General features: G+C 35.5%; 3 protein-coding genes across 5 annotated transcripts; 2 read left to right on the top strand and 1 right to left on the bottom strand.

The window, feature by feature from the left end:
• Positions 1–8,798: 8,798 nt before the first annotated feature.
• LOC117314898 lies at positions 8,799–20,862 on the top strand. Of its 2 annotated transcripts, XM_033868992.1 has the most exons (7): positions 8,799–8,911; positions 9,835–9,882; positions 10,369–10,437; positions 11,288–11,353; positions 14,781–15,024; positions 19,132–19,280; positions 20,445–20,862. In XM_033868992.1, exons 1-7 carry the CDS (start codon positions 8,851–8,853, stop codon positions 20,447–20,449), a joined length of 642 nt encoding a protein of 213 aa, XP_033724883.1. In that variant the 5' UTR covers positions 8,799–8,850; the 3' UTR covers positions 20,450–20,862. The 2 variants fall into 2 exon arrangements, with proteins under 2 accessions (XP_033724883.1, XP_033724884.1); XM_033868993.1 differs by lacking the exon at positions 11,288–11,353.
• Positions 20,863–27,551: 6,689 nt separating this feature from the next.
• Positions 27,552–58,665, top strand: LOC117315400 (mucin-17-like). 2 transcript variants are annotated; one of them, XM_033869573.1, is made up of 5 exons: positions 27,552–27,692; positions 31,175–31,328; positions 44,732–45,104; positions 50,189–51,927; positions 51,973–58,665. In XM_033869573.1, coding segments are annotated over exons 1-5 (6,306 nt in total). In that variant the 5' UTR covers positions 27,552–27,690; the 3' UTR covers positions 56,011–58,665. The 2 variants fall into 2 exon arrangements, with proteins under 2 accessions (XP_033725464.1, XP_033725463.1); XM_033869572.1 differs by having other exon boundaries at positions 50,189–58,665.
• A 3,036-nt stretch (positions 58,666–61,701) lies between these two features.
• Positions 61,702–66,606, bottom strand: LOC117315697. Its single transcript, XM_033870020.1, has 2 exons — positions 66,139–66,606; positions 61,702–62,754 (listed from the first exon to the last, which is right to left on the bottom strand). Exons 1-2 carry the CDS (start codon positions 66,401–66,403, stop codon positions 62,240–62,242), a joined length of 780 nt encoding a protein of 259 aa, XP_033725911.1. The 5' UTR covers positions 66,404–66,606; the 3' UTR covers positions 61,702–62,239.
• Between the last annotated feature and the right edge of the window lie 312 nt (positions 66,607–66,918).

Genomic DNA, 66,918 nt, shown 5'->3' with positions numbered 1-66,918 from the left:
GTAAGCACACCAAACAATTCCATACATACACATATTCACCCTTTCACCATAAACATTTTTACTGGTATGGGTTTGTTATCATGTTAAGTATAGATTGCATCTGTTTCAAAATGTGCGTTGTACACTAGTTCTAAGTATAGAAGTACACCATTTTAATATTTTATAATGAAATACTACTTTTCAATAATTTAAAGCATTACTTATATTGGTTTACATTATTCAATCATGCCTTAAGTGTCCTGGAAACATTAAGTCCTTGGACATCTGTTGCCCGCTCTTCAATCAACCTCGGCATCTCATTATATACATGTATATTAATTTTCATAATTTATCATAATTTATTTTACTGAATACAAACAATATTTCTTCCGCGTACAATATGCATATATCGGAATTTATTTGAATTGTCATCTGTCATATCAAATTTATTTGTTTGCAGTTTTATAATTTTAAACATTTAAACATTAGAGTCTCACTTATATTGCAAAACGTATACATGTTATGTGACCGTAATATAAACAACATGTACTCCAAATAATGTATATGTATATGACGCGACAGGTGGCGTTACTGGTAAAGACGAAGTATGTGATTGGTCAATGTAGAGGTCAATGCAAAATGCAGATATGCAGTTAAAAACGAAACAAAGTTAAGATTGAATACAAGCTGAATGAGTGAATGTATCTTTAAAAATGACACACTAATAAAATTATATTCATGCCTCAAATGCAGTCTAATTATCACCAAAAATGATTCAAACTGATATAATTTTGTTATTCGTGCTGAAACACATAAGTTCGTTCATTTATTTCACCGGCAGTTTTATATTATAACCACAAGCATTTCAACTATGCCGTTTGTCTTTTTTAAAGATATTTTTCTTCTTAAAGTTGACAAGGTATCGCAAACAATCAATTTCATACAAAGAACTTAGGGAGAGGTTAAATTGTTTTAAAGAAATGGGATGAAAAAGTAGGAGGAATTCTCGATTCGCAAAATTAAGAAAGGACCATTATTCTTCCAAAAATAGCCACATGAGTATGCCTCCCAGGGCAACAAACTCCATATCAAGTTAAGGAACCCCGTTTTCTTCCATACAGATAGTCTTAGATCTTCGGGCAAGCACAAGTTAACGCTAGACGGACGGGTAACATCTTACTTTAACATTTCAGCTAAATCATGCCGGGCGTGTAGCGATCATCGTACATCAGTTGTTGTCCTAGATTCAAAGTATTTTGATCTGATGCGATCGCATTTAATGTGTAGAAAATGCGAGATATTCGGGTAAAATGTTAATGGCAAAGGAACAAGACTTATCGCCAGCTGTGGAATAATAAGTCAGCTACTTATGTATATCATTAATAAAATTAGCATGCATCAGCATCTCTATACGTTAAATCTTGCACCTATGCTTTCTAGTTCAGCTGCAAACACATTCATGCACTTGTAAGTAGTTTGACGAAAAATGTGGCAAACACTTCTGGGAATCGTTTTAACACTTGGATAGAGATTGAGATAATAATGTTTGTAGTACATCATTTAGTGCTTGATATTCACATCTAATTAGGACATTTTATATTACTTAGAGCGATATGACGTGTTTGATACTTATTGATATACATAATTGTCCTTCTGCCACCGAGGACAAAGTATTGCCTATGATTACACGGGGGTTACGTCGATAATACCTGGAATCATGTTTCTTCCGCCTCACCTTGTCATATTATATTGGAATGTTAACATTCATCAGAGAAATATTCTAAGTCATATTTTGCCCTCACATGAATTTAATTAAACTTTCCAATGTAATTTGTCGTGTTTGCTCCACACTACCTTTTTCAGTTTTGTCACTTACCATGACGTTCAAGGCTTGTACATCAAAGGACCCTTTTCTTTAAGGTCCACTCACAATTGCATGCCAAAATTGACGTTTTTGGTAAGCACATTTTTTAATTGGCTTACAATTTGATCAATTCTCAATGAAATTGACGTTTTTGAATAAGTACATCTATTGATTGGTCCGTAATATGATCCCTTCTCCGTAAAATTGACATTTTTGAATAATTAAATGTATTGGTTGGCAAATGATATGATCCCTTCTCCGTGTAACATGAAATGTTGATATACAAGACTTCCGGTAGTATGTAAGACATTCTTACAGTGCCATGCGATGTCTTGCGATTATTTAGCCAATCTTTCATGTTTTATCGACAGGGGTCTGCTGATCGCCGTTCATTCTGATTGGTTACTGTCATATCGTCTTTTAACTTGGTCCTGTTATACTGTACACTTGGTATTATTCGCGGGGTATTGAATTTCGCTATATTCGCGGTTATTAAAACCGGTGTTGATATGAATACCAAGAGAAGTTTTATTTCATTCTCAATTGAATATGTAGAAATGTTACTACAGAATGTTTAAAAGACCTATTTGTGCGAAATTGGATACCTTCAAACTAGGTCCAACTAGGCGGAAATATAAGCCGCGCAAACATTAATGTTTTGAATACAAATAGAAACTATTGCATCTTAATTCACAACAATTAAATATTGCAGCATTTGACACGCCATCAACATTGTTCCTTTTCCACATCTGTTACTCCCCTACAGAAACGCTCACAAGTAAATGATGTAATGGAGTATTAAATGTATTTCTATACCATATGTCTTACTGTCCTGGTTACTGGCGATCTGTGTTGCTTCTGTCAAGAGGTCTAATTGGCATGTACTTCCCTCCTGTTTTTAGGTTTGTCAAAAATTAATAAAGATAAATAAATAAATTCAATAAGGAATGACTTCGGCTGCATTTTTGATATAACATGGTTCTTCACGTGTATGATACAACGCGCTAGACTGTGTTAACTACACGTTTAATACATATAACATGGTTCTTCACGTGTATGATACCACGCCACACAAAGTTCTACATATTGACTTATATGCGAATTGCTGACCTTCAAACATTATCAACGTATCAAAGAAATGTGTCATTGATAAGAATCTGTCGGTATCAATGAAATATAAACGCATACTTCCTGTACAATTATATCTACTTCCTGTACAATTATATCTACAATTATATCTACTTCCTGTACAGTTATATCTTCTTTCTGCACAATTATATCTACTTCCTGTACAGTTATATCTACTTCCTGTACAATTATATCTACTTCCTGCACAATTATATCTACTTCCTGTACAATTATATCTACTTCCTGTACAATTATATCTACTTCCTGTACAGTTATATCTACTTCCTGTACAATTATATCTACTTCCTGTACAGTTATATCTACTTCCTGCACAATTATATCTACTTCCTACACAATAATATCTTCTTTCTGCACAATTATATATACTTCCTGTACAGTTATATCTACTTCCTGTACAATTATATCTACTTCCTGCACAATTATATCTACTTCCTGTACAATTATATCTACTTCCTGCACAATTATATCTACTTCCTACACAATAATATCTTCTTTCTGCACAATTATATCTACTTCCTGTACAGTTATATCTACTTCCTGTACAGTTATATCTCCTTCCTGTACAATTATATCTACTTCCTGTACAGTTATATCTACTTCCTGTACAATTATATCTACTTCCTGTACAATTATATCTACTTCCTGTACAATTATATCTACATCCTGTACAATTATATCTACTTCCTGTACAGTTATATCTACTTCCTGTACAGTTATATCTACTTCCTGTACAGTTATATCTACTTCCTGTACAATTATATCTACTTCCTGTACAATTATATCTACTTTCTGTACAGTTATATCTACTTCCTGTACAATTATATCTACTTTCTGTATAATTAGATCTACTTCCTGTACAATTATATCTACTTCTTGTACAGTTATATCTACTTCCTGTATAATTAGATCTACTTCCTGTACAATTATATCTACTTCCTGTACAATTATATCTACTTCCTGTACAATTATATCTACTTTCTGTACAGTTATATCTACTTCCTGTACAATTATATCTACTTCCTGTACAATTATATCTACTTCCTGTACAGTTATATCTACTTTCTGTACAGTTATATCTACTCCCTGTACAATTATATCTACTTTCTGTATAATTAGATCTACTTCCTGTACAATTATATCTACTTCCTGTACAATTATATCTACTTCCTGTACAATTATATCTACTTTCTGTACAGTTATATCTACTTCCTGTACAATTATATCTACTTCCTGTACAATTGTATTTACTTTCTGTACCATTTTATTTACTTCCTGTATACTTATATCTACTTCCTGTACAATCATGTACCTACTTCCTGTACATTTATTTCTACTTCCTGTACAATAATATCTACTTCCTGTACAATAATATCTACTTCCTGTACAATTATATTTACTTCCTGTACAGATGTATCTACTTCCTGTACACTTATATTTACTTTCTGTATAATTATATCTACTTCCTGTACAATTATATCTACTTCCTGTACACTTATATCTACTTCCTGTACAATTATATCTACTTCCTGTACAATTATATCTACTTCCTGTACAGTTATATCTACTTTCTGTACAGTTATATCTACTTCCTGTACAATTATATCTACTTCCTGTACAATAATATCTACTTCCTGTACAATTATATCTACTTCCTACACAATTATATCTACTTCCTGTACAATTATATCTACTTCCTGTACAATTATATCTACTTCCTGTACAATTATATCTACTTCCTGTACAATCGAATCTACTTCCTGTACAATTATATCTACTTCCTGTACAATTATATCTACTTCCTGTACAATCGAATCTACTTCCTGTACAATTATATCTACTTCCTGTACAATCGAATTTACTTCCTGTACACTTATATCTACTTCCTGTACAATCGAATCTACTTCCTGTACAATTATATCTACTTCCTGTACAATTATATCTACTTCCTGTACAATTATATCTACTTCCTGTCCAATCGAATCTACTTCCTGTACAATTATATCTACTTCCTGTACAATTATATCTACTTCCTGTACAATTGTATTTACTTTCTGTACAATTTTATTTACTTTCTGTACTCTTATATCTACTTCCTGTACAATTGTGTACCTACTTCCTGTACATTTATTTCTATTTCCTGTACACTTATATCTACTTCCTGTACAATTACATCTACTTCCTGCACAATTATATCTACTTCCTGCACAATTATATCTACTTCCTGCACAAATTTTTCTTCTTGCTACACAACTATATTTACTTCCTACAAGCTTTATTCGTTCTTTCGTTTTTGACGTAAGAAGGAAATGTGAGAAGTCTGTGAGAGTGGGTGTGCCATTAGTTAGAAATTCATTCCAAAGTGTCTCTTCATAAATTAAGTTCAGAGAAGCGTTTCAGTCTCATATTCCCTTATGTTTTGATTTTTGTTTAATGTTCAAATTGATTACCTGAACGTGGGAATTGTCTTCACTTGTTAGAAGGTATGTGCTGTCCAATGCTGCTAATTGTAGAAAAGTGTATTTTAAGGTACATTAAATATGAATTTTTGATAACAATAGACTTTATACAATCTCATAGAAACTATCTCTGTGAGAAATTATATCACATTGTATATCTTACATATTAGAAATGTTCACCATTAAAACAATGAGACAATCTATTACTTAAAAACCTTTGACGGCTAAATATGATATTATGTTACAATTGTTATATAAATGATACTTCTCTGTCGTAGTTTTGGGTTTGATATGTTTAATGATGTTTTTGGTATCAAAAAAAATTCAAAATGAAAAAAAAAAAAAAAACGAAAAAAAATATATATATATATATATCCCACACAAATAAGTCTTCTTTCTAAAAACTTATATCTTCTTTATACAAACTTATATCCAACCTACAGACTAATATTTACTTACTACAAACTGGTATCTAAATAAATATCAAATGAATAGTTATATGCCACATGTTCACGGCATTAATAACTACCCTGTGAAAAGTTGCATAATCACTTCATTCTGGTTAAAATAGGGTGTTGATATAACATACTACCACAAGTAATTTTATATGTAAAGCGTATCGTGGTCGCTATGTATAAGTCAAAACTAGAAATACATTGTAAGCATATTGTGACCGATGATGTGTCCTGCTTGAATGTTTCTGTGAGGAAGCACTATTAAGCCGACGTCGGGTCTGCGCTGGCACAAGATGACACACAAACAAACCGCAGTCTCCCGAAACTCACACGATAAGCATGCCTCTCGCACATAGACAGGCCTTCGTTATTTTACCTCAGATGTTGATATGAAGTTAGGCATTAAGATATTGCAGCTTGGTTTAAGGTTTTGTTTACTTTGTTTAAAATGTCCTATTAACAGCCAGGGTCATTTAAGGACGTGCCAAGAGGTGGAGAGCTAGTGATAAATGATAAAGGCGTTAAGATATTGCAGATGTATACTGTACAGGGCTGAGTACACTAAATATAATATGATAAAGCAAGATATGACCAAACAATGTCTAGCATATTGAATGTTTATTTTGTCAGTTATTCACTGACAATAGTATCGATTAAAACGTGTTTAAACTGTCTAAAGCTAAGCATACAATGTGGTCAGTTTATAAATCGACAAGTGGCCGAAAGTGTTACATTGTACCTGTTTAAAGTCAATATTTGATATTCAATTCCATGCTCAGTCATGCATATCGTTGCTATGTTCTATCAATTCTTCTTCCTTTGAAGAAAACATTTTCAATGACTGCTTGTATCAATCAACTAAAAAATAAGGCCTATTCGTGTGTACCGTTATATAGGTCAGTGACCGATTTAATACAATATTCAACATGTAGCCAGATATTAAAATGTTTGTATATAATACATGTAAGTAGGTCACAATTTCGTTCGGTTTCGTGTCGTTTAACGTCCTATCAACAGCTATGGTCCTTTGAGGACGTCCTCCCTGGTGTAGGTATAACTACGTTTTGAATTATTTAACGTCTTATTAACAATTATGGTCATTAAAAGACGGCCAACCATGTGAGGGTATAGATACGTTTTTTTATTGTTTAACGTTCTATCAACAGGTATGGTGATTTAAAGACGCCCTCCCCTGTGTTAGATAGCTAGGTTTTGTATTACTTAATATAACGTCCTATCAACAGATATGGTAATTTTAGGACGTCCTCCACGGTGTTAGATAGCTAGGTTTTGTATTACTTAATACAACGTCCTATCAACAGATATGGAAGGACGTCCTCCACTGTGTTAGATAGCTAGGTTTTGTATTACTTAATATAACGTCCTATCAACAGATATGGTAATTGAAGGACGTCCTCCACTGTGTTAGATAGCTAGATTTTGTATTGTTTAACGTCCTATCAACAGCTGTGGTAATTTTAGGACGTCCTCCCCTGTGTTAGATAGCTAGGTTTTGTATTGTTTAACGTCCTATCAACAGCTGTGGTAATTTTAGGACGTCCTCCCCTGTGTGTTAGAGAGCTAGGTTGTGTATTGTTTAACGTCCTATCAACAGCTGTGGTAATTTTAGGACGTCCTCCACTGTGTTAGATAGCTAGGTTTTATATTGTTTAACGTTCTATCAATAGGTATGGTTTTTTAAGGACGGCCTCCCCTGTATGGGTATAGCTAGGTTCTGTATTGTTTAACGTTCTATCAATAGGTATGGTTATTTAAGGACGTCCTCCACTGTATGGATATAGCTAGGTTCTGTATTGTTTAACGTCCTCTTAACAGCTATGGTCATTCAAGGAAACCTCCCCGGGTGTTAGATGCATGTATGTGGTGATTGTGTGTGTTAAAGGAGGCTGCCATATCGTGTTTGTGCCATTGTTGTAGTGCAGCACTGATGCTTTCTTTAAAGTGCGACCTCACTGAAACATACCGCTGAGGGTTTATATTGTCCAACGTCCTATAAACGGCTATTGTCATTTAACGACGGCCTGTCCCTTGTGTAAGATAACTGTATGTTATGTGTTTGTTTGGGAGGTGCGATATCGTGTTTGTGTCTTTGTGATAGGGCAGACCTTATGTTTACTTTATAGTGCTACCTCACTGAAACATACTACCGAGTGTTTGTTTTGTTTTACGTCCTATAGACAGCTATGGTCATTTAGCGACGGCCTTCCCCTAGTGTAAGATATCTGTATGTTTCGTGTATTTTAGGAGGATGCTATATGCTCGAGATAACAGTTACACATTTACATATCAATCGAGTTAGGGACACAGTGGACATGAATGTCAAAGTATGAAGGAAATAGCATTAAACAACTGTTTTGTTATTCTAACAAATATCAACGAAGCCTTGGGTTGAAGTTGTGGAAATACAATTATACAAGGAAATACAAGGAAAACAAACATGCCTCTTAATGATCGGTAAACTATAACCGGAAGGGAAATATCAACTGACACCGCATGAATTTGGTTACATTTTTAAATTAGATCACTTCAACTGGCATGTAATACTTATGTATATGTTCTGATTCTGTGACAATATTGATAAGAGTTTAGACGCGACACGTAAAGTTACGATAACCTCTTAATCTCTTACTATAACTCAACCAGCAGAATTAACCACTAAGCCATAGCTGATCAAGTTCACAAAACACACACAAATGACCAGCACCAAACACAACAAATTGTATGATATGATATATGATCAACTACCGACACGCCCATTGAACACATGGGGAGATAGTGAACATGACCTTGAACACGACAGATGATCCATATTTTGAATGAGATAAGACTTGTTACGTTTCTATAGGTCAACGCGTGACTTTTCCCGCCATGACGGTTTCTAATTATAAATTCAGATGCACACTTCGGATTTCTTGCGGCTACGTAAATGGCAGTTATGGTCGTGTATGGGATACTTGTGGCGGCGCTGTTGTTTGTTTTGAAAGTAGGTAAGGGACACTTTGAAATGATTTACATTATTAATATACGTCTATTTACATTGCATAAATATTGTGTATTTACCTTGCATAGTGAGTGCATATTTGCATATAGAAACTCTCATTGATGTTTTACACCCATGTTCACAGTTTGTTGGCATTTACAAATGCCTCTGTTGCATATAAACTCGCAATGTATGTGTAAATAACTTGCATTATCCAATATTGATGTCATTTTATACAAAAGTTCAATGTGCCGCTAGGAAAAGATTAATTTGATTGCGTCGGGTTTTATGTTATCGCAGCAGCCAATATCACATAAATGCAAAATATGTATATTGCAAAATATAGTGTTAGACATAGCCATCCCTTGTCATACTTACAAATCAGACACCTTGGACACTGATCTCAATAGTTTCATCCAGCTACCAGCATCAATTTAAGTGACGAACAATCAAGTTGTAAAATGTTGATGTTGATATTAAGAAAGTTGAACGCTCGTACCCGAACATCTTCCAAATCATTTGTGTATTCTGGGAGATCTAGACCTTCAACGAGATAATGTGCATCCAACACGCTTCTTGAGGACCGATACCATTGACACCCCATATCTTGGCCATTTAGAGTAATAACTACGTATATAATTCAATATAACTGTTATATGTCATTAGGTAGGATAACATTTTACTCATCACATGATGTCACATGTACATTATAACTACGATGATTTTATTAGTTGTGTATGCATGTTAAAATTTTATGAATAACCTCTACCATTAACATTTTTAAAAAATCCAAAAGGTAAAAGAAAAAAACTAAATGTCAAGTATTTGATATTGTTGATCAGCTTTACGTAGGATATGGAATAACTACTTAAATTATTACAAATTAAACCTGGTACGAAACTAATTTATCATTTCTATTTCTATATTCAGACTGCTATCCTACAACGAGTACCACACTACCTACGGATATCATTCTGGGTAAGTACCGTATACGATGGTTTGTTGGTTTTTATGTTAGTGATGATGATGGTGGTGGTCGTCAACTGTCGTGGGAATTGAGAGTGGCATAGTCATGATTTTCCTGTATAACACATGTAATTTACATTTCCGCTATCATGGGAATAGAGATTGGCATAAAATGTGTACTTCTGTATAACAATTGTAATGACATTTCCCCTAGAATAATCATATTTCATCGTATCATTTTGCTGAAAAACCGACTTTCTTATTTATGCTTTTATTGCTTCCATTTATTTCTCTTTAGCTGGCAATTTAATGGTAGGGATTTTTTATAATTTTTTTTTTTTTTGCTAAATTTCGAAATGTGCATGGCACTGATGTTCATAGTCGAGTTCTACGCTCGTTGACTATTTTCTTGATATATATTTCTCTTATTTTTGTCTTTTCATTTGTTAAAACAACACGGACTTGAATTACAAGGTAATAATTAAACATTCTTTAAAGATTCACCACATCACCATGGACCATCGCCGGAACACAACTCGCACAAGCACCATGGGGAGAGCAATAATAGTAAGTATCACGTATTAAAACATATTATTTTGATGTTGATTTTCTAAATCAAATTCCAAGATATTATACATCGGACATATTAGATAAATCATAGTGAAATATGTGTTTAGAAAGACGGTTTAGGTTGTTTGATTCACTCAGCAAAATAGTCTAATATCACAGGGACTTCATACAAATTACTAAATCCTATGGTCAATATTTCAGTGCCATAAAATGCTAATAATACCAATGTGCCGAGTCCCTGCGCAAAATAAGTTTTACATTTAAATAGATGATATATTCCCTAATTATACTTCAGGATAGGTCAGTGAGATGGCATCCACAAAACGTTGAGTGTGGCAAGGGAGATAACCGTAATTGAATCGTAACACTGTTGTCTTGTAAGAGTTACTTCCCCAGATCCATGAACTCTGTCTGGGCTGTTCTTTACAAAATTATGATAATATTTTATATACACATGTACATTATAATTTAGAGAAATCTATGTAGAGTGATACCAAGAAAAAAAAAAGCAAAAAAAAAAAAAAAAAAAAACATTAATACAAACATGTGAATTTAATCCCTATCACATTCCGCAATGATTGTCTTAAACTACGTGTATGTTGACTGCAGTTTTCATCAACTAAAAAAAAAAAAAATAAATCAAAGAAAGTAATTTTAATGGGACAGAGGTCAATCACGGTTTTAACAGGAATTACACGTTTTTTCACATTACGATGGCCATTCCTACGTGGTAAATTTCGCTGGTGGATTTTGTGATTCAAGGGTTATTTTAAGTTTAATTGACACTTCTGTATGGTAGGAATATGTTCTGTATCAAACAGTGATTTCTTTTAATATATATATATAGATGGCCATGCCGACAGCAGTCACGTGAACAAAACACTGGCCTCGATAGGAAGTTTGATCCACCACTGTGAGTAAGCTCTTAAATTGTAAATGGAGTTCTAATTCTAAAAACAAAAAATCAATCATCGGGGGCAAAATATTAATACACAACAAGCCTCATGGAAAAGTTACAATGTGAATACGACCAGATGTTCTGTGTTTCAACGACGCTTACCATTTTGAAACACATGGTCTTTTCCCATGAACTTTTCAAGGGTTTCCATGTGGACATCTCATGAGAGCACGATTTCATTAACACGGCGTTATGTTCATGTTGACTTCAAAGCGACGTAAAAGGGTTTACAATGTCTAGAAACAATCATCTCCTGAGGTAACTAATAACTCTGATTCCCGTATAACTAAAATATTGTATAACTATATTACTGTTTTACTGTGCTACTATATAACTGTATAACTGTATTCGTGTTTATCTGTATTCCTGTATTACTGTTTTACTGTATAACTGTTTTACTGTGCTACTATATAACTGTATAACTGTATTCGTGTTTATCTGTATTCCTGTATTACTGAATTACTGTATTCCTGTATTACTGTGCTACTGTACTACTGTATTACTGTATAATTGTATTACTGTATAACTGTATTCATGTATAAATATTTACATTCCTAATGTGGTTTGCTGATATGAACATACCAAGTGAAAACAACAAACATATGACCATGAATACACTATGAAAACCGTATGAAAACATTGTCTCTCGTGCTGATTTTCCGCACATAACATCAGAAAAATATCAATACGCTTGAAAAATAGTCCTCGTTTCATTTCCGTAAATTATGTTTTCTTTGTAATCTATTTACATAAATTAAATCTAATTTAACACAAATTATTGTATTCGATGTTATTTCATGTCTCTTTGTTTTAAATAACAAGCAAAAAATAAATAAATAAACTACTGCAAACTGCGGAGCGGAAGGACACGGTAAACGATGGTGCATAGGCGTTTCGTCGTATACATGACAAATTTTTCTTTTTACTAAAATTTTTCGTTTTCTCGATATAAATTCTTTAAATCAAGATTATGTAAATATATGAATTGAATAGATTTTTAAAATTTTCATTGCGGCTATGAATACCAGTAGCTAGCTACATATCCCGTGGAGCGCGGTAGCGCGCCTCGGAGGATATGTAGCTAGCGACTGGTATTCATAGCCGCAATGAAAATTTAAAAAATCTATTCAATCTATATCTGTATTACTGTATAACTGTATTACTGTATAACTGTATTACTGTTTAACTGTATAACTGTATAACTGTATTACTGTATAACTGTATAACTGTATTACTGTATTACTGTAAAACTGTATTACTGTATAACTGTATTACTGTATTACTGTATTACTGTATAACTGTATAACTGTAAAACTGTATTACTGTATAACTGTATTACTGTATTACTGTATTACTGTTTAACTGTATAACTGTATAACTGTGTTACTGTATAGCTGTATTACTGTATAACTGTATTACTGTATTACTGTATAACTGTATTACTGTATTACTGTATAACTGTATTACTGTTTAACTGTTTAACTGTATAACTGTGTTACTGTATATCTGTGTTACTGTATAACTGTATTACTGTATTACTGTATAACTGTATAACTGAATAACTGTATAACTGTATTACTGTATTACTGTATATCTGTATTACTGTATAACTGTATTACTGTATAACTGTATAACTGAATAACTGTATAACTGTATAACTGTGTTACTGTATATCTGTGTTACTGTATAACTGTATTACTGTATTACTGTATTACTGTATAACTGTATAACTGTATTACTGTATAACTGTATAACTGTGTTACTGTATTTCTGTGTTACTGTATAACTGTATTACTGTATTACTGTATTACTGTATAACTGTATTACTGTTTAACTGTATAACTGTATAACTGTATTACTGTATAACTGTATAACTGTATTACTGTATTACTGTAAAACTGTATTACTGTATAACTGTATTACTGTATTACTGTATTACTGTATAACTGTATAACTGTAAAACTGTATTACTGTATAACTGTATTACTGTATTACTGTATTACTGTTTAACTGTATAACTGTATAACTGTGTTACTGTATAGCTGTATTACTGTATAACTGTATTACTGTATTACTGTATAACTGTATTACTGTATTACTGTATAACTGTATTACTGTTTAACTGTTTAACTGTATAACTGTGTTACTGTATATCTGTGTTACTGTATAACTGTATTACTGTATTACTGTATAACTGTATAACTGAATAACTGTATAACTGTATTACTGTATTACTGTATATCTGTATTACTGTTTAACTGTATTACTGTATAACTGTATAACTGAATAACTGTATAACTGTATAACTGTGTTACTGTATATCTGTGTTACTGTATAACTGTATTACTGTATTACTGTATTACTGTATAACTGTATAACTGTATTACTGTATAACTGTATAACTGTGTTACTGTATTTCTGTGTTACTGTATAACTGTATTACTGTATTACTGTATTACTGTATAACTGTATAACTGAATAACTGTATAACTGTATTACTGTATTACTGTATATCTGTGTTACTGTATAACTGTATTACTGTATTACTGTATATCTGTGTTACTGTATAACTGTATTACTGATTTACTGTATTACTGTATAACTGTATAACTGTATTACTGTATAACTGTATAACTGTACTACTGTATTACTGTATAACTGTATTACTGATTTACTGTATTACTGTATTACTGTATTACTGAATTACTGTATTACTGTATTACTGAATTACTGTATAACTGTATTACTGTATAACTGTATTCATGTATAAATATTCATTTATAACTGTATTCATGTATAACTATTCATGTATAACTGTTTTACTGTTTTACTGTATTACTGTATTAATGTACAACTGTATTACTGTATAGCTGTATTACTGTATAACTGTATTACTGTATTACTGTATAACTGTATTACTGTATAACTATTACTGTATTACTGTATAACTGTATAACTGTATTACTGAATTACTCTATAACTGTATTACTGAATTACTGTATTACTGTATAACTGTATAACTGTATTACTGTATAACTGTATAACTGTATTACTGTATTCATGTGTTACTGTATCACCATTTTCCTTTATTCCTCTATAACTTATTCCTGTATTTCCCCCTTGCCTTGAAATAACATTTGATTATGGCATCAAAATATATTTCAATTGCATAGAAAGATGCGGCATCTGTAAGAGACCTCCTCCATAGTCACTAGTCGGTATATTGCATATTACTAAATTCATAATTAAGGGGAGATAATCATTTATCAATCTTTCTAAAAAGGCAACATATTTCCAATGTTTATATATTTACTTAATATGTTAATCCAAGCCGTTCGCCTGATAGCTCATACATACATTTGTATGTATTGTTTCGTTGCAGTGTTGGATAAGGATGAAAGTCACCTGACGCCGGTGGTTCAGAGCTTCAATGGTTGTGTTTCCGGCTGTATGCATCCTAACCATGCACCACATGCGGTACCAGCGGAAGGCAATAACGGCAGACACGACGCCGTCGTCCACAAACACAGTTCGAATACTCAGACTCATCAAGATGTCAGCGGCGACAATGTTTGGGACGACGAAGACGCTGACGATACTTTAGTCCATATTGGACATTTACTGAGGTAAGCAACTAAATCTACTGACTTATGTCTTAGATATAATGATAACCTTAGCTTGTGAATGTAGATAACTGGTGGTGAGTAAAGAATTCATATTTCTATTCAATCAGTGTATGTACTTGTATTCATACCTTAGACTGGTCTCAGAATTGTACCTGACCTCATTGCAAGATTAGAAAGATTCATAACATCTTTTCTCTTCTTAAAACTATCTTTCTTCTTCCTAGTGTTGCACATGACAATGCCTCACTTTTGGCCTAGAGTTGGGCGTTCGCCCATGTGAGGAATGCTTTGGATTCTGTCTACTGGCTGGCACATATAAGAGTCTTTATTCTAACACAATACGCTGTGTTATTCCACTCTCAAGCCATTGTATAAAGGTGCCGACTGTTGGATAAATATATGTTATATACCACTAGTGGTATGTGACCTTCCGGTCTTTTGATTGGTCTAGAATTCGAACTTTGACCCAAGCTGCAATTGTTATTGACGTCATCAATAATCGAATGACGTCACATCACCGGGTGCCGGACGTCACCGGTGCACTTATTTTGCATACGCGAACTAATACTTGGCCACGTTTCCTTTCGATTCAAGCCGATATTATTGTGGTAGAAACAGGTCACACGACTCGTAATTGTTGGATATGGAATGTATTTCACATTCCTAAGTTATTTTTCAAAAGTTGCAAAAGACACTCGCTAAAGCTCGTGTATTTTGTAACTTTAAAACAATAACTTACTCGTATGAAATAAATTCCATATCCAACACTCACTCGTTGTGTAACCTCTATTTACATAATGCGTTTGATTTTCCTTATGTAACCTAACCGAGATAGATTGCCACATATTTAACAAATGAGATCCACACCGTAATACATTATTTACATTTATTTAAGGATTGATTGTCAATTTTGTAGCTTGCATGGACTGATGAAGGGAAGTGAACCTCGTGCAAATGAAGTGAACTGTGAAGCAGTTCATGTACCATTTGCACGAGGTTCACTTCCCTTCATCAGTCCATGCAAGCAACAAAATTGACAATCAATCCTTATGTTTACGTTAACCAAATTAAAAACTTCGCCACCAGATTGCAAAATTCGGTCGCAACAGTGTGACGTAAGTGCGTCACTTTGTAACATTGTTATACTTATCGTATATGTGTGCACAGTAGTGGAACAGCAGACAGTCAACTATTCTCGTCGCCAAGACAACACAAAATATAGTGCCATACACGTTTTGATTATTACGATGTTGATACACATATATACGATATTTTCAAGGTAAAATATTCATTTATAACAAATATTTATGATATTGTATAATACAAACGTAGGAATACCCATATAGATACGAATTTTAAGTGCAGTGTTGACAGTATAGTATGTGTGTGATTTGGTCACTCGAGACACAGGGACTCGGTTAAAAAAATGATGTGATGCAGTCTAGCCGGGATATTCAGAGCTCGGGAAAAAGTGTAACAATGTGGATTTTAGTCGCAGGTTAGCTGGTGATGTACATGGTGTTCTTGAAATATTGGATTTCATTGTCGCACTGGCGTTTTGGGATGTAAATTCTGATAATAGTAAGTAAAGAAACATTGATTTGAAAATTGGCGGTATTCGACCGGCGGAAACTTGTGTCCTCCATATGCTTAGATTGAGTCAAATTACGACAATAATGTGTCCCTGTTCTCGATATAGCATACTTCTGCTACCAGTCTGTTTTGTGTTGTTAAATAGTGTTTATATTTAGGTTTATTTTCTGTGACCACTGAAATGGTATTAAGCATGGCATTCGAGATAGACAGCTAACGTTAGACCTACTGCGCTACGTAGGTCATGAGCTCGGTGCTATCGAGAGTGTCAGTGTTCTGTCAGATCCTGTTTTCTAAACTGTCTGCATTATACTGGCATTTGTATTAGCACATAAAGCGGCTATTCCACTTGTGTTGATATACGTTTATAACAATGTTACACAATTCACAACATGAAAGTGCATTCAAGTCTGAGGCGGTACAGAACTCGATCGTCATTGTAAACTCAGTGAATGTATTCACACGCCGGCAAGAAAGTGTCTTTTAGAACAGAAGCACGCGACCCAAAATCTTCAACGGGAAATGAAATGATCTGAGTTTACTATGTTCATTGAGGCGGAGCGAAGTGAAAATGTAAATATTACAATATACAATAATATCTATATACAGTAGGTTACACATTCACACACACACATACGATAATCTCAGATGAATCACACCTATATAACTGTATATCAAACAAGAATCACAATAAACAATAATCTAGTCAAATATTTATTACCCTACAATATTTACTTATACTACAACAATCCCTACTATACTACACATACAGTTCTAACGAGCTCCGCACTGGTCACTACCAAGCCCACACATAAATGTCAGTATAATGCTAGATCCTCCGGTGTTCCCGCTGTCGTTCCGTACATCTATGATGACGTAGCCAGTTGTACCTGTCTGCTATTCAGGTGCTTTGGTTTGTTTTGTTTGTTTTGTTTAACGTCCTATTAACAGCCAGGGTCATTTAAGGACGTGCCAGGTTTTGGAGGTGGAGGAAAACCGGAGTACCCGGAGAAAAACCACCGGCCTAAGGTCAATACCTGGCAACTGTCCCACGTAGGTTACGAACACACAACCCAGAGGTGGAGGGCTAGTGTTAAAGTGTCGGGACACCTTAACCACTCGGCCACCGCGGCCCCTCTGCAATCAGGTTAATCTATGTCAGGCGGTCGTATCCAGTGGTAACAATGACTGAGTAACCAAGCTCTATAACAACGCCGCAACACACAGCTGGGCCTCCATAGTGTTCACATTGTACATGTATAGTGTACAGTTCTCCTGCATAATCTTCAACTCAATGCAGTACTACACCGCCCGCGAGACATTACTATCAATCATGTGTGAAGATAAACATAGTCTGGATATGTCTGTTTAAGGCTTCCATAGCTCACCAATAGCTCATAATAGTATATATGTGGATATGGGCGTAGCTATGGGCATGGAGCTACAATATAAAAATAGTATACCCTCTAAGAATATTTCCTAAGCATAATAAGCGTCACATGATAAAATTACATTCATTTTATACAACCACGACAATACAAATCACCGGTCTCGATATCACGTACAAATGTATATTTTGAGCTATTGCACGGTTAAAATGACTTTTGCACGGTCACCTGCGAATGTTGGAACACCTTTGACGTTTCGAAATTTGGTCACGTGAAAACTATTGAACACCTATGACGTTTCGGAATATAGTCCTACCCTTTCAAGTGTCCAATTCACTCAGATGTGAATACTGATAAACGAAAGTCATGGCGACTACTAGGCCTATAGTCGAGATTTGAGGTAATTCTAAGTGTGTTTTAGTGGTTATGTGATAAAACAGATATATCATGAGTGTCTGTGCAATAATCAAGAATATTTGATTTGGAGCTTGTGGTATGTCTGTGTTTGTCGCCTTGTGATAGCAATAGCATGGCACTGAGGTCGACTTCATAGTGCTACCTTACTGACTGAGGCATACTACACCAAACATTATACCTAATCGTCTCATTATACTGACAACATGCACACCAGTCGCCATAATGCTGAATGTAAAGCGAGAGTAGCAACTACTTTTTTTATGAACTCTGATTTATCTCGACCAGTGAAACAGAACCGAAAGCCTTCCTCACAGGGACGAACGCTCAACTGAACACCAGAAGTGAGGCATTGTCAATGGAGACATTAGGAAGAAGACAGTTTTTTTAGAAAGAGGAGAACAGATAACATCTCAAATTTAGTCGCCTCTTACGATCATGCAATATGGGCAGCAGGTACAATTCTAACAAAGAAAACTTTGCAATTAATGGCTTACAGGATATCTTCTGTTAGACATGCAAACATATCAATAGTAAACATTTTGTAGTTGATACAGCGACATTAAAAGTTAGCATAGAGTCATAGAAAGCCGTAATAGCAAGTACAGAAAAATAGGACTAAGAGTAAGCGAAACCACATCGACAAAGAATGGACAAACAAAAATGTTTAAAACACGTTCAAATATGTATGTTCAAATTTGTATTTTCACAGAGACGGCGATCACCATGGTTCCCCAAATGGCCATCAGAATCCCGGTGATGGTCATCCGGGCGCCACAGGCGGTCAACTTGACGACAGCATAAACCAGTACTGGATGTGTAGCCATGCCTGTCTACTTACAGCCGGTACCTTCGTGGTCGGTAAGTTTGTCGTCATTCGGAATCCCTCGTCCTATATACGTCACTCAGGTAAATATCATATGATTGCCTGCTTTCGTTATTATTGGTCAGGTTTATAATTCGGAATCCCTCGTCCTATACACTTCAGTTAGGTATCATAAGATTGCATGCTATCATTAATATTGTTTATAATTCGGAATCCCTCGTCCTATACACTTCAGTTATGTATCATAAGATTGCCTGCTATCATTAATATTGTTCAGGCTTATAATTCGGAATCCCTCGTCCTATATACTTCACTATGATATACTAGTATAGTTATAGATTATCTGCAATTTATTTTCCTCCTTAAGTGGTTAAGCGTATGTAATATCAAAATAGGTTAATTAAATAGGAGAGGTGACTAAAGTGCCTCTCTTGAGAATCAGAGACCTTCTGCCTTGCCTTCTATGAGGAAGGTATTGAAGAAACTAAAATATATTTTCTGATCTTACCCCTCCCTGCATCCCCTTGAATAGGTGGAAATATATATTTTTATCCGACATGTCACGTCCTCAAAATGAGTAGCAGGTTAATGACAATGGAACACGCAAATTCCAAGTAGCATTGCAAAACTTACATTTGCCCGTTAGTATGTGAGAAAAATAATCAAACATGGGTCTGTTCCACGAACAAGGATATCTCAACTCTCATGTAAAAGTTTAGCTGGCCAGCAGCTCTTACACTCGGGTTGAGATATCCTTGTCCACGGAACAGACCCATGCTAGATTATATTCATCTGACGGCATAAACGAGGTAAAAGAGAAATCCTTTTGATAAAAAGTCTTTCCGGCAGTCCTCATAAGATTTTTAATGAAAAATTGTTTGTTTTCTTGTTTTCGTCTTGTTTTGTTTTTAAGAAATTCGATTTTAACCAGTTTTGATGTAACCTACGATTTCCCTAATTCAAAATTAAGAGGCATTGTTCACCCAACTTCAAAAGTTTCAAATAATGTAAAATTAAACATACTAAGACACCAGAGAGACCTATGAGAACAACAGCATTGATTTATATATATATCTGAGATAACGACCTCCTCTTTCACATTTTAAAGGTTACTTGTTTTAGTTTAAAACAAAGTCGTGTTGCTATATCGATCCAATATAGCGCTGATGATTTGTTTATTAAAGTGTTTTCTGTTTCAGGATGAAGGAGACCCGGTGGACATAAAACTCTAAACACATATTTATTGATTACTGAAATAAACTTTTATAAAATCAATCATGCGTGCGATCAGACTACTTTCATTTAATATTCCATTCAATAAATGAATGTGAGCTGTATATCTGTTCGAAAACGTAATACTATAACAATAGCTTTATGTTATCAAAAGTAGTATTTTCTAAACTTGGATTATTTTTCAAAGAAGTAGTCACAAGCAAGTGAATGTACTAATTTTATGAATTCAATGGTGCTATTTTTAGAAACCTGAACATACAATATTATTGAATACGTCACTAACGCGTTTACATTAAAGTCGATTTAATTATTTAGTGAGATAATACATTTCCTGGAACAGTTGAGGAAGACCAGTGCCGCTCAGAATAAAACGACATTACACTTAAGTTAATTACTGTTAATTGTGTGTTATCCTTTGAGTATTCTGATTTATCAGAGTTACGCCCCTTCGTTTTACAGGATTGCAAAGCTTGATTGTCTCCTTTTGTTGTCTCTTGACACCTCACTGTTGCGAGGACGTTAAACTCCGTAAAATGTCAGAACGAGGTCTTTGAAACATGATAATAACAGATTGAGAAAGACAAGCATCCAATGTATCGAGTAATACGTGCATTTAGAGCTGATAAGGCAACACGATCTGCAACTGCCAAATTCTGACTTTGATTTTAATTTTAACTCAGGTTTGATTAGTCAGAAGATAATCACGTGTCTTTTTACAAAAAAAAAAAGAAAAAAAGATAAATGTCAAGATCGTGCAGATAACTAAAATTAATTTCAGGCGCGTTCAAGTCTAGACGAACAACCCGTTCGCGTTTTATTCGACCACCACCTAATTGTGATTTTCATTTCCAAAATGATCCTGATGCTGGCAACACAATGAAGTCAATGACGACAGCTGTAAATGATATCCGCCATTATCCGGAATAGAAACGTATTCAAAATGACTAAGGTCGTTTTCTAATGAACGGCTTGTCACAATTAAACTGTTTACAATGCTTCGGATGGAAAGACATCTACATGTAGGCGTGACTTTCAAAGGTTCTTTGATAACGATAATCACTTGGTTGACATTTGAAATGGTGAGGGGTTTTAGTACTAGGCAAAGCCATTCAAATTTATGTCCGTGGAGATTAAACTAAAAGAAATGCAAAAATAGTGACGTATCCTACGCTATACGTCACTATTTTTGCATTTCTTTTATAATAGCAGTAGGTTTAAAGGTAAGCAATTAATCAAATCATTTAATAAAATGTTGGACATTATTATATCTTTGTTATAAATTAATCATACATTAAACAAGCTAATTGTTTACATAGATGTCTAGTATTTTATCCTTGGCCAATGTGTTAATCTTGATAAAGCAATTGTAGCCTTTCTCTTCGGTTTATACCTAAATTTATCGACCGAAGAAAAGAAAATATTGACCTCCTCTTTTTACCAAGGTCGATGAATCCAAGTATCAACCTTCGCTAAAGATTTTGATTGCATATAACATGTTTTAAACAAAGGGCGTTTTGTCAAGAGGAAATATTTCCCTCGCGTTTGCGCTTTGGCCATACATAAATCGCAGTTATTTTTTACAAAATGAAGATCCATTTGTCATGCTTTTGTCTTACTTTTTATGTTAGAATGCTCCGAACTCAAACAAACTCATAAATATTTTATTTCTATTGTTCCCTGTATGCATTTTTTTTACCCGATACCGCTACTATATATTAATTAATTAAGTGTAATAGGCCTATACCATAAGATATTTTTTGTTTAGGTAAGTGATCTTTATAATTTTTATCTTTTAACATTTTAGTTTTATTTCTTTCTGTGGACATCCTTCGAGTTGTTTGGTCCAAAATGACTCAAACTGTCGATGAGTGGTAACAACAACAAAAAAACAAAAAACATGCGTCACTCTTTTTGACCTACGTAAGATTTAGCGAGTGGCGTATATACTACGTATCATGGTATATATTAAAGGTTTTGTAACCTCACACAAGATTCATTACATATACAGTTACCATTTGCCCATTACGTTAATCACTGCCCTTGAGTAGATCTGTGGTTTACTAGAGTACAACTCGATAATAAATAATACAGTATATATGCTATAACGGATCATACGTCAGGCAGGACGCATGTATTGTCTATGCAGGGAGCAAACTTACATTTTCGTAATTAATAACATATAAAAGCATAGTAAATCTTTTAGAAAAAATCATGAGATGCTCGATAAGTAGCATGTGATTGGTCTGTTAAACGTCACGTGATCCGCTGTTAATTATGCAATTACAGCCAAATAAATTTAAACCAAATACTCATTTATTACAGATGTGTATATATCTTCTTCTTTTATTATAAAAGTTGATTATGAATTGTAAGGTGTATTGAATATTTAATGTTACAACCTCTTAAAAACAATCGATATCAAAATTAATTCATCTAAGTATTATTTCTCAATTTATATTAAGCATGACGTCAGTAGTTTTAAAGTGCCACCGTGAAATCGTAGTTTGGTAAAATTGGTTCATGTAAATATTGTTTCTCAAAAAATATTAAGCATGACGTCAGAAATTAAAAAATGCCTGTGTGAAGCTGTAGTTTGGTATTTTGCCGTTGGCTATCTTTCTGGTTTCCGGTCAGGTGTGATCACTACAGGTATGTCAATTGTTCATCAATCATTGGTCATAGCTTGACCACTAGGATATCGGGGATGATTGACGTATGAAGATGATAAGGGAACTGACAGGAACATGCTGTTTTCTGACAGGAACAAAATACGTAACACGGAGAAGAATCGAGTATAAGCGAACACGTTGGTCGATAGTCTATTGTATCGTCTCTCAAAGTTATCAACATCGACAGATTAGGTCGTGCGGCTGGTCAGTTTGGTTCAATTCGAACTGAATATTACAATGAAAAAATCTTACAACTGACAATTTTTTTTCTATTTTTTAATTTAATTTATTTATTTTCTTTTCGTTTTGTATTTCTCGAAACTTTTTTAAACAGATGACTTTCCTGACAATTTGTTCAACGGAACCTAATAATCACTGCAGTATTGTAAAGGAGTTAGTCTTTAACAATTCTAAACCGAACCTTGTCAGGCCAATCTAAGTAAAATCTAGATGGCCATTCTGACTACGTTACACGAACGTAGTGAGAATGACCATCTATATTTTAATTAGATTGTTGTCAGGCTTGCCAAGCCGAAAATTTATTACATATTGTAGCATGGTTTGTCTTTTAATCAGCTAGTTGCTGACAGATTTAATTGTTAATCAGCAAACGTTATGTTAAGTTAGGTTGGTTTTTTTTTGTGGGTGTATGTGTGTGTTGGAGGGGGTGGGATGATTTGTCGGTCGTGATATTAACCGAGATATTTCCTACAGGAAAGAAGCAGGAACTATAAATTGCATGACTTATATACTTTGATGTAACATTCGACTGTGATTTCTTCTATTAGCCAATATACAACAGTATGGACGAGTCGAGGGCATTACAATCAGTTGTGTATATGTATGTTTGGTGTGCTATGGAGTGTGGTTTACCGCCAAGCTGACACTCTATACTGATGTGTTGCAAATAAAATGTCGATATAACGCTTGTTAATCACAATGGTGTAATCTTTAAGTTTTTTACGCTTCGTTAAAAAAATATATATCCCATTGATTGAGAGTGCATAATATTGATTGAAATCGCAATACAACACTATTAACAGAAACGCTTATAGGTTATTCAGAGAATACGTTAAACTCCCTCCCACGAAATTAAGCGTTCCATAGTACTCCGATAATACTAGTCATTAATACGTGGTCGGTTGATGCAATACTACCTCGTACAAGTATTATTTCAATGTAATTACCAATGTACTTATATTTGCGCAAACAAATTCCGACGTATAACCAACACCAAACAGATAAAAGAAATGATAGATAATATAAACAGATATAACGAAATAATTCTAGCAATATGGACAATGAAAAATGTCAATTTTTTAAGCTTTTTTCATTGTCCAAACTGTTAGAATTATTTATTTGCCCCATATTAACATTTCAAGTAATTCGTATCTTTCAGATATTCCTTTGCACGGATCCGGTGTTATCTGGATAATTACCGTTTACGTTACTTCTTTGACAAATATAAAAAAACATATGATATTTATTTCAGTGCGAAAAATTCTTAAATCAGTTTTACGCTAGGAAATGTATATATAAAATTGGCATTGCAGGGCATCCGACAATGATTGCGTTTTAGACACTGTCTTCAAATAACCTTTGCGGTTTTGAGTTTGAAAGTTAAAAAGTACATCCATGAAAAAAATAATGAAATATAATGAAATAAGTAATGCTTTGCATTCCTCCAAAACTGATCCGAACAAAGTGATTTCTCTAAAGTACCGCTAAATTTACACCGCAAAATTAATACTGATAATAATTTCACACACAATGTATAATGAATCTCTTGATAGTAGTGATATTGATCCCAAATGAGAACGTGAATTTCATTTTATAGCCTTGGGTTAAATTTAAGGCGAGAATACTCAGGCATGTACATTTGGCTAGGATTATAAAATAATTGTGTAGCTCCCTTTAAGAAAAGAAAAAAACACCACATGCTAAGTTATTAAAGAAATGCGTTCAACTGATAGGAGTATAGCATAACTCATTCTGGTATAAAAAAAATCCCGACATAATAAAGAAAGCTAAATTCCCATTCATAAGCCATTAAACGAGGGCAAAATATCATCACAAACATATGTTTGCATAGAGACTTCTGAAAAAAACCCAACAAGGATAACAAGACCATGGGTTTCTGTAGAGTAGGCGTCTACTTCATCGACACTACCTTAAATACATTTCTAGGTCAGATCTGGTTCAAATCACGTTCGTAAATGAGAATTAAGGTTATGTAGATATATTGTACCGGGATATATGTGGCCATTGAAATTACATTATAAGCTTGTTTTGGTCTTAAACGACCTTATTTTGTTTATAAGCTGTTAAACAATGGCAACCAAATAGCGTTCTTTCCTGAAAGGCAAAAAAATTTATATATCTGCACGTTTGGTAGATGTTAGCTTCCAAAAGAATAAGGCTAAACCATGTGTATTGTACAAAAGTACAAAAATTCAACTACTTTACAATATGGCCAAAAAGAATTAGGTGTTAAAATTGTTTGTGTATATTACCTATAATTTTTTTCAAGAGTGTACACTATATACATACACGTAGTATGACTTTGCGATACAGTTAAAACACATCGCTAGATAAAAAAAGAAGAAAATCAAAATGGTCCCAAAATGGCCTTCTAGTCATCCTTAGTTTTACTTGACTTCTGTCTTCCTCTGAAATCTACCACGTGATTTTGTATATGTGATGTAGATTTGATGTTTGTTCTACGGTCACGTGATATCTGTTTCTGACATGGTCATGGATGACCTGCTGTCAGTGTTTCACTATGTAATAATGATACAGCCGATGACGTTTCATCGTCTCGTTTTTAACTATGCCGCTTCTGCTCCACTTTCCAAAAGCATGCTATTTATTTATTCTAGATCCCGTTGCCAAATATCCCGGTGCTTTGTTTTATTTCACGACATCGACTTCTATCATAGTTGACACTAACATTTAAATATAACATTCCGCGGAAATGTGACCGCTTGTGCTTTCACGAAGTCGTAAAACAGATGATGACATTCTGAACCAACGATTTAAAGTATATTAAAATAGCTTTTGTATTGCTAGAATTTATTTGTATAAGGCATGCTTAAAACAGTACCAAAACGAAAAAGTCGCTATTATTTATCGTACACCATCCAATGATATTTTGGACGTGCGTGTTCTTTGGTGTCAGCCGATGAAAGTAAATCAAAATAATGATTAGTATAAGTAGGGACAAGTTAACCAGCTGACAAGTTGGAAACAATAGATGTGCAATGGGAGTTAATGGCAGTATAATAATTAGAACGATGATGTGGAGACAATGGAAAAATAGTTAAAAGTGATATAGAAAAAAATATATCGAAAAACGTAAAAGAAAGCGGCAAGTAAACACGGTAAAAATATTTGAATAGACAGAATATACTAGAGTAGATAACAAGGACAAGGAAACAGGTAAACAATGTAAAACTACCGCGAAAACAAAATAAATTTCGTAAACACAATAAATGAGGTATGGTACAAAAAATTAAATCTTAATTTTAACTAGGTTTTTACCAAAAAGAGCTCAACAAATGAACGATTGGTAAATTTATATACAAGTTAATAAACGTTACAAAGAGCAGGCCAGGTGTCACACAGGAGTAGGCGTCTTCTGCTTCATTGAATATATCTGCCATGTAACGTTAGGCCAAACTCGGGATTTTTCCTGAATATGAATACCCGCTTGATATTACAACCACTGAGCATATCAACAAGTAACTGGCACAACTAACTTTAAACCAACATGAAACACATCTTCAAATGTCTTCATTGACAATTGTCATGCATTTCTCGAAATCCTGTGTCGTTACATGTTAAGTTAGCAAATTAACCCGGCATGTGTCAATAATTGAAAGTTGAATTGGGCAAAATGACTGTTACTTTTATGAGTTGAAATGTGACTTACGAAAGCTCCATTAAGATAAAATATCCTTAATACATATGGTACCGGTCACATGATAAATTTTTCATTTTTACTAAATTGGTATTATCGGATGTATGATTAACCTTTAATGGAAATCCAAAGAAAGTAGTATATCCATATAAATACACAATTTGTATGTGTTTCTCTTTAAAACATGTATATATGCGTCAATTAAAACAATGGAAATATAACTAATGTAACATTATACTTTCGACGGCAGAGATATCCATTGCATTAATGTAAACTGTCCCCATGGTACTGTACCTGGCTTATAGGCCTACTTATGAGTGTCCTCAAAAATCTATCATGTAACATACGGCAAACATATAATACATGTTGATGACCCCGTTGGAGCCTCATAACTAAGGGGCGATGACAATTGGCATCGCCTGTCACAATGGCTATTTTCACCTTCCTTTGGACGAGTCATCAAAACGTACCTCCAGTAGGTGGAGAGTTCCTGTCACTGTTAGAAAGTCGTCAGTGAAGCTAGGAAGTAGAACGAGAGCCGAAGTGCGGGTCGCTAAGGCGGAACAATAGAAAAGGCAGAAAGTAGGAATGTAATACAAACTCAGGAGTGACTACAAATCAAACATGTAAGTACGACTAACTGTGAATTTCCATGCAACAGACTATTTAATTATAACTTTAAAAAACAATAGCCTTATAAAACACAATAAATTAATAACCATGTTAAAAATATTTTTGCAAATTATATTTTTAATTCATAAATTAAATGCAGCTATACTTAAATGGGCATAACATAAATAGCATATATAGTCATCATACGAGAAAAGACATTAACATATTGGTGGATTTCAAATAATTTTATCATTTTTTTCTGTTAAATTCTACTTTAACATTTTACTTTTACGGGGAAACCAACCCAACTATATTTCTATACGACACTTAAACTTTTCATTTTGTAATGGTTCTTAATGTGAACATTTATCAAAATGGTCTCCAACATTTACTGTGGATGTATATGTTAAGTCCTGTTCTTAGACACGTGCTTTTCTCATATTGTCATAAAAAGTAATTAACGATATTCTTTACCGACAATCACGTGACTAAATATTCTGAGTCTCAACTATATAGTGCATCGTTTTGTATCCATGTTGTCGTAGATGTTTCTTTTTTGTTTTTGTTTTTTTATACATTCATACTTATTTAAATCGATGTTTGCACATGGTATAATTTGCTAATCATGTTCTCTGTACAGTCTGTGTTTTTTTAAACCGTATAGGTTATTCATAACATATAGTAAATGTATTGTACATTATGAAATCCTTTTAGATATTATATATATATATACATGTATACCAATTCGACGCTATATACTTAGATGTTGTCGGTGATTATCGAAATGCTATTTAAATTCTCCGATTTATTTTTGAATAGTCATTGCATTACATAAAAACATGCACACAAATATTCAATCCTTCTAAGATATGTCAAATTCATCTGGCATCATGCATAATGTTTTCTAATCAACGTAACGTTATATCTATCGAATTTAGACAGCAGACGCATTCAGTTTTTTGTTACATATAGTATGTTTATCTTCATCACCTGGTTCTGAAGACGATTGTTAAGTAATTTCAGTATGTGTTGTCAAAGAAACAAACTATATGACAAACGTAATGTCAAAGGTCGAACACTAATGGGGTATACAACTCGTAATTTACTGTATTAAAGTCACGTATAGTGATTATTTGTTATGCTGACAATGATTTCCAGTTATGGTTTGGCTTTCAAAGTTATAGAATGTGACTTTACTTAATTATCAAATCCCAAATAAACCTCTTAAAACGTGCAGGTGTGGTAACCTAAAGCCTTTATAACATTTAACTGTTTAAAACCTTGATTATGATAAGTGTCATAGATTAGCATCTTACAATATGCTTTCTTCCTATGCAGTTAAATAAATTTTGTATTCTATCGGATATTCTCTGGTAATTTCCTTCTGTGATTAATGGTTGCAGATTAAACACCAATGGCGAATATGTATTCATTTACAATATAATTAGAAATAACACTCGATAGGTAATACGTTCTATAAGACCGATATCTCAGAAAAGTGTATTTGTTTTGATGGTCAGAAATGTCTTTCCTTTTAGACGATACATTCTGTTTGAAAACAAAGATCACATTGTAATGTTGCCGCCACGATTTCATCTCATTTCCGAATGGATACCGAAATGGTACACAGACTGCCCGAGGCTTAGTATAATGTCGTATATGTATATCGTATGAAGTGGGAGAAGGTTATTTCCACCATTTTTATGCCATAAACGCCATTGACATTTACATCTACATTTTCGCACACACAGAGGACGAGTCAGATATTTGTCCACGCCAATAACATGTGTCATTCTAACACGAACGTGATTTTGTTATTTACCGACATGGTTTCAAAATAAGACATTTTTCCCATAAAGTAGGAAAACAAAGATATTGTTCTCGACGTGGGCTGTTGTTTATATGATAAAAATGCGTGAAGCATGAAGGGATTGAACAGTCGGATCATACATCAGAGAATCGGAGGCGTTCTCTGTTAACTTTGTTATCACGTTGCTAACATTACATGATTGCCAAACATTCCTAGTCATTTGAATGATTGACACTTATCATTCACAAGGCTATCTAAATCATTGGGTAAAGCGTCATACTGACCAGGATGCGTTTGCATAATAAAGCAACGATAACAGTAGGCGCCCCAAGATGGCATTATCGATAAGTTTTTCTTATATAAATCGTAGATGGATATGAATATGCCCAAATCGATCAATTAAATTACAGCTATTTCAAATGAATTAAAATAAACATTTATCAGAAAATTCAATAAATGAAATAGTATCTGTTTTATCGTACTTGGATCTGCTAAATTAAAAAAAGATATATTCTAGACAAAGAGGCACGTTACAAGAAAGATTAACTAAATATCTCTGTAAAACAGCTTTTAAGGTGAACATGTATCATTGTCAGAAAGATGTGACGATCAATGTGGGCAGTGTCGCCTTTAAGGCGACTGCATTTTATCCACAGTAGCATGCCAGTGTATTAGGTTCATCCTTGTTCTGTCCTGCGAGGGACATGTCTATGTGGTGCTGAGATATGATGTAGAGGGACATATGTCATGCCAATGTACATATGGAGTCTTTTTATTCTATACTATGCATAGGTCATTATATAGGCAAATCCATGTAGGTACCGACTTCTTAACTTATTTGTGTTTATATGATGTTTAACATAAACATTAAAACTAGCCACTATTTTCATCAATGTATATTAAACAACGGGAAATACCGACATATTTACGAAATCGTAAAATCTATCAAACGAGGGCAATATGCGAACAAAATATATCGACTCCAACGGGGACCATTGTAGTATTACAAGGAGAATAAGACCTTGTGTTATGAGGGGGTAAGCGTCTTTCTCATCGCCGACACTTGTCATGCAAGTGTAGGTTAAATATGAGTTGAACTACATTCTCAAATGAGGTCTAAGTTGGTAAAGACCTTTCTTCAATTACAATGTTCAATAGGAAAGTATTGTAGGATTGATGTTAGTTAAGGAACATTTTTCAATGCTTTCCTATGGATAATTGTACAAAATTTCCGTACGTGAAGCAATATTGATGAAATAATAGCCTGACATTCTATTGCACTGTAACAAGTATGAAATCATACTCGTCTCTGTTTGACTTCTAATGACTGTTATGGGAATGTTTAACCCCGAACAAACAGGTCACCTGTTGAATCGCGAATGATTTAAGAGTGTTGAATAACTCGATAATATCACAGCTATCAAATAGCGGATAGTCAAATTCTTATCAATAAATATGGCATGGCTGATTACAGAGAGCTCAGTGGTTACAGACACTGATCAATCAGTCATGCAACAATTGTCTTAAACTCACATTTAATATGCCTTTCTTTCACCCAAATACCATTCTTTCATCGATATGTCTGTATTTTATCTATAAATCGTTAATTAACTGAAATGTTTGTCTTTCATCTTAATATCGTTCGTTAACCTAATACATTTTTTTACCTGAATGTCTGTCTTTCAGGCTACCGTTAATATTAGTGATTCTGGCGTCCTTGGGAACCGTGGAAGGGCGTGGCAAGATGATGGAGCCAGTTCAGCGCTCAAGTTTGTGGCGTAAAGGATATAACACACCGGAAAACATGGAAGACAGTGGGCTTAATTGTGGCGGGTACTGGGTACGTATCAAACTAGTAACTACTCATCATTTATCAAACCGAGTAAACAAATACATATTCTGTAACACACCGTAAAAACATGGAAGACAGTGGGCTTAATTGCGGCGGGTACTGGGTACGTATCGAATTAGTAACTACTCATCATTTATCAAACCGAGTAAACAAATACATCTTCTGTAACATGTGGCTAAGTGAAATAAAAACAAATCGCATGGGAAAAACTTCAAAAGTACTGATCAGGGCGTCCCTTGCAATAACAGAAGTCGATTTACTCTTGCTCAGAACTCTGTAGGGTCAACACATGCGTCAATTGACCAGTCACTTCAAATCAAATCTTTTAAGGAGTAAAAGACATACGTAAGCTGATATTACGTTAATACTAGTTAGATAAGTATTAAGCCTTATTACATTATTACTGAATTAACTGTAGTGTAAGTCACTTCCTATAAACAAAGGTAATGCTTATTAATGTTAATACAATGAATAGCAATGGATATGCAGTTAGTTTATATTAAAACAAACAGAAAACGCGTTGCTGTTCTGATTATTGCGGAAGAGGATGATAAGTCACATTAATTCAATGCTTGACATGTATTAACAAGTACATCGATATGAAAGTTAAAACGGTCTGTCAAGAATTCGAACTAGTCATCACTTTCGGTATCGTCAACGTTATAACCTTTTGATTTAATCTCTGCACCTTTACAAGTAAAGGAAAACAACATAAGTATATAAACATCCAGTAAATTTTATTTTCATAATTGTTTAATGACATGACCCTGTACTTATAATTATAGCAACATAACAAGTTTTAAAACCTATTTTTGATAGACAGCAGAACACATGGTTGTCGATGTAACTAAATATAACTTGGACAAAAATATTCCCCGATTGACATGTTAAATAATGCATAGCCAACATGCATATATCGCAGAATTAGTACATTCAACTACAGGCAACATAGCCAACATGTATATAACTCAAAATTAGTACATTCCACTACAGGCAACATAGACAACATACATACAGCTCAGAATTTGTACATTACATTACAAGCAGTTGTATATAGACAATATGCATTTGCCTATTAGCATTTCTGTTTTGTTTGATTGACAGCAGGCGACACGCCATGATAATGAGGTTATATAACGCTAATGTAGTATAATGCGATACATAGGATCGAATGACAGTGTTGTATGTTGTACATATGTTTTATTATATATACACGTGGGCATACGTAAGGGAACAATAGAGGACAGCTGAATAATATGCAGTTATAATACATTAACAATAAAAAAAGAGTTGTATAAACTTTCTGAAGGACTCACACAACTAAATAAGTTACTATATGTTATTACTAGTGACCCCGTCCCTTTATTCGCTCGTTTGAAGTTCAAATGATGTGAAATTTATATCAAATTAAAGTTTGAAGTTTTTTCTATCGGATAAATGTTGTTATTGTATAGGTTTAATGACATATTAGAGCACACGGGTACTCGAAAGACAGTAACCCTGTCATTAACAGTACACTGGGGAACCTCCACCGAGGGAATTCCCGCCTTTTTACATCTCGAATCCTACAATTTTCCAAACCTCAGGACCCTACCCTTTATTCTCGTATATAGAAAGTACCCATTTTCATATCTTATTTACTCAGGAAAACGGCTACAAACCTAAGAAACACATTTTCCTCAGGTTCAGGTGAAACACCAGCTGATTGGCTGATTTAGTTGTGCGAGTCCTGAATGCAGTTCTGGATTGTTGAAACTTATGATTCTGATACATCGCTTATCAAACGAGAGGTGACTACCTTTCCTAATCCAGGGTTTAATTGCTGCAAATTTGACAATATAACATGAGTTGAACCAATGTTCATAATGAAAGACGGATTTTTGTAGACTTAACAGAATCTCGTGAAACTCCGATAACAACAGGATACAATGAGAGTTGAACTAACATTACTAATTCGAGGTTTTATTGTTGTTCTTGAAAAAGTCTCCTGAAATTACGTTAAAACGGAAATTAAACGAGATTTGAACTGTGGGTAACATTCCTAATGCAAGACGGTATTGTTGTAGTCTTAACAGAAAGTCGGATATAACATCGAGAATAAAATGGATTTTAATCAACATTCCTGGTGCAGACCTTAATTGTAACTTTAGAAGATTTAAACGGGAATTTAATTTTAAAAAAAAAAAATCCTAATGCAGGACTGTACACTTGAGACAACATCTTGAAATTACATCGTTAATAATAATGAGTTTGATTATCATTCTTAAAGCAGGATCAAATTGTTAAAAGTTTAATATGACCTTTATGAATTCTATCATAAAGAAAAAAAAATGGATTTAAGTTAAAAAATAATAATACAGAGTCGTTACTGAATGCCCTTAGTAACAGAAGTAACCAAGATATATATGTAAAAAAAACTGTATGGCCTACATACGATCTAGCCAGACACATACCTGACTCTATAGTGACGTTTACTGCTGTGGTTAATGACCAATAAAACAATCATGTGACTTCGATAAACACATGACGGACTCACGATATTGTCCACCAGGAAAGTCACGTACCTACAACATGAATAACATATCTTTGTTAAAAATTTGGAAACATACACGAGACGTCCCTTTCGAATTTCATATAACTTGTTATTAACTGTATGACCTGACTTATATTGGATGACAACTTTTTGCAGTCAATATACAAATGTTAAAGGGCAAATGACCAAGTGTGATTTGAATCAATACAAAGGAAGAATTTGCTGTATGAATGAGCAGCTAATATTGTATAATAATCATATCATATTATATGTCCACATTAAAATAATATAGCTTTTGTTTACCTTTCCTCGGTTAAGACACACGTGTATATAATTAAGATAATGCCACAAAGGCCATTTTATTTTAATTAATGGTCGTTATATTCTGGTGTTGTTGTTGTTGTTGAGGATACATTTATAAACTAAAAATCGTGACCAAAAACTTACAGAACACTTGTGGTAAATAGCTTCCCCAAATAAAGACAAAACCGAGCCTCATGTGTCATCCTCATTTCGTGTGGTATACATTTAGAATGTCTAGGGCTACTTTGAATTGTTTTCTTAACGTATTGTTTTTTTTGCTGAATGTGTATTTATTGTGCTGTAAGCGTTAATATCTTACACATATTAAAGTTTTCCTGTAATAATAGTTGTATTCTGACACTAATATATATACGTGTCCGGGTCTACAAATACAGTAGCTAATGTAGACCAAGTTATAATGCTACGAAAAGCTTCAATTTATTACTGACTTGCAATTTCCATTAGATTTCATGCAAAAGTACAACAAATGTAACAAATATTTTTAAATTATTTGTATATACAGTTTTTTTATGTCTAAAAGCTGTTGGTTTATCTCATTAGACTTGAATAACCATGGCAACTTGATTTATTATTCTTTTTAACTTAACGTGAGTGTTTCAATATATATTTACATATCTATATGTTTCGTTTCTTAGGAGTTTCTGCCCATTTAATTAACTATTTTAGCCCTTTTGACCTTGTTAAGGTAATTTGGGCCGTTAAGAATATATCAAATAATTAATTAATTGTTAAGATAACTACAATGATCACTAAAAGTACGTCCAAATATGAACATAGTAGATAAAACTTGGTCATGATAGATCAAATGGGTCATAATAGATAAAACTCGGCCATGATAGATAAAACTGGGTCATAATAGATTAAACTGGGTCATGATAGATTAAACTGGGTCAAAATAGATAAAACTGGGTCATGATTTATAAAACTGGGCCATAATAGATAAAACTGGGTCATGGTAGATTAAACTGGGTCAAAATAGATAAAACTGGGTCATGATTTATAAAACTGGGCCATTATAGACAAAACTGTTTAACAAAGACATTTATTAAAACCCTTGAAAGACTTGTTAGTTGCGATTTATCTTATGAGCATGTTCAAAAACTAATATGACATCAACAACATTTTTAAATACAGTTGTTCAAAAGGTGATGATGCTAATCACAGTTTAACAACAATTTTAAAGTCCGGATGAAACAAACTTGACAAAATTTCATGAAACTATAATCCTTGTCAGTCCCTTTCTTCCTGCTTATTTTGAAGTATTTAAACAAATCGGATTCGAAGTAAAGTAGAAATGAGATTTTCACTAATCAATCGATTAAGCTAATCACCTTTTGAACAAATCGCCCTTGTCGTACATCAGTAAAGAAATTCGCTTTATCAAACGCATTTTAACGTGGTTCCACCTGTATAAGTAAGCGGACTTGAAGGATTGTATACTTTCAGTATTGACCCTAGTGTGACCTACTTTATCTTACTTTAACGTAGTTTATTTTGTAATTAGCGTTCTGAATATGTCAGGCTAAGTGATGTAACGCATGCGTGACCTACGTTTAACCTATCATTAAATGCAAAAACTGTTCGCGTGCTCTTGTTTATACATAATCGTTAGGGCCATATCTATATCAACTTTTATTAATTACACTCTGCAGATGATTAATTATACTATTAATTGGATATAAACAATTACCTACTTGTCAGAAGTCCCCATAGAGTAATGTAACAGATTACTTCACAATATGGCGTTGTGTTGTCGCGTGTTGGATGTGTCGCACCTGTCAAAGAACGACGGCTGTTCCATTGTGTTACGTTCTAACTGGCCAGGAACTTTCTCACTTACCATGTCAGATCTACCATGATACATACCTCTGTTACGCAATGTCTCCCGCCTTTTCTGACAGCCGACCCCTAGTGGCGAAAGGTTAATATTTGTATGCCTATATCTCTCCACCATTTTACAGTAATGCTTGTTGAAGTGGCATGGTTATGTTGATGAGTTGTCAAATCAGTCCCCATGTTTCACCAAAATTATGATTGCCTTATCCATAAACCCGCTTAGTCAGGGTTTTCAACCAGTTGCCATTTAATCTACTCGGTGTGTATATAGCTATGTAAATACAGCGTCATTATAAACGGTTAATTTGCATTTGATTAGACGTGGACTACATGATTATATCATCATGTTTCATATGGGAACAGAACACAGAGACCTGAGAATTAGTTACAGTCTACAAGTATTTGGACCTTCACTAGTGTGTTTAGCACATTTTGAGACGTTTTTGGGGCTAGATTAAAATTCGGTAAAAATGACACCCTCGGTGTTCCATATATATAAACACCGGGGGTGTCATTTTTACCGTATCTTAATCTAGCCCCCTCTAAAACGTCTAAAAATGTGCTATACACACTAGGGAAGGTCCAAATGCACGTAGACTGTAACTAATTATCAAGTCCCTGTGGAACAGAGCGCCAGTTTCATCTCCTTAAAGTGTTTAGCTTAATTATTTCCAACAATTTCGAAACAAGTTTTATCAACCTATATCAATCACTCTTATTGAGCCGGATGTAAGCGCGCCAGGGGTCTTACTGTTTGAGGAAACCGCAGTCCCTCGTGGTTGGGCGGTGGCCTCATACCTATTTACGTCCGATAAGGGGGAATGGAACCCGGCCGTTATGTTAAGATCTGTTACCACTGTGCCATCCGACCGCCCAACTTTACCTTCTTCTGTGTTTTATCACACAATTCTAAATCAATTTCTTGTATCTTGTGTTATACTATAGTAGTATATAATGTATAACTTAATATATTAATTGTTGCGTTCAAAGACTGAGATAAACCTCAAAGGAAATGACCCTTAATTAGCGTAGGACTTGATTTCCTTCACATTGTTGATAACGACCGAAACGGTTACAATTATATATGTTTGATAATCTGAGGACAAATAGAACATAGCCCCTCTGTAATGGGAATCACTTGATCTCGTTGACAAATATGGCAGATTATTACATAGATGTACTTGTACACCAACCGATAGAGTCTATATTAGAATTGATTAATATGATCTTATGATATATAATGCTAATGCGGAACAGTAGCATCTTCTCTTGTTTAGGCAAGTAAGGTGTTACATCAGTACGTAATTTTAAACGTTTTCTCATTCACGCTGGGATTACAATGAAACCGAGATTTAGAAAAAGAAATATACATGATATGAATTCGTTTTATACCCTAATGTCTACATATATATTAAGTAATCGAAAATATGTCGAACATGAAGATATATAATAAATTTATCATATCATAGGATTGATGTGTTCCATTTGATTGATTGATATTTTATAGAAGGGTGTAGTTATAGCCGTTGATTCCTGACGGACATATAGTTCCTGTTTTAAGCGGGTGAATCTCTCCCACTGAGTTGGTTGATGTCATGATCTCGCGAATTTTTGTTTTTTGTTTGTTGTTGTTTTTTTTTTTTTGGGGGGGGGGGGGTGGGGGGGGATTACATAGCCTTATGTTTCTCATGACGATATTTGCAACTGATTCATATGTTTATTTCGCCAAGCCTGTACGCTCCGTGTATAAAAATATACAGTCGTACAACATGCATACGTCATGTATTACCAATATACATAATGGTGAATATCTGAGGGATAGCCAATCGTCTATAAGGCAGATATCGATATATTCCGCCCATTTAGTACAGTCATCCGGGGACTTTAAGCTGTCTTCTTCGTCACAGTGACATTAGTTAGTACGTTTAACCTGCTTGTTTACTGTAAATGTTTGTTTTGTTCTGTATTGTTAACGTAATGGCCTGTTCTCGACAATAACAATCGGGTTTACACTTAAGTTCATCAATAGGTATCGACAAGGTCTTGAATTTTTTTTTTTCCATTTTTGTTTTTGTTTGTTTATTTTTTATTTTATTTTTGTTGTTGTTGTTTTTTGTGTTTTTTTGTGTTTTTTTGTTGTTGTTTTTTTTTTGTTTTTTTTGTTTTTTTTTGTTTGCTTGTTTGTTTGTTTATTTTTTTTACTATATTTGCAACGCAAAACATAAAATCGACTCAGAATGTCCCTTAAGGGAGTGCTGTCAATAAGTAATGAATGTCCCAGTACATTTGTACCTAATGGTTGTATATCGTGTTGTAGTCTGTGTATTCCGAAGGTTTGATAGTTTTACTGCAACGTATATATTGGTATTATTGGCAAGTAATAGAATCTTTTTGATTGTCTTGTTTGTTGTTGTTTCTGGCGATTTGCGTCTTTAGAATACGGACATACCAGGTCACAGATAACGTCAAACGAATACAACTTATATCATAATTGATTATTCATTAACAGGGAAACAGTTGAATTATTCTGTTTTATTAATTTTAGATTCTCACGTGTGCGTGTGCCTTTTAGTTAATATTCATTAATATAACCTATGCAAATATAAACCATGTATAGTAAACACGTTAAAGCTCTACACATATTCTAAATTCCGGAAGAATACTTGATGAAAGAATTATAAAAAAAAAAAAAAAAACAGACTCAAAATATTAGCATTAAGAGCTTTCTATTGTAGGAACAGAAACGAATCAAACTGCATTTAACAGCTGTTTCGTCCTACTAGGACTCTTCAGTGATGCTAGGGTCATCACTAAGCGTTTTGGTCCTTCTAGGACTCGTTCAATCTAATTAGAATCAGCTGTTACATGGCTACGTTTACTACCTACTACACCTGAGCATCTGAAGGTACTTCGATCAGGATTAATAGTCATATTAAGGCCTATATATCTAGAATGTGACGGCGGTAACTCAACGTAGGCCGAACTAAATGTAAACATCTGTATGGGGATGTTCAGTAGTGCATGCTGGGTTTCAATATTTTAATTTCACGACGCTGAAAATACCATTTCACACTTGGCTGCTATATTATCACAGTTTTATATTGTGTATCCTTCAAACCAGGCCTCCGACATGGCTGACATTTGTCATGATACAATTCCATGCAAGCAATTCTTTACTTGCAATCGAGGTCGTTTTATGTAGATATAAGGATATCATCTATGCAATTGTCGGCTTATTCTTGTGAATTTTAAAGATATCATGTATACAATTGTCGGCTTATTTTAATGAGTTTTAAGGATATCATTTATACGATTGTCGGCTTATTACAGTGTCATTTGATGATACTGTCTGTTTAATAGTCCTCCATGAAGTCCATGGATATGGACGTTTCATGCAGCTGTATATTCCGATATAGCTAGATTTTGTGGCGATGTGGTTGAGCGTTGTAAATGTGTACAATTTAAGCTACGTCGAACGTGATAAGCTTGTTGACCACTCCTTTTACCCCTCTTGCACGTTACGATATCATAGATAAATATTGATAGAGTGCATATAACACTAAATACCATTACTCACATGGTCAGCTGAACGACCCACTGGCAGAACGTGTCCTTGTATGGATAGGCCGATTAACCATATGATAGTGTAAGGTCACGTGTTTATAGCTTTGTGGGAAGGGATTGCCTTCATTAAATATAAGAACCGTGTTTATTGATGTCTGGTGACCGCGGAATCTGTAATAAACGGTAACATCACATAAATACGGTACTGAATGGAAGGTAAAATACCACGGCTGATTGGTCATTTTTATTTACCAACCACAATATTGCCAATATTTGTCAATGAACGTTGGAGTAGGAATGTGACGCACGTCACTTCCGGTAATATGTCACGCATGCTCAAACTAAGGCTTACTACCGAGGGTAAATGCTCAGTGTATTACACATCCATGGCCAACAAACTTCCCCTTGTTAATAGAACTAAACACCGCTTTACCATTTTTTTTCCTTTGTCCTTTATCAAATACTTATACACACGAATATCATAAACATTTCAAATAACCTGACTTAATATTCATCTACTATTGACAAACAAAATCTTCAGTAAACAAAACTATTGTTTTGGTTTAGTAATAAATTAATGAATTTACATTATAGTATGAAACAGTAAAACGCGATCTTTTCAAAATTTTAAAATTCATTTCAATTATTGTCATTTTGTAAGAGGACAATACGTCATCGATTAAACGATACTGTCGGTAAATATGTTTCTTTTAGTTTACTTTACTTTTAACAATATTAATATGCAAGTACTTAAACACAACATCATAATACCAATCAAGTTTAGATCATTTATCAGTGGGATACTACAAATAATGCGATAGAACCTGTTATTGTGACTACGTAACACATCACTGACAATATCTGTCCCCAGCTTCATGTCGACTTATGTTGCGTTTTTTTTATTTATTTATCTTTTTCAACTTTTCTGTTCCTTAGTTCCAAAGATGCCTTCATGTCGGTGACTGTAATATAAGGAAGATTCGGTATTCAAGGATAGCATTGTTTTATAAAACATGAAAAATATTAATAAATATGACAAATGCGGCAGGTCAGATGTAATGTTTATGGCAATAATATCTACCAGAGTGTAGATAAAGGTTTCCAGGAGCAGTGCAACTATGTATCTTACTCCGCCTCGGGCAGTAAGTCGTCAGCGACAATTACCGTTTAGTCCGCGATGTCAAATAGTTCTGCTGGTGAAATTGTGTTTTAACGTTCACTAGACGTTAGTCCCCGCCACAAAATAACTCTTTTTCTCATATCTCAAGACAGCATTAATTGTCCAATTTATAAAAAAAAATCTATTTTCAGCTGGACATCGTGACAATATGTAGCATATGTCCAACATGTGTATTGCCTTGTCACGAACAATGGGACGGTCACTATGGTAACGACATGATCTAGTCTAATACTGGCCTCTCCACAAACAGATGTCTGTCTAGTAAATTCTTATTAAAGTATTAAACATAAACGGCAATATTTGTTATCAAAGTACAACGGTGAAATGTGATATACAAATGAAGTTAAATGAAGTGGGGAAGTATAAGTACTTTAGTACTGTAATTGATGGGGTAGCGATATATATTAAAAGTATAAAATAAAAACGTATTTAAACAATTAATTGAATATTGACTCCTGATATGATTACATGTATTTGCCGGAGGTAAATGTTTTCGCATTCAGAATGTTGATTTTTTCGTACTCTCTGACGATTTGTGTGTGTAGGTAAATGTATAAGACCCGTGTTGTCTAGTGGGTGTTACCATTGTTATGGCTGGAACCATTCTTCTGTAATTGTAAATGCTGATACAGGATAACGTGAATGTGCTGTAAGAGGTTATTTATGTCTAAATCTTCATCACGATAACAAAGTCACGACTTAGCTATGTTTTTGGCTACCTATGATGTGTCGTAAGTATATATCAAGAACAACAGAGAAGAACTGTTTCCAGTAAATGTCATTTTATTAAATGACGAATAACATGGCAGACGTGGTAACAACAACGTCAGCCATGCTGCCTAGGTTATTTATGCTAAACCTCCTTATATCAAACTATGATATTTCGAAGATCCGGCTTTTAACTAGAAGAAAATATTCAGCTTCGACGGTGAATTTCTCAGTAGAATGTGCTGAGTAACCTTGAATATTCAAAAAATCTCGAAGATCCCTCGTGTCCCGATTGACTGCGAGATTTCGGAACTTGACTTATAATACAGATGTTAATAACTAATCTAGATAATCCCGTTATTATGAAATGCAGATCCATTAGATTTAAATCACATGTAGCTTATTACTTTTATGAACATAGATTGGGCGAATGAATTGGGTGTTTACGGAAGCGTATTAGGGCCACTATAAAAAAAATTAAATCGTACGTACGGATTACTGATTCGCACGTACGATTTACTAATTCGTACGTACGGATTACTAATTCGCACGTACGATTTACTAATTCGTACGTACGGATTACTAATTCGTACGAATTAGTAATCCGTACGTACGAATTAGTAAATCGTACGTACATGTACGAATTAGTAATCCGTACGTACGGATTAGTAAATCGTACGTACGAATTAGTAAATCGTACGTACGATTTAATTGTTTTTATAGTGGCCCTAATACGCTTCCGTAGGTGTTGGTATATCCAGCACAAGGTTAAGATTGTATACAGTCAGTATTATATTATACGTAGGAATACCACCCCGTCAGGTAGAGCGAAAGAATTATACATGTTACCCCCATGACAAGATCATCAGAGGCGACTAAATTTGGGATATTTACCGTCTTTTCTTTCTCAAAAAGATTTCTATTTTTAATGTATCTCGCAAACAGAGGAGGCCGTCCTTAAATGACCATAGCTGTTGACAGGACGTTAAATAATACAATACTTATCTTAAGGATAAAAATATCCCGATGTATCAAAATGACACCGACTCATTACTGTTAGCAGTAGGTAACCCGCTATCTTGTTATACTATCTGGGAGGGCAGATTTGTACCATTAATTGAAACAAATACAAAACTGTTATCATTATAGTATATACTATTATAGTATATCGTATATTTATATTATAATATTACTTTAATAGAGAGTGAAGCTGATCATACCCTGTTTTAAAGTATCAGTTAATCAAATTCGTGTATTTCTGTGGTTTGAAATTTTAAATCTCCTTTGTAAATTCAAAGAAGTTCGCAAGTATGCAGATAAAAAGTTAACACATGTACATTTGTATATAGGACACACGATAGGGGTTTCGAAGAGCCGGATGAGTTATATTTATCGGAATGTATGTAACTATACACGTGATAAATGATAAATGTCACATCAATCAAACAACATCGCACGTATATGTTATAAATATAGATCAATGCATGTAATTATACACGTGGTATGATGAGAAGCTGTACACATGTCAGGCTGGTAATATGTAATTATTTTGTACATTCCGATTGCTTTGCAACGAACTTCGCGTGCCATAACGCTAGTGTGACGTCATCAATAATTGTTTTAGTCTTTTGCCTTTCATATATGGGGATATTGAGTGTGATTATTGAGTTTTCGCTAACTATTTTATCAGAAATATTAGATACTGTTTAATTTCTTATTTTCACTAGGCTAATATTTCGCTATTATCCCGGTCGAAACTTTTTCGCTGGTACTTAATTTCGCGACTTTCTTCAGTAACCATTTGTATGGATTAGTGTATACATTTACATATATAAATAACTATTGGTATTTTGAGTGCAAATCTTATGTAAGGTAATGTTTGGGTATTTATTTTAGAGGGTTTTTAATACTCGCGAAAACAGAGAACTTTAATACCCTGAGAATATTACCACCCACAGTATCTGACACATAGAAACTTACATCCGTGCCAAAGATAGCAGAGATTCATTAAATTGACTGTATGATTAGACATTTCACTCGCTTTATGGATATTTTCCATATGACATTGGTTCTTATGTAAGATCCGCCAAGTGCATACAAATGTAACTGCGAACCTATAAATGTTTGCTGCAATCTAGAAACAATCCGATAAATTATGATTGCCCTAATTGTATCTTTCTACATTTTTGTTTCTATGGCAATCATTGTTGCTGCGGTATATCACCACCCAGCTGATCTGTTCTACTTTGGTATTGTGCTAAAGGAGTGCGCCAAAATAGGTGTTTGTACAGTATGCATTACTAGTGTAATTCACACAGTTGAATTTCTGGGAATATAAACAGCCGCTCTGTAACACGATGTCATACAATATCTGTAGTGACGGAAATTTGCATACGGCTTGCCTGGATTTGACAACTGTTGTCACGCAATATGTTCCGTTTATGATAATTTCTGTTTTACATGAAATGTGCGATAATTGTCAATGATTATAGGACATTATATAATTAGACAAAGGCCTTTAGGTTAATTATTTACAGCATCTTTGACAATAATAGATGACAAATAGCACCAATGTGGGATTTAATTAACAAAAAAAAAAAAAAAAAAAAAGGCTGAATCATATATATTACAGGTTTTAATTACCTACATTGTGTATGACAACGCAAAAGGCTTTTCTGTCATGTCAGGCTTCTGCTCATTTGATAAGATAAATGTACGTTTTACTTTAGCATACATATTTTCTCTGAATATAATTTAATCGCTCCTGACACAATGTTAATGTACACTATGTGAACGCATGTAATATGATTATTATGTCACTCATAATTCAGACATACAATTAATTCATTCGTATCAACATATTAATAAAAATATAAATATGCATCTTATTCAACTATTCAATTTCTGTTGACACTGCTCTTTCGCAACTCCTTTGGTTTAATTTTGTTACTTTTGAATGTTTTAATGTAAATGTATCCGACGATCCTTGGAATTTGGTAGATGTCTAGCTGGAGATAACGTTAATGCCATTTCATGTGAAAATATTTCAAATTCCCGCATGTAAACCGCGTGTAAATTAGGAAGGTGACGTCATTACTGTTGCGTTACTAATTTACAGTGCATACGAAGTTTCATGTACTTACAGTGCAAAACATTTTTATCAAAACAACACACATACGAACTGTTTTAGTTTTGCTTTCAATAGATGCTAGTACGACATTTTAATTATGTTGATCTTTATTGTAGTACCAGTGGCAGATCAATAGAGGGCGCTGCGGAGTTTGTGGAGACCCCGCAGACGTTGACCCTAAACCAAATGAGGACAAAAACCGTTACGCCAGGGGAATCATTGTACAGAGATACTCCACCAATGATGAATTCATCGACGTCACAATCGAAGTTAAGAAAAATATGTTGGGATATTTTGAGTTTCGTCTGTGCCCGGATGTTAGTGAAACAAGGCCGGTAACTCAGAAATGCCTTGATCGCCATCTACTCGACATCAATGGTCACGGGAAACAATACCGACCTGACCGAGAAGGAAATATATTTCTAAAACTGAACATGCCCAAGGAAGTGACCTGTAAACATTGTGTTCTCCAGTGGAAATGGCATACGGGTAAGTTAAATGTTGCCATAATCAAATATTGCTTTGATAGATAAGACTTATTTTTTAACACTTTTATTTTTATTGATGCAATGATCTCCTAGAGGTTAGATGAGAATTCGTCTTCTGATAACAGTTGTGCAATATTACTATCGAACTGGCTAAGTGCAGATTGCATATACAAACATATGAACAGGCACCGAGTGACGTCATAGTCCACAGATGACATGACAGAAAAGGCTGCACATTCCCCATGCGTTTTCTCTGCATATAAACAATGGTTATTGCCATATATACGCAAAAAATATTAACGCTCTAGTAGCATTATTTCTTCAGGGATTTTAATTAAGCCATCCACAATAATAAAGGATCATAATATCATTGACACGTTTGAATTTTGGGTGTTTGGGGTCAAGGTCAAGGTCACTGTTACTATTTTTAGCGGAGCCTGTAGAAGATAAGAATTGCTTTAGCAGTACCAAGTATGCTTGTTTTATAAGGAAAACAATATGGTGCACATTTTATTCAAAATGTACACACCTGTTTATTAGTGTATTCGGAATATGCTTATATTAACTACGACATATTCTTTAGGGTATTTATTCTGAGTACCCAACAAAACTGCATCACAGGGAGATAGCTTGGATCATCTGTTCTAGTAGCCTGATACAAACACAAACGTACGAATAAAATCATTTAGACAAAATATAGGAATCTGCTGGGACCAGATTATGGTATAAAGACTCATTGTGCTATTGAAACAACAAAGACTACCGCCATAATAACGAAACAAAACTCCAATTTTAAAATCGATCAAACGGGAGTAAGGTATAAAGGAAAATACAGAGTTTAATGGAGACATTTGAAAATGAAGAGGAACAATAATATCAGGTGTCCCGTCGGGAACTGAGAGAAAAATTATATTGTTGTTTTTATCTATAATGGTTAAGGTGTACCGACACTTTATCACTAGCCCTCCACCACTGGGTTGCGAGTTCGAAACCTACGTGGGGCAGTTGCCAGGTACTGACCGTAGGCCGGTGGTTTTTCTCCGGGTACTCCGGCTTTCCTCCACCTCCAAAACCTGGCACGCCCTTAAATGACCATGGCTGTTAATAGGACGTTAAACAAAAGCAAACCAAACCAAATATATAATGGTAGATGTCCGAGAACTTGTTTATTGGATAAATATGTAGTGTATCCTAATGGCTTCTGATAACAGGTGTATAATGAATTGTTTCAAACGTAAAACTAAATCAAAGTACAGGTAACACTACATACTTTAGAGTATGTGGTATGTTTTAGTGTTAGAGAACGTGACCATTACCGATCACGTGCGTCAATAATGATCAATTCACCTATACTGACCGATGGTCATCATCGGTCATTGGTGTAAATGCAAGGTCAACCTACAGGGTCAGTTCAAACGTCAACCTCCTTAAATGACCATAGCTGTTGGACGTTAAACAAAACAATACCAAACCATATCCCTAAAGGCGGACCATCAAAGGATTGTACACAGCGTAATACATTGTCATCATTTAATACAAAGTGATAGATATAGTAGAGCCAAAATGAATTTAACTTCAACATACAGCTGTTGTATTACTTAGGTAGGGACCTATTGCGTTACTAACTAGGACGCAATGACGGAAATTCAAAATATGTCGACAGAAATGCCAATATTAAAATGTGGACGTGAAAAGACTTAATAAATCAGTGATTTTCGTATTTTTGACTATTTCATTTCAAAACTCTGTACGTATACTTAGTTGTTTGAATAAATAATTAAAAAATGTTACAAAAATACCAGAACAGCAATTTTGATGAGAAATGTTGTGTTTTCTTCAAAGGAAATGTTTTTTGTTGGAAAAACCCCTCTAATCACAGTCATACATCTCCCTGTCAGACAGACACAGGACTTTTTTTTTTTTACATTTGTCTGCTTTCTCGTTTCCCATGTAAATCACTTAGTTAGTACTGTTCCACTTTGTATTAATAGCGTTGAAACTGTCCAAACTGTCCAAACTGTCCAACTTGTCCAAACTGTCCAAACTGTCCTCCTGCCATGTACTACCATGACACCTTAATGACAGACAACGGTGTCGGTTTATAACACTCTCAGACCACTATGGGCTATTCTGTGGATTTAGTCATGTTTCAAGTATCGGTCGCCATAACGACGATGATAAAGTTGTCACATGCTATTGTTATTTCATTGTTGTAATTACGAAACGAACACTTGATATTGGTGTGACCTTGACATTTTTCCTTATTCTGTAGATTTATTAATACCAGTTTTATGATGATAAATCTAGGTCAGGCAAAATATATCAAATGACATACCAGTATACGAAATAAATATATATATCACATTTGTACTAGAGATATGGGCCACGGTGGCCGAGTGGTTAAGGTGTCCCGACATATTATCACTAGCCCTACACCACTGGGTTGCGAGTTCGAAACCTACGTGGGGCAGTTGCCAGATACTTACTGTAGGCTGGTGGTTTTTCTCCAGCTACTCCGGCTTTCCTCCACCTCTAAACCTGGCACGTCCTTAAATGACCCTGGCTGTTAATAGGACAAAAACAAAACAAAAACAAAGTACTAGAGATATTTACTAAGATTTGAAGTTAAATATTGCCATACGATCTTATAAAAGTGCTAAATGGATTACATGTGATAGTTGAAGGTTATGTCAGTTTTATTATTTTACAATAACTTTTTTTTTATAAAATTTATTGATAGTGTCTATATTGAAATAAATTTGCAATTCTCTAGTAAAAGTGTACAATTCTGTAACGAAACCAACATAAAAGATGTTTTTTGAACTAAAATTTGTGTAATTTGTTCTCGTTCATTTAAGAAACAATAGTTTTTCACTTGTTCTATCAGTGTTTATCCCTTTATTCCTAACCTGTTTACGATATTAGTTGTAGTATCTAGAATACACGCAACACTGACAAAGGTACAGGGATAAGATTATCGTGTGCTTCATCAACGCTCCGTAACTTAAGAAAATGCATTGACTATTTTTTCTAAAATAGAAAAAGATATTATTGTTTTAAAAAGATTCTTTTAGTCAAGAAACTTTCTTATAGTTCTGTAATGCATTCCTATGGGAAATTATAAGTTAATAAATTAACTTAAGTTAAGGTATATTAATGAGACTGGGGCGTGTAAGTTAACAGGTAATGTGACGTTCTATAAAATAAAACCAGGGCAGTGTTAACGGACCCACCAAGCATAACAACGAATATCAAACACGTGAAACTTCAAATCGCACAGAGATATTAAGTGATGTTCATGGATATCAAGATGTTGATCATAAACAGACCTTAGTTTGTCTACCTCAATATAGACTGTCTGGCCAGACTGTACCTAGAATGAACCTGGACATTTATTGATATTCAGTACTCTGTCGTCAGGTATGTCTGGAATAGTGAGGATATGTATAATAACAAACAGTTATTGTTGTTTAAGTATACATGTAATCGCCTACACAGATAGCATGTCAACAGGTTGATAGGGTTATGATAGCATAATCACATATCAATATCATATCATGTACTACAATCTTATAAACTGTATGTAACTTATGAGTTCGCTCTTGACACTCACCGTAGTGATGTATGAAGTCATCAATATTAATAAGTAAATCATATATCTGGGTCACGTGGTGATTCTAGCATGCGTAGTTCAACAACAAGCGCCTTTCTATATCACGTGGTTTGGCCAATGTATTGATTCTCTTTCGTCAACATGTGGTATAGTTGGTAATGTTCACGGGGAATTTAATTAAGCGCAAGCATACAAACAAATGTATAGATGTTCTTACTACAGAATGTGTACAACACGAATTTGAATACTATAGTTCCCCCCGCACTTGGTACGAATGGGATGAGCCCGAAATATGAAATTTAGCAATGAGTTACAACGGATTTGAGTAGTCACATACTTCAGTATATAGACCTGTACCTGAAGGTCTTTTGAAATCGAATGTTAACATTTATGAAATCTTTTGAATTCTAGTGTTATTTTACTTTTCTATCATGATTTTTACATATCTGTCGACATATTTGGGTGTGCGCACTTGTTTGCAAGTTATCAGCGCATTAAACCTGGGGAAATATTCATTTCGAGGCTCCCATGTATCTTATCATGTATCAACAAAAATCGACATGCTAACTGTTATAACTTAATATGCTTTGACATTTTCCTGTTTGATAGTGCTATACCGTTCCATGATTTTAAATTATTTAGTATGAAGTTTGACCTGTAAACCTGGAGTTACCTCCCTTTTAATGGTATATATTGTAGCGTTGTTCAAAATGTTTATATGTGTTTGTGTTTGTAAATATGTTGTAATCTTATGAAAGTAGAATTATGTTCAACGCTTGCGGTAAGAAGATATAATACAGGTACATATGGTTGCCACTTCTATCTGTTTCTCTGGGGAATCGGGATAATGTAGTTAATCTTTTTTTTTCAAACTGCAAATTGATAGGTTCCAACAAATTTGACTAAGAAAAAGGTATTATGTAGATTAAATGAAATACAAATGAGAAAAACTTTTTTTTTGTATTAAAACATTATTTCTAATTAGTATTATAGTGTATCGTAACGTGTCATAATTTTATGGTTATTTTTTGTTTATTATGTATATTTCATATTATTATATGTTATATCATCAAACCATTAAAAAAGATCAACAGTATGACAAATGATATACATGTACTTAGACATTGTTAAATAGTTAAATAGTTGTGTCTTGTGTATGGATTTCCTTATGTTTTTTCTTTCCTTTTCTTTTTTGAAACATAGTGCTCGTTTGCATCAGTACAAGGGTTTCTCCTAATTTATTTTTTCTTTCTTTTCTTTCTTGAATTCGTATATATTTATGATCTCTTTGTGCTATTTCAGATTGATCAAATTATTATTATAACTGAAGTGCCATAGAGATATAATAATTTTCTATACATACTAATTAAGTTATTATCCTCATTTCCGGCTGTTTTGATATTCATATGCTTTTCGATAAATAAATGAAAAGTTCATGTAATCTAACAGTTGTGTAACTTTGTATGTTCCAGCAATGAATTGGGGAATTTGTCCTGATCAGAGTAGCGGAATAGGATGCGGAGACCAGGAGGAATTTTATAACTGCGCAGACATAAGTATCACTTCCGGAACTGACATGAGCATCACTTCCGGTAGCAACATGAACATCGCTTCCGGTGCTGACATGAGTATTACTTCCGGTGCTGACATAAACATTGCTTCTAGTGCTGACATGAGTATTACTTCACAAGCTGCAGAAACAAATGTCCGAATTGATTCTTCGATGAATACACTTCCAAGTCGGTTAAAAGAAACAAATCAAAATGCGGAAGCGAATATAGAAAGAATATCAAACGTAGACATGAGTCCTGTGATGAACATGGAAAGCAACAGCATTAAGATCATCCCCGACGCATCTCTAATCACCGAATCAAAACCACAGATTACCAATCAGCCGCCAAAGACCACAAGTGTACCTCGGTATGTTGCTACAAATAAACCGGACCAGGTGGCATTTGAAGGTAGTCCTGCTGTTGACGTTTCTGCAGACCCAAAGCCGACTGCTGTCTTCAGTGCTACCTACTCAACCAGTGGAAATACACACAGGCGTCCACCAACAGAAGGACATATTTTAAGGATGCCGGAAAGCATACAGGGAGGAAGCACTAAATCCGACAGATATACGGTATCTTCTAAAGAGCCGTCTTCTGTAAAATATGTAACAGTAACAGAACCAGTACCAGTAGAATCATCTTCTCCTGGGAGTGTCAGTCCTGTAGAATCATCTTCTCCTGGGAGTGTCAGTCCTGTAGAATCATCTTCTCCTGGGAGTGTCAGTCCTGTAGAATCGTCTTCTCATGGGAGTGTCAGTCCTGTAGAATCATCTTCTCCTGGGAGTGTCAGTCCCATTTTCGAATTTAATGATAAGATGTCTACTGATAAAATGGCGAATAGAATGGCCAACTCTCAGGTTCAGATCCAGAAGGACATGGATCCGTCCTTCAATATGGATACCGCCCCTCCTGTAAATATCAAAATAGATCCTGCCGTCAAGGCCACAGTATCCGCTGACATTATTCAGCTTCCGTTTGTCGGAGATTCTTCTCGTGCCGGAGAGAAGATAAATCAAGAAGCAAGAGTCTCCTCAGATACACCGCAAGGTCGCACTGTGAGAAGCGTTATACAAGACACAACCTCTAGCAATAAGCCTTCTTCGGCTGATAGCTGGACAACGTTGATCGACAGTGATATGTTAAAACCAAACCGCCCGTCTGGTCCTAATAGGCAAACAAAGGTCCCTGGTGGAACTATGGTACCAGGCGAACAGGCCTTTAGCGTAGGCATGCCATCCAGTTACAACAACAAGAATGCGGGAGGAATGGGCAGTACCTCACTGTGGCAGGGAGACATGTCTAAAAAGGAAGGAGAAGTTGGGGGTGTATCACTTTCGTCAACCTCACGTCTTGCCATCGTGAAAAATTCTAGAGTGAACCCAGTAGCAAATCAAAATGTAAATAGCAACTTTAACAATGAGTTCGATAATAGACAGTCCTCTGGATTTAACTCGAACTCTCCTGATACCAAACAGTTAACTTCTTCACAAAAACTTAGAAAGGTGTTTGGTGAAATTAGAAACCCTGGGGGTATGACTGTTGGAGGTCAGCTTGGCAATACTCCAAATATGGGAACAAATGCTTTCAAGACACCTGTAAGGAGTGAAAATAATGCCGCTGGACGAAATAATTTTAACCGAGGTTCTAACATGGGATCGCAGTTCCAAGGACGCATGGATATCCAAAACAATCGAGGAAATTCTTTATCAGGGTTTTCTACACCAAACATGGGACCTAGAGGGGATTTTACACTCCAAACTATTCCATCGAACACTGTCATTGACGCTGTTGCAGGAAACACCTTATCTGCACAAGGAACACTAGCATCTGCTAGATATCTAGAACAGGCTCGCCATGCGGAACAGTACACTCACCCTCCACCAACGACCCCTCGGCCAGGCGTACTGGCCACCAAGCTCCTGACTCGCCATCCTGGTTTCGATGGCAATCATTTAGGAACGATGTTAGCTTCTGCTGTAATTGTTGATCCAGAACCAGAAACAACAATTCCCCCACCAACTACAACAACTACTGAAGCGACAACAACAACTACTACACCAACAACAACCACATCCACAACCACAACTCCGGCCCCGACAACTACAACTACAACCACCTTACCTACTACAACAACTACTACTGAACCTACTACTACAACTACTACTGAACCAACAACAACAGAACCGACATCTACAGTAGCACCTAATCTAAGTCTACGTCAGGGAATGAAACTTCCAGATGGTTTTGTAGTGTTCAGTCCAACAGAGGCATCAACTACTGTTGAGCCAGATACGACAACGACGACGACAACGACGACGACAACTACAGCCGCACCGCAGACTTCCACAAAAGCAAGGGATATAACAGTCCCTGCTAATACAAATGTTGATCTCAGCGGAATACTTAAAGAAATAATGGCGATGGCAAACCGTGTATCAGCACTAGCAAAGAGCACACAGCAGTCAGGAGCTGATGCTCTTGCACAAAATATAAAATCTATGGCGGAATCAGCAGCACAAACAAATATGAAAATGAACCAGGCAGGTGGTGAAAAGCTGGAAACCACCATGGTCTCAGCCGAAACTACAACTCAACCCGCTACCTTTATCGAACAAGGTAAACAGCAACAAGGACAAGACGTTGTTGTCAGTGGTCCTGGTTTTGTAACAACAGAAAGAGTTGTTGATTTAACAACAGAAACACAGACAAAAGCTGATGGACTGATTACTAACCGAGTTAGTGATCTTTTACCGGAAGTACAAAAATCTACAGCGTCTACTACCGTTGTAACAGAGCCAGTCGTCACTGAGCCTGCTGTTGTGGTAACGGAACCCACAACTATTATCACGGAATCTCCCATCGTCGAAACAAAACCAGCAGTCGTAGAAACAGAATCTCCAACTGTTACAATACCGACAACAACTAGACCGCCTGTGCGTATGACGACACCCTATATGCAAAGGAATGAATTCACAACTGGACTTGACACGTTTTTTAATCAACAGACGACGGTTAATCCTTGGAACACGTTTACACAGGACGCTCAAAATCAACAATACTCCGTTGACGGACTCAACACTGGTGTCGCGGGTTCAAATCCACAGGTAGTGGAAATGAACCACCCAACAGGAGCTCCGACGGGATTCGATACCGGCTACGTCAACCCTGGTTCGGATTCCATCCACCAAGTTTCAGCAGTAGCAGAGCAGTCCTCGGGTATGACTAGCATGAACAACCCTGCGTCCATGATGAATGCTCTTACGTCCATGCAGGCTGGAGGTGGCAATACAAATGTACTTCTGGCAAACATGTTCAGGATTCTCTCTGATTTGATGACGCAAACCAATGCCCAAGCAGTAAATATGGATAGTTCTGCACATTCCGCGATGCCAGCAGTTTCGCAACCAGGATTGACAAATGTCCCAGGCGACCAGACTCCGACAGAATCACAGCCGCAAGTAGTAGTTCAGAGTACTATTAATGCAGATATGTCGCAATATCATACAAGTCCCAGCAGTCAGGGCAACCAGCATACCAACACTTTCTCATCTACTCGTGACTTTACACAAACAAGTAAGACTTCAGTACCAGTAACAACTTCAACAACAAAGAGAACTACAAGAACTCCAACGACGACAATTACGACGACTCCATCTACAACTACAACAACAAAAACAACGACAAAGGCTTCAACTACTACTACAACCCCAAAACCTACTACAACCACTCAAAAAACAACGACAACAACACCAACTACTACCACAACAAAACCAACTACTACCACAACAAAACCAACTACCACCACAACAACGCCAACTACCACCACAACAAAACCAACTACTACCACAACAAAACCAACTACAACCACAACAACGCCAACTACCACCACAACAACGCCAACTACAACCACAGCAGCACCAACTACAACCACAACAACGCCAACTACAACTACAGCAGCACCAACTACAACCACAACAACGCCAACTACTACTACAACACCAACAACTACTACAACAACACCAACTACAACTACAACAACACCTACCACCACCACAACCACTCCTGCTCCAACAACGACAACGCCAACACCTGTCACCGATGCTTACTTTATAGGACTAAGCGCCGGCAGTCTGTCAAATGGTGCAGTGATGGATAGAGTTCCTGCTAACAGACCTACAAACAACGTCTGGAATCCGACGAGGACGACACCAACGGGAAGTCAGTGGGGTAATACACGGGTTACCCAAATGACTGGAAATCAATGGGGACACGCTGTTACAGGAACAACCCCAGCAAATGGTCAGGGAAATCAGTGGGGTGGACAAGGAGATACACATACACAGGGAACCACTTGGGCAGCAAAAACTACACCGGCCCAAACACCGACGGTTCAGACCACCTGGTTCGCGGAGCCAAATACCGTAGTGACCGCTACTACAGCTCCAACTGTCGCTCCAACAACGTTCATCAATATGACGCCCAGCAACACGTGGAATTCCCAGAACAGTCCTGTAACTACACCTTATGTACCAGTTGATAAAGCAGTAGCGCACGAAACTACTATAGCCACGACATGGGACGCTGCTCTTCCCACTGGAAATCCGAGGGATACCACTAACTCGGCTTCACAGTCGCCTTCGTCCACGTGGAATTCTGGAGGTCTGATTAATGGACTTACTTCTGGAAATAATCAGTTGACATCCGGGCCTTTTGGAAATTTGTTCGGTACTACCCAAGCGCCAACTGTACCGCCAACGGCACCCCCTACGGCACCCCCTACGGCACCGCCAACGGCACCCCCTACTGTACCTACAACTACCCCAATACCCGTTCCGACCACGCCCCTTGTTCTGATTGACGTAAACGACCTCAGCCCGCGTTCAGTTGATCCTGTGACCCGGAATGTAATGCTGAGGTTAATCCGCTCCATGGCAACGACAAGCCAGGAACTGTATACAGTTCTGTATGCGACTGGTCCTGACTTCCTTAGCTCACTGGGAGTCAACCCACAGCAACTCAAAGGGTCTGTCAATGTAGCTTTATTGAACATCTTACCGGAACTTCGTGTTGTCCTTGGACTTCCGCCGCCACCACCACGACGACGACCAAGACCCACACCATCTTCTGCCGCAGCATCACGTCTAATGGGAGGACCTACGGCTGCCCCGGGAGCAGTGGCACCCCCTCCTAGACAACCACCAGTTGATCCTATCACTAGAGCCGTACAGAATGCAATGACAAATCAAGTTCTTCAGATGTTGGGTTTAGTGCCTGAACCACCAGATGTTCCTGCTGGTGGTAGAAGACGTGGACGACGCCCTGGTATGCACTCTAGGCGATTCGGTAACCCAGGAATGCCTGTACCAACAGTCGAGCCTGCTGATGTGCCGCCAAGTGGCGCTGCCCCAGGCTTCGGTGCCGGTCCTGCATACCCATACGGTCAACCTCGGGTGGGGCCTCAGCCACACGCTAATATGGACCAAATGTGGAATATGGCAATGTCAGGAGGGTCTCCAGGTGCTATGGGTGGAGGAATGGGAGCGGGAATGGGCGCAGGGATGGGCGGACACAGGCCGGTTTATGATCCTCTAGATCCACCAGATATTATTCCGCCAGGAGCCGTTCCCATTGGATCTCCAATGGCACGTGGTATGGGTGGTCGAAGAGGTCCACCCCCTGGAGGCATAGGGCAGATGAACGCTCAACAGACGCAGCAAGTTATGGAAATGTTAGGGCTATAACTCATGTTTCATTCGTCACTTTATCGCCATAAGAATCAGACGAATTCGCGAAATCATATAAATATGATATTTACATATTTAAAGTAGGAAAACAAACACTCAAATGTTTACATTTTCTGTATAAACGTGAAATACTAGATATCGAACAGGTATACCGTTTATAACATATTTTACGGTTGAATAATATTTAATGTTCATTTGAAATTGTACCGAAAATTATCCCTCTCTAAAAGCACTGGGTAAGAGGATATTATGCCTGTTGTCGCAATGTTTATATTCGTCGGCAATTATATCTTAATTCCTTTTTATCTCTCCTTATTTGTAGTCTTTTGTTTAGTTTTAACCATTTTTCTCCTACAAATTAAACACCTACCATACAGTACTGTTAAATGTGCTTGTGAATTATCTACACTAAAGTGTTTGTCAATAAAACACTTATCCCGAGGCTGCCCACAATCGTCCCAAACGGGTGGATATTGCAAAATCCGCGAGGCCTGTACTGTATCTACGAATGAGAGCATATATATATAAATGCATGAGCTACATTGCTCTGGTCTGCCTTCAAAAACAACAAAATCTACAGTTTATACCACAATGTGTATATCATGAATTGGGGTAACATATTTGTCCTCGTGTTTCGCCTGCCTTTTGATTTTGTATGAGGACAATCAACAGTTCCACCTCTAATGTCAGATTTTATACAAAGGGATTATTCCTCAACGCTACCGAAGCAAAACTGATAAAAGCCCAGTTAAACAACATTTAAGAATTATGAGCCTTAAAGTACATGTAGTAAGTAAAGTCTTTATTTATTTGTCTATCAACCAGATTCTTTTTTTTTTTTTGTATTCGAATATGACATTTTATAGTATATCATATAGATTCATAGCATTCTTTATTTATCGAATTGTAAAAGAAGTTTTATAATCGATTAGTACTACGTAGATAAAATATTTATTAAGAGATATAATTCTTTGTCTTGAGAATATTAGTCGTTTCCTGCTGACTCGGCTTGGGTAAGTCCACCTTCTATCCAGTGCCAATTCGTTAAAAATAGTCTTATCAAAATATTCGAACTTCTGTAACTAAGTTGCATACATACAAAAGCTACACTTATGTTAATAGAATCTTTATCAACAACCATTTTGATGGTGAGTTTAACAGGGCAACAAAAATAAACCAGCAGTACCTACAGAAGGGTGTTTTCAATTACTGAAATAAATTTCTAATTCAAAATATTTTATTATCAAGTAATACATGTATGTACAATTACAGAAAGTTGTATAAATAGATGGATTAGACAACAGGCTAAGCTATACTGGTCCTTTCCAAAGAAATGTGAAATAAATGTTGCTATCTAGATATCTATTCCTTTATCCAGACATTCATTAGTGTTTTTCACGACTATATATTATGGTGTAGTCGCGGCCTCCCACAAATCCTTCTTTACGAATAGGCAAGTCAGTCGCCGTGTCTGTAACAAACACGACCAGTTTAGAAAAGTAGATAAATAATTCACAGGGAAATGGAGGTGTACATGGATACAGAGAGTGAAGTTTTACGGTGATGTTACGATGCCAAGATATTGACATTCCCATGATGCAATTTCAAAATGGCGGCATTCATCTTACGTATCGACTGGGAAAACTTTTCGCCATGCTCACAACAAAATTCATACGGGGATTTTCAGAAAGTGATAATTTTAATCTTATTTGATAATCATGTTTAATAATTACGTTGTCTTATCATCTAGTAAACAACTGAAAGACTCTTTTTAGTTGGGATTTGATTATGACTTTTAAAAGCAACCAGTCAAAAACGATTAATTATATGAGGTGAATTGTATGATGACTGACACGTCTTCATTATAATTGATATCAAATAGCCGTTTGTTAAGTATAGGAAAGGATACAACGCTTATGATATAGTGAGAGGTGTGTGTTTGTGTGTGTAATAGAGACAGTATATACGATGATGTAAAGAGACGGTTATAAGTGCTGCAAGTGATTGGGAGTGTAATGTAAGTGTTTGTACATGTAAATACATATGACTTTGTACATTTGTAAAAAAAATGATAAAATGTTATTCAAAACAAATTATCTTACATTATAAATTGTTGAAGATGTTATCTGGTCGGTTAAAACGGAAGAACTAAGAGCATGTTTTGTTTTCTGTTTGTTAGGAAATGTCAGTTTTTTATGATAAAAACAATAGGTCATATTGCAATCAATGTGTATTTTTTTTATATAATCAGATTTTTTTTTAAATGTCATCCAAATAAATGTTAATTAATAAAAACATCTATTGCAATACGTAAGTTAAGGAGGGAGACGATTATGTTTTGGATATATGGTTTAACTTCAAATATGTTTTGTTTTATTTTCATTATGATTGTATAAATACTTTATCAAAATTTGACCAAAAAAAATTAATCTGTATAATATAGAGACATATCATCTTCATTTGCGTTATATGTAGACAATTGTAATTAATTTTGCTAAAACAAGTACATGTAATGTCTGTATGTTAATTAAAGATTATATAATTATATTAATGGTAAACTTACAACTCATTAACAGCCTATAGTGTATAATGGTTCGGCATTTATACGCCATTTGTGAACATTGAACAGAAATTAAATTTGTCAAAACATCATTTAAGATTATTTTTTATTTTATGTTTTGGTTTAGTGAAATAATCTGGAAATTGCTTTCCTCAAAAACCAAAGCAATTGTCTATATTTGTTAAATGTGTTTGTGACGTTGTTTCCTAACCAACGAACGACATAGAACATTAAAGACGTATCGCGCAAGGCACGTGTCTGGATTCTAGAAGTCGCTCGTGAAACGTCACACATCTCCTGGAACACAAGTATCATGTTTCCCTGTCACAAAATGAAATATTTACGCAATAATTATTTATCTACTTTGAGCATATTTTTGTGACGTAAACGAAGATTTTAGGCTAGGGCACACGTTTTAACTTAGTTACACCCTCTCTCGACTATATCATGCTGTAAACATACATAAGAAATTATGCTGAGTTAATGTTATCTAATCAGAAAGTAGAACAATTACAGAAGGAAAAAAGAAACAGGACGAGTCAGGATTAAGATAGGTAGTATCATCATCTAAAAGATGATTAAGTGTTTAAAACAATTCTTGATTAACATCTTAGTAACATCCTCTCCCAAGTACATCATGTTGTAAAATTAATTACGGACAGCAGTGAGTTAATGCTATCCAATCAAATAATACAAGTCAGAAAAGAAAAGCAAAACATGAAGAAGCAGGACAAAGACAGGTAGTACCCCCCTCTTAAAAGACAACTAAGTGCTTGATTAAAGGCAATGTTAATGACTGGAAAAACTAGTTATTCAACAGTTTCGTAAAGTCCGTCACATTCCATGACGCCGATCTCTGTTAATCCACTTAGAACCGCTTCATCATCTCAATCCGCCATACTAGCAGATCCTATGACGAGCTATGATTTCTCCTAGCCACTTGGAGCGCCAGTGTACTTTGTTGTATTGTATATAGGTACATTAGCGTTTGAGCTTTTTGTGTTTAACAGGACCGTTTTCATCAATATATACAGCGGACCGTTTCTATCGGCTTGTAGCATTTGTTAGTACTTACCATGTTGGACAGGTTTGGTCTTTATAAAATTGTGAAGCTGCTGAACAATTCAGCCACTTAACCAGACCCGAGGTGCTCGGAATGGATGGCGACAACTTGATAAATTGTCTTCAATGTATTTCGATTTGTGGTGGGGATTTACACAAGAATTGAAAAACCAATTCCGAGATCATGATTGATATGTAATGTTAACGAATTTTATACCAATATATGTACTTGATAAATTGTCTTCAATGTATTTCGATTTGTGGTGGGGATTTACACAAGAATTGAAAAACCAATTCCGAGATCATGATTGATATGTAATGTTAACGAATTTTATACCAATATCTGTATTAAATACATTCGCTGGAATGTGTATACATCCAATGCTAAAGTCAGAAAACTGAACACATAAAGAAATTAACTAAACATTGATTTAACATGTAAAGAAAGGGATTCTTACTGGTAAATAAGTGATCATAACAGTTCCACATTTCATAATCTTAAGTTTATAAAAGGTACATATGTATATGTTACTTGTAATACACCTTCCATCTTCCTTTACTGAAATAGTTGAAATTGCTGTACATGTACACATGGGCAGGTATCGAATACTTTGAAGATCAAACATATTGGATCTGATTCCAGGTACATGTATCAGTTACAGGTAACACAGACTGAGATAATGGCCTGATGGAACAATTAATATCATTTTTGTTACATATTCTGGCACACTTGGGGAGGGGGAGGTCAACAGTTTTAAGCTTATATAACAAACATACATGTAGATGTATCTGGAGCTGTACCTGTCATACAACAGCTGAATTATACAACAATTGTATTTGTAATTTCATAATTTTCTTCTATAAAGTTACCTGCTAACAAATATATTATACACATGTGGATCATGTGGACCTTAAGCCAAAGTGTTTTTTTTTTTTTTTTACAGTTCACGCTAACATGTAATATTGTTGCAATATTGTTTAAAAACAAAATGAGATACATTTTGATCAGCATTTAAGTGTTTCATTATTGATTAATTGTTCTTTACCTTAAATGTATAATTGATGGGGATTTTACCTCTTCTTGTAATTAAAGAAAATCGGCATATAAACTATATTTATTGAATATCTTTATTGTGAAGAAAAATATATATAAACATTAATTATTTTTTGATGATTCGCAAAAAAAAATCTATAATATATGGGTAGTGTAAGATGCTAACTACAGGTAGGTAAGACAGAGGAGCCTGGCACAGCATGCTATAAATGGACCCCCCGGGGGGGGGGGGGGTAATGTGGGACTTGACAAAACTATAGCCAGGTGTTAAAACAGGTACACCTTAAGACTGATCCTGATCTGATACATATATACATATATACATTGTGTAGGTAAGGTGCCCAGGTGGCCATGACAACAGGCATGTCCTGAGAGTACCAATTATACCTACAGGTTGTTGTGTTGATATTATATGTCTCTTACAGAACATAAATGAGAATATACGAAACTTCTGATTCTAGATTCTTGATTATGTACTATGAAATGATTTCATGGTTGAATTAACAGATATTAGTGAAGTAACAATACATTGTTGTATAACTTGTGTCCAATTTCATTTGAATTTTTCAAATAAAATATGTTTAAACTAAACAATACAATGAATTTAAAAATATTTTTTCTGATAAAATAATAAATAATAAAATATAAAAAAAATATGCACAGTGTACACATACAGTGTACTTGAGAAAAAAAATCTAGAAACAGTCATCAAGGCCTAAGGTAGAATTTATCATTGATATAAGATATATATTAATTACATCTAAAAAATATATGAAAAACATCAAAATTTTGAAATTAGGAAGATGAACCTTAATTTTACACTTTAGGGAAATCTTTTAAAACCAATTAATGATAAAAAAAACCCCACTACAAATCCAATTGATAAAGAGTTTTAATTCCTCGTGTGCAATATATCATATAAGAACCGCAGCCAATTTTATTTTGAGCTTATATTAGATAAAAAATTTTCTCTGCCACACCCAACCCCCCGGTGGCAATAACAAACAATCAATGATTGTCCACAACGCACGAACGATGCCATTTAATAACAATTTGTTATCAACATTACAATTCAATATACATACCATTACTATCCATACATCTATAATACATATATATGCATTAACTTTCATATCGTAGTTATATAGTTCACAAAATGATTTTTTTTTTTTTTTTTTAAAGAATTTTAGCTCTACCTGGACCACCGAGTGCGTTGCCTGAACTGACCTGTCACTGCACGTGCCACAAGTACCTCAAGTACCGCCACCTGGCGGTCAGACTGGCAGAGAAAGTAATTTCCCGCTAATTCCAGTGTCAACCGCGGGAAATATGATTTCTCTGCCACACCCAACCCCCCGGTGGCAATAACAAACAATCAATGATTGTCCACAACGCACGAACGATGAACCTAAAGAACGGGATCGAGATACCAAAACATTGTTTAAACTCTCACTTTTTAAAATTGTCTCAATAATATATATATATATATATGTTACGGCGAATGCTAAATTCACAGTCCTCCACCCACTTCTAAACCCTAACCTTTACCCTTATAAACCGAGATTTTGAGAAACAGATAATCTTTCTACCACACTGTCTTTAACATAACCGTCTTTAGCCGTCTCTGACCGCCATCTTCCATGGCGCTTGAAAAGTCTATCAACCACTCCTCCATTCGCAGCAGCAGTAGCCCCTCCTGCTCGGAAGCTATGAAGACCATATTTCGAAATGTCTGGAACAACACTGGAAAAATGATGCAAAAAAGATTCTCGCAGTCTTGAATATATCATCGGCTTATTACACTTCCTTAGGGTATATCGATCCTTGCACTTTGTCACATTCCGAAAGATATACTCACTGCTACTGTCACTGATCTCTGCCAACTGCAGATAGATTTTTAGATTCCTCACTGGGCATAACTTGTTATCAGTTCTAGCAATCAAAACCCAGGAGCCGTCTCGGTATATATCTGTCTTGGACTGCTCTATGAAAAGCTCTGTGTGGGTGGAGGACAACTGAATATCGCATCTCATCAAATTCAATACCTCTGCACTCCTTAAGAATCCTGCATAACACAATAAAGAAATTGTAATTATTCTCTGTGCAACCAAATCTTTCCCATCAAAATGCTTGTCATACATTTTTTCTAAAATTTCCACAGTCATCACATCTTTTTTGATAACTGGTTTACAAAGTTTTCTTTTTGCACCTTCAAATAAATTCTTCACCAACAAAGAATCTGTAGGAGATGGTAACCCTACAATATTATGAGCCCATCTTATTCCATAAAATACATCATTTAAGACACCTTTACTAGCACCTGTCTGAACCAAAAAACTGCAGTATAAACAAAGATGTATTGGTTTTGCAGGGAAAACACAGACATCATTACTACTTGCCCATAAAACCCATTTCTTGAAATTATAATAATATTTCTTGACCGTGCTATCTGCTTTGGAATTACACAAAAGATCTGGAATAGTTTTTGCAAGTTCTTATAAATTTTCAGAAAGTCCATTGATCTCTGTCCCATTAGCCTGCAAAAACAAACGTGTAAACAAAAGAGACAATTAGTATTATGTACTAAATGTGCGAGATATTCCTATTTATACTAAACCAACAAACTTATTCATCTATTTACATGAATGATATTGCTTTTTACCATATTTATATCCAAACCAGTAAAAGTTGAAAGAATCAACCAATTACAATATATATTATACACGCATAACTAATCATGTACATATACCTGCCAATCAGGTCAACAATTTTATCGCTAGTCAATATCCAGGTAACATGACCTGTACTCCACTAGTATCCACTACTAGCCAGGTACTATGACCTCCCTAGCTCACAGCTAGTCAATAACCAGGTACCATGACCTGTACTCCACTAGTATCCACTACTAGCCAGGTACTATGACCTCCCTAGCTCACAGCTAGTCAATATCAAGGTACCATGACCTGTACTCCACTAGTATCCACTAGTATCCAGGTACTATGACCTCCCTAGCTCACAGCTAGTCATTATCCAGGTACTATGACCTGTTCTCCGCTAATAACCACTACTAGCCAGGAACTGTCATCAGACCTGCCTAGCTCTCAGCTAGCCAATTATGCATTATCCAGGAACTATGACCTGTACTCCACTAGTATCCGCCACTATCCATACACCCCAACTCAACACCTCTAGCTCACAGCTATTCATACGAACAAAACTCGAATCTTGGACCTCTCCATATGGAGTATGTGTCCTACATACCCTCATTGAAACAATGCTAAATATCAACCCCTACATTCCTTTTACAAAACTATGTATCTAAAACCATTAAACACTGATGTGTTTTAACTGGATATAAGTGTTCAACTGGAGCTTACAATATTTACAATACATACATTTTTAACGATAATCTATATACATAATGTACAATGCTAGCATCCTAAATGGAAGCTTCTTTTCACTGAACACCGAATTGCTGCCTCTTCCTGATACACAAACATTGTCACTTTCTGGAAGATATCTGGCATCTTTCACAGCTTTAATGAAAGCCTTCCCATCAGGGCACAAAATTGGCCAAAACCGCCCAGTCATCCATACTGGAATGATCACTGTACCAAATGCCTTACATAGTTTCATGTTTAACAGAACTCTACTGATCAAATATACAGGTGGTACAAACCAGCCATTCCTACCTGACCAATCACTAGTAAAAGCGTCCATACCTACTGCACCAGGATTCCAATACCTGGAGAAAAATACACTAACCTTGGTATTATAATCGCTGGCAAACCAATCCACATCATAGGGCCCCCACAACCTCTCAAGTTGTTTGAACACTTTCACAGATATGCCCCAATCATCTGGATCTACTATTTTACTCAAGTAATCTGCCTTTTCATTTTTTGTCCGTGGAATCCACGCCATCTCTAGTTTTATCTGAAACCTCCAGCAGAGATCATAAATATCTAGAGCAACATCCTGTAAATCAGTCTTCATACTTCCCTTTTCTACTATTGAAACGGTGCCCTGATTATCTGAAAACCATTTGACTCTCTGACCTGCCAAATACTCCAACAATGAACTCAACACATTATATACACCTTTGAGTTCTCTCCATGTTGAACTTTTTTCAGATTCCTCCATACTCCACATGCCTTGTGATAATCCGAAAGGAGATTCAACACAATATCCCCCATAGCCAGACCCACTAGCATCAGAAAAGACAACTCTGTGACATTGTGGATGGTATTGAAGTCTACAATTGTTTAAACCCTCCAAATGCTTGGACCAAAACTCCAACTGAAACACAGATTCTATCCCAAGTTTCAAACTTTCATTCCAATGCTCAGTCCTTGCAATATCTACAGAAAGACATTTAGTCATGAGCTGAGTAACATTCCCAAGCACCACAGACATTGACATAATCTGCCCCACAAACTTTGCCAATTTCTTAACATGTATGCTTTTCCCTGAATTGACTAATTTCAAGATGTCACCTACGCAATTCTTGGCATTATCTACCCGATATGGTGGAATATGAAGTATCCCATTAAGGGAATCTACATCTACCCCTAGGAACGTCATATATTGAATCGGTTCCCAGCATGATTTCCCTACCTTTGGTACAAACCCTGATAAAACCAAGTCACTCTTTACTGTCAAGGCCTGTTTCCTACATTTGTCTCTATCATCATGACATCCCAAACCATCATCCAAATACATTAAGATCTGATAGCCATCTCCTCTCCATTTACCTATCAATGCCCTTGTCAACTTAGTGAAAACATATGGGGCTGTCCTTATCCCGAAAGGTAATACTAAAAACTTAAAATAACATATCTTGCCATCTATGATCCATGAAAACCCTAAAAACTGTGTGTGAGCTGGGAAAATGTCTATATGATGATAAGCTGAATGTATGTCAAACTTATACATCCATGAACCAGTATGCAAATATAACAAAGCCACTCTAATATCTTCAAATTTAACATTTTCCTTCCAAAGATGCGCATTCACAGCCCTAAGATCTAGTATCAACCTCTTTTTGCCATTGGATTGGACTGAAACTGTCAATGGATTAACAATATACGGAGCTTCTACACATTCCTGAACCAACCTTTTTCTAACCAACTGCTCTATAGCTTCTAAAACAAACTCACCATTAGACAAAGAAGATTTGTTGTTTGTCAAGGCTACACTCTCTGGTAAAGAATAAAACGGAATTTTATAGCCATTTTCAATGACGTCCATCACAAAAACACTTGCTCCTATAGATCTCCAAAAGTTTGCGCTATTTTTCAATCTCCCTCTTACATAAATGTCTTTCTCCCCTTGTTCGTACTCGAAATAATCATATGTTTATCACCATTCGCAACGTCTAACGAAACATTACTTTTCCCGACAAATGTGCTATATTTAGCACAATCTATCTCATTGGGTGAATACTTATCTAACAACAAGTCCTTGGACCCTTCCTTCACCGACTCATTTAGACCCGCCTGGTACTCCTTGTTGTTTGCCTCCTGTGTTGAGTGGACAGTCCTTCCTGTAATGGCTGAAATCTCCACATCCGAAACATGCTCCACCTGCCCATGCTCTTCGTTGGCCACGAAAAAATGTCTGTCCTGCTGTGTTCCCACCGGAAGTGCTAGGTAGCTGACTAAGCACAGCGCCGCCGCCACCAGAACGACCGGGACCGCCGTATACCCTGCCATACTTAGCCCGACTGTCCTTCTTGGCTACTTTGTCTTTCCTTTTCTTGTTTGCTTTTGCTTCTGCCTTGTTAATTTTCTTCTCGTCCTCCGAATCACTAGCGAGCGGATTAGTAACGTAACATTTAACTGTCTCCCAGCCACATTCTGACGAGTCTGCCAACTTGACGAGCTTATTTCTCCCCTTGATCTCGGAAACACTCTTCTCCAATATCTCACAGCAATAGTCAGTTTTACCCATACGTAAGGCCCATAACGCGTGCGTTACATCTTCCTGAATGCCATTGTTAAACTTAAATTGTTCTTGTTACCCTGCCGTTTCCACGTGAACTCCGGCTCAGTCTTCACTTTTTTGAACCCAACCTCCTGGTTTTCTGTACTTAATTCCTGCCTCAAGGTCTCTAATTTGGAGTCTAAATACTTCGTTAACTCATTTCTCTGCTCCTTAATGCTGTCTAAGACCACGGCTAAGGACGTTTCTGTCATTTCCTCTGGTTAAGAATTTTAGCTCTACCTGG

The sequence above is a fragment of the Pecten maximus genome, chromosome 17 (assembly GCF_902652985.1).
Source record: "Pecten maximus chromosome 17, xPecMax1.1, whole genome shotgun sequence".
NCBI lineage: Eukaryota > Metazoa > Mollusca > Bivalvia > Pectinida > Pectinidae > Pecten > Pecten maximus.
The sequence above is the reverse complement of the archived record's forward strand: the minus strand, read 5'-3'. Positions and strand labels throughout refer to the sequence as shown.

Bases quoted from the DNA above. Each gene is read 5' to 3' on its own strand.
- LOC117315697 (XM_033870020.1), bottom strand. From the start codon at position 66,403: ATGGCAGGGTATACGGCGGTCCCGGTCGTTCTGGTGGCGGCGGCGCTG. The intron at 62,755-66,138 runs ATAAGTATTCAC...TGTGTTATGCAG, and splicing joins GTCCAAGGACTTGTTGTTAG to GATTCTTAAGGAGTGCAGAG.
- LOC117314898 (XM_033868992.1), top strand. From the start codon at position 8,851: ATGGCAGTTATGGTCGTGTATGGGATACTTGTGGCGGCGCTGTTGTTT. The intron at 8,912-9,834 runs GTAAGGGACACT...TTCTATATTCAG, and splicing joins GTTGTTTGTTTTGAAAGTAG to ACTGCTATCCTACAACGAGT. The intron at 15,025-19,131 runs GTAAGCAACTAA...GTATTTTCACAG, and splicing joins CATATTGGACATTTACTGAG to AGACGGCGATCACCATGGTT.
- LOC117315400 (XM_033869572.1), top strand. The intron at 31,329-44,731 runs GTACGTATCAAA...TCTTTATTGTAG, and splicing joins TTAATTGTGGCGGGTACTGG to TACCAGTGGCAGATCAATAG. The intron at 45,105-50,188 runs GTAAGTTAAATG...TGTATGTTCCAG, and splicing joins CCAGTGGAAATGGCATACGG to CAATGAATTGGGGAATTTGT.